We start from the raw sequence: 71,353 nt of genomic DNA on the forward strand, positions 1-71,353 counted from the left end.
AGCACGTTGGATACTGAAAGGAGTACTCTAATCATTGATCTGTTAAGTTGCGCTATCAGGGGGAAAATTTCCATACAAACAGGGAGGAGTCCTCAGCTACATGAGTCAAATTAGATTTGCACTAAATTGGAATTATTTATCGCACGAAGTAAGGCTTTGGTCCGGTACGTTTTTCCTCGTGCTTTTTAGTATTACAGTAAAAAAATCAGCGCCGTGATATGTTTATATGTACAGGTGTTGATTGCTGAATAACATAGTGAAGGTAAGAAGAATTTGATATAAATTGTGGTGTATTTGTTAAATTGTTTCCTTATAATGCTGCAGTTCTCGGCTTCAATTCCCATTGCATTTTAACGTAAAAATTTATAAAGTGTTTGAAATAATTCACTTACATCATGATTGAACCTAAGAATCAAGAAACAATTATTTTCTCCATTCATATCACTTTGATGGCTTGAACAACGGTCCGCTTAATCCTAATTTGTATGCTCTAACCACTGATTTGTTGAGCTTTGTTGGTTGACCGCGGGAAGAAGCTATCAACCAATGTGAGGCAACATCGATCGTTTGATTTGCATTAAATCGGATGAAATATTCGTAGGCAAATGTGGTCTTATTTGTTGTTATTTTCATTGCTCAACGTTCTGTTACGCAATACTTTTAATACAAATGGTGAATTTTGGCTCGGCTGAAGCTGTAGACGTCGCTTCGCTCCATCTCCCCCAGCTTCAACTCCCGCAACTTTTTTTTGCTAGATGATACAGGTTGTTTGTATTTCAGTCGTTATAAATATATCCATAATTTCCTGCCCATTTGTATTTTTGTTAATACTCCGTGTCTTGATATGTAGTGGTGTCGAAAAATAACTTGAAAAATGGCATGAATGTTGATGACATAAATGTTGTGGTGCAGTGGATAGAGTGTTCGGAGATTATCCTGTGGTTATCGGGTTCAAATCTCTAAAACTGTTTCGTACCCCATAAATAGCTCGGTTTCATGTAGCTACCGCCTATTAAGCTTCTGACCTTTAGTATTTTTCTCCAGATCTCCACGTAAAGATGTCGAACAACCACTTGAAAAGCGAATCTTATTTTACAACACATTTGGTGCAGTGGTTAGAGTATTCGGTAACCACTCAAAGTTCTCGAAAAATTCTTTTTAAACCTTTTAACAGCCGACTTTTTTTGTCCTCGGGTTCAGTTCCCGTGGTTTGCTTCAGTAAAAAATTATAAAGTTGTAATTTCCCGTGGAGCCGACTAGCCCCACGAGCCTACTTGCCCCACAGATTCAACTTGCCCCGCAGAGCCGACTTACTCCGTGGAGCCTACTAGCCCCGCACCTCCAGTGATGGCCACCACCACCGTGCACGTCACAACCGTGATTTCAACACCATTAGCATACGTCACATCGGAACGCCATCCGCCCGAAATGCCGACGCTGCACGCTGAATCAGCAAGCGGGATCAAGATCCTAGCCCAACTCAACCGGCCCGCTGGTCCAGCTCAACCAACTCGCTGGTCCAGCTCAACCAACAATACGATCCAGCGGGATCATTTATCCTCCAATTTTTTTTATTGGCTTTAACCAAAGCCAGTAATATTCTTCAAGAAATAAAACTTGATCGGCTTGCATCTCGCCCTAAAATATTTATAAACGAACCGGGTCAATCAGAACAAGTATGAAATTCTCACTGGGTTCTGCACAGCCCTTAATATCTGAACCAGCGATGGAAAAATCTGCCAAATTACGAAACTCTGTTGAGACTACTTACATGAACTCTACGGTTACGTAAATCTACTCCTGGTGCTAAATTGTAAAAAGAAGGAATAACCCGAAATTGCCAACTAAAAAGCAATACGAGAAGCAATAGAAACGTCACTCATCTTGCAAAAAAAAATGCAAAATAATCCTCCCTGTTCAAAGCATGGTAGCAAGAGCAAAGTAAATGGATGACTGGCTCTCTCGGGATAATTTTTCCCTCACCCCAAAGATGAAGCTTGTCTAAAAAACAAATGCATTCATCGCGAAATCAATCAAGTTCTTGCAGGTCACTGTCCTTTAAATCAGCATCTACAAGAAATTGGAAAAAACCCTCCGCGACCTGTGAATGCGAAATTGAAGAAGAATCCGTTTACGGGCCGGCATAATTCGTCATCGTCATCGTCTGCCCATACGGGGCTAAAATACGGGATACGCTGTGGATGCCACCGGGGGGCACCACTAGATTTCAAATCATCATAGGCTAAAGTCAGAGGCATTAAGGGGGAGGTCAGTGAGTTCCATAAGAAAATTTAACATAGGGCCGCAAGGCGGTTTTTCCAAGCTCCCCTCTATTCCCATCCTCCAGTTCCTGCTACTGCTACGAGAAGTTCCTGCCATCTAGCGCTAAAGATGTGAAGAGATGGAAAGAGTCGATTGAAACGTCTATAGATGTTATTCCAATGAAAAAGTAGTAGTCGAGCAAAAAGTCGTGCGCAGTTTACGCCGATGCGCACCACTGCGGCCGATTGCAGAACTAAACTCTTTATTACGCTTGACCCTAAAAGTAGGTACAATCCTTTGTTCGACAAGCAGACGGTTCTCAAACAAAGGATTGTTATTGACTAGAACGACTGAGTTTCCCCGTGTAGTTCACCACACACCCACAAGAGGCAGCAGCGTACTCGTAGCAATCTCTGTCTCGCGGCCTTATGGAGAAAAGTCTTATGGAACTGACTGACCTCCCCCTTAATGGCTCTGCTAAAGCTGTGCAAGTTTATCTAGATGTTAATGCTTGTTTTATTTAAAAAATAGGCAATGATAAATTAAATAGAAATTTTACAATGCAAAAAAATTAAGAAAATGTTACTGTATTCTCTTAAACATTCACGCATAGAAAACATCAAACTAATGTTAAAAATAAAAATAGACGTTAATTTCGAAAAAAATAATCGGCGGAATGTCGTAGATAACTAGACATCCTATTACAAGTTATAAATAAAACAACGCTTCAATCAGAACCTCTGAGAATCTAATTATAATTGGGATTTCGCAAATAAAATAGGGTCTGATAAATGTGCATACGTTTATATAAGAGGGTACACAAGACACGGAAGCACATAGAACGAAAACGAACGGTCAAGTCTATAAAAAATATGTGATATTAAATATTATTATAGGCGGTTATATAATATTGCGTATAATTATATAATATATATATTTTAATCTATAATGTAACAATATAATGTTATACAGTACATAAATATATTATGTATAGTCGTATATAAATTCAATGTATTCTCCTATCAAATTAAAGACAAATAATTTTCCAGAGGTGACGTGAAAATTAATAACAAAGCACCACGTATTTTGAACTTGAACTTGAATTTTTTTTTGTGTTCATTTTCTAAATTAATTTTGCGTTCGCACCTCGTTTTAAAAGAATTATTTAATGCATTACACCAATTGCATTAGCATTACGCTAGACATTATTAAAAGATATTTGTACTACCATGTTCGAACAAAAAACTGTACTGGTTGTTCAAAATGCCAAATAGAAGTCAAGCGGCTCCCTCTGGTGCCGATTCCGATTCGTCATTTCCACAACACACATTCCGCAATTTAGTATCGAAAAAGACGATGACGATGACGATGACGAATTATGCCAGCCCTCAGTTTACCACACTATCTTTTTAACAGCACTCGTTAGTCGTTATACTGACTACAGAACAGAAATCGAAAAACAAAATCACCAAACAAAATGACAAAGAGTTTCCTTCGCAGCTAGAAGAAATCCCGAAGCTGAGGGACCTTTTGGAGCAAAACGAAAAATTACATATAATAAATATATTATATTATAATAAAATGAAAAAAATTATTGGCGTTATTAAATAATTTATTTAAAGAAAAAGGATTCAATTTATAAGGACATAATTTTGAAAATATGAATATCTTCGCACCTAAAATCTTCTCGGTAATCTTCAAAAGGTATTTTGAAAATGTTACAAGTTATCTTGATTTTTTCAAAAAAGTCATAGATTAAACTTTTCTTTTCTTCACTTTGTCTATCTTCATATGAAATATATATTTCAGTTTTTACCCCTCCATTGCAATGGCTGCTAAGGTCTTCTAATGTTTTAACAAAGGCATCCAAAGACTAGAAAATATATATTAATGTAGAAAATGCTGAATTGGGGTCTAACACAAATTTGAAATTACCTCTTTATAATATATGCAATCAGCAGCCAGGACAATATGAAAACCTTCATTACTATTTGGAACAATACTTGAAATATCTGAGCCCCATTCAAATGCTTTTGCACTATGTGCACCTTTCAATGATGCTGCATTTTTAGAAAGATTTCTCTTCATCAAAGGAATCATTTCAGGCAAATCTGTTATTAAACAATCTCCACTATAGGTAAAAGTAGAAAATATTAGTTTTTTTTTCAATTAAAAAAATCATGCATTGTACTGATATAACAGACCCCATTGCAGCAGCAACTAAACCAACAAATCCAGTGCCTGAACCCAATTCAAGTATTTTTAGATTTTTCATTGGCTTTTGTTCAGTCTCATTCATGTGATCCAAGTAAGCTCCCAGTACGAGAGCAGCATCCCAAACTACACAGCCAACCTTGTTGGGAATAATGGGACAACAGATTTAAATAGGAAATAGGGGTAAAAACCCTTTTCTTATTAATGACACTTACGTCGCCTACGGTGTGCTGCAATATTTCAAGACATTCATTGCTGGATGACACATGAAATTCTCGACTGAAATATTTCTCCATCGACTCTACAGAAAATGCAAAATTTTTTTAAACATCCAAAGCAGGATTTTTTCTTTGATTACATACCGAATGATGTTAAAACCGAGTATTCTAGCAATGTAAAAACCAACACTTTTCAGTGTTGTTTTCAAATTTCCAAGCAGACGACATTTATTGTATTATATTATTCAGTCCATAGATGTCAGACTGGTACACAAAAAGAATGTCCGTATTTACTTTCTGGGTAACTAACTCAACCGTCAACCTTACATATTGCGCGAACGGCAAACACCCAAGCAAGTCGAATTGAGTGAGATTCTTTCCCTTTGATATATGTGTAGGGGAAATATAAATCAAACGAAAAAGATGCATTCATCGGATGGATGAGCAATCTGCCATCCCTGCCATCAAAGGATCATCGTGATCAAAGGGGAGCATCGTAGTTGTACTGATCAATAACAAAAGATTATTGTTAGTTTTTCATTATTGAACCCCTCCCCCCCCCCCCCCCCCAAGGATATGAGAAAAAGGATACATATATTATTCGTTTTGTCATTAGTTGTAAATACTTTTAACATTATTTTAGAAAATATGATTGAAACAAGCGCACTTCTCGCAACTTTAAATTTAATGTTATTATCTGCACGCGTTTTCTTTCTTTTGTCCATGTGCATCCTTTATTAGCATTTCTGCGGGTTCTGCAGCAAAAAGTAAAAAAACAAAACAAAAATATATATATTGATATAGGATAAACTTTGGTTCATATTTGTACAGAAACCGGACAGATAGTGCAGCACGGTGTGTATGTGTGTGTGTTAAGATAGATGAGCCGAGTGTGTTATCATTGATGTTGATAACTTTCAGCAGGCTACATATACTGTTACAAACTGAGCACATCAGCTCTGTACACAAGTGTCTATCGATAACCTGAACAAACAATTGGAAAGAACGCGTATGCCATACCTTTTGTATACAAACGTCCCAAAGAGCAGCACCTAGCAAAGTAAAGATAAGTCTACGTATATACCTCATCTTTCATCTGTTTTTGTGTACATGAATTCGGTTTTCTGGTACGAGCAGGGGAGTGGCGCTCGATGAAAGATTTCTATAAACAACGTAGGTGATGAAAAGAAATCGAGCAAGTTTATTATTTGCCCTGTCAAACAGCAGTGCAATAATGTTCCAGCTAATGTCAATCAATCCCCGAAAAATTATTGCCGAAATAAATTTTCATTTTATTCCTATCTTTTTTCGGGTGGGGATGCGTTTAATATTGTAACCAAATAAAAATTAATTATCAATCAACAATATTGCACAAGACTTATATAATTCCAAGTTCATCCTGTTCTCAATGCAAAATCCAATCATGCCGCACTCAGAAACAATTATTTTAATTTTACGTCTTGTGATAGACAGCTAGTCTGCTATCTCATGACACATGACAAAGCACACTCCGATGCACAACAGCCGTAGTTGGGATGGTCATTAGCCGACTGCTGTGTGTAGAACGCGTAGAGCGTGATGTGAAACATACTCGGTCGTCATCGATAGCAAACATACCGACAAGGAGAGCGGATGCTGAATGCCCTTTTGCAGTGAAGCACACCCGTGAGCCAAGACATCTGTGCCTATGCCACTCGCTTTTTCGCACAAAAGGACGAGCGGGGCTGGCGGGGGAGGATAAACTGCAGGGGTAACGACTTGGATTTCGTTTTAAAGACCCTCGTAGAATGTAAGTTATGACTTATGATGCATGTCACTCAAGGTCAAGAAGTACGAGGGTATTAATATTTTGAAAGTATAATGGAGGACTACTGATTATGACTTGGAAAACACAGAAGTTGTATAGCTTCAATTCGTTAAATGATAACAAGGGTAGCGCTTTAGTATGAATTAATCCTGGACTCAAAGATTTATGGTGAAACTTTCATAACGAACTCGTGATAATTGTAATATTATTTTCGTGCCATTGTGGGTACAATAATACGTCTTATAATGGGTATATTCGCAGTGAGTGAAAACCTGGTGTCAAAATGAAAGTGGAGCAACTTAGTTTTCCCAAAATCCTGTAAAAGAGCTACATCCGATTTTAAAATTGTTATGATTTACTGAACTCTACTTCCCGATCGGAATTAAGAAAACCAGAAAAGTTTAGTTATCTTGATCATGACTTGCATGTTATTTTTCGACAAAAATTGTTTAATCGGAAAATTTTTTAGAAATTTGTTCAACGAACATCACTTTATCATTAATCTAGATTTGAGAGTAGACATGAAAAATTATTGTAAAAGGAGATTAATTGTTGTTGGGACATGAATTGAAATTGGCCATTATGAATAAATTCGCGCTACGTCACCCCATTAGTAAATAAAAAGAACGGACCATTTCGTGACGAGAAATAGTTTTAAAAATAAATAATAAAAAAATCAGCACACTACATCACGACAATCGCTGCTTACTTAGCGCTTTGTCATATCTCTTCATTGCCTTTTTGTTTGCGCACGAGATATGAACATAACAAGTGAGAAGTAGGAGAGACAAAAAGAGAATGTGACGAGATAATAAACGTCAACAAGGGAGGGCAGTCTGACCATAAATTGCCTAAACACAGTGCCCTACTATATATATATAAATACTAAATAGCCTTTATTGACTTCAGCGTAACAAAAACACATTGATGGTATCAATTTCAGAAATTAATGTGTGAAAAGCAACGCCTTGTATGAAACAAATAACAATCGGATTTATGGTTTATAATGTGTTAATAGTGTTGCCAAATTTCGCTAATTTAGAAAAAATAAAATATAAAGTCCATTGAGTTCTTTAAGTTGTTTAACGAGAACTTTCTGGGAGGAGTTGCATACAGGCTCCTCCTTGCGTCCGGTGGTGTCGAGCTTGCACACCTCGCAGGCCAGCATATCTCTCCCCATCTGAAAAGTATATACCAAAACCAAACACATGACTTTCCCCCCAGTCCTGTTGCTACACGCTCACAGATAACTCTAGCTGATATACCACCGGACAACGCAGTTCACAATTTTCCACCATTCAGTCTATCCACACCGTTAAAACACTCAATTTTAATTCGAGCAAATAAAGAGTAACACGCCAAAAGTTGACCATCGGACGTGCGCGTGAACGTGACATTGTCTCATCTTGTGATTACATCATTATTATTATACACGGTGGAACGTGACAATTTATCACTGCGAGTCTACCCAACAAGGCTGATCCGGTTTTGGCGCCATAGCGGATCACCTAATCAGTTCAGGTAAATCTAACCCGGGTCAAGTTTTCCTATTCTACTTGGCTATATTAGAGCCGTGTCAACACAACCAAGTTTTATCGTACTCATTGTTTTAACAAATGAACCTTAAGGGAACCTGTGTTGCGGGTGTACATAACAGTCTACTTATTTGAAAAAAAAATATTGAATTATTTATGTATCCATAGTGAAACGTGTTTTGTATTGGAACCAAATAGTGTTCACATGTCCATTGTTTGAACATGCTAATTGATTATTCGTCGTCCAAATGAATGGGGAGAGAGATTATTCTTAATGGATGTACGTGTGGGTGAATACGGAAACTACCGATGAGCGTAAATGGGCTAAAGTATTAACCAATCACATTCATGGGAAAAGAGGGCGAGGTGAGTTTGAACATGGTGAAACATGGCGGGCTGGATAGGGAACTGGGTATTCTCGCGGTCCCAAAGTTTATAAATAGAGGGGAGAGATGATGACATTATGTTTATTGAGAATGTCTGAGTGCATTGCGCAGCAATGTACACATTTCTGGCTTCTTTCTAGCTTCAAGGTATACCTTGCGTGGCTCAAGTGCTCAATATTGCTGGATATAATCCGATAAACAGCACTCATCCGCGAAGAGTTTCAAATATCAAACACATCTTTTTTCATCAAACAATAACTTTGACTTTGAAAGGGAGCAGGGGTGTAATGTGTCAGTAATGGATTTAAAATCATGAAACAAAAAGAAATATCGAGACAGACACAACAAAAATAAATCCGATTTTGGAAAAAAACAAAAGTTGAAACTGCGTGCTTATACATCAATGGTGCTTGTTTTTACTTTTATACTTATACACTTATAAGACGACATAAAAGTGCCGTGTTTATCAATATAATTTTAGGAACAATAACAATCTAAACTTTTCCTGATCGATTGTTTTGTCTTACGCCTTTTAAAGGTTTTAAAGGACGATTTCATTTTACGATTGTTCTTTACCTACCATGTATAAGCTGGTGAAACAAAGACTTTCTTTGTATCAGTTGTCGTCATCCTGTTTGTTAAATAACCTAACAGATTTGGTTGGACGTAGTTCTGTCTGGAAGTGTAATAGTAAATCTTCCAGACCCAGATGAATTGTCAACGACAGAATAAAGTATTAACACACGCGATGGCTGATTAATGATGTGTTTTGACAGATGGTGTGAAAAAGACACGGGGGTTGAACCAGTCGTATAATCGATTTTGCGTCACTGCAAAACGCATCAGTGACTACGCACGATTGGCGACTCTAATCAACCATCTGTTGCATCAACTTGATGCTCTTAAGATGACCAAAACATACTTCACCATCGCTGTCATCATATTTTTGGCCAGCAACATCACTGGAACTTTTTCCAAGGGTATTTTAATTTTTAGTTTATTCATTTATTTTTTACGAATGTCCTATAATATGACGAATTTGTTTAATATGGCAGGTCCTCCAGTGATAACCACTTCTCTTCAACCACGTTTTACTGGTAAATTAGGAGAAGTCATCCGTTTTATATGTCCCATCAGAGGTGATCCTGAACCAATTTTCGAATGGTATAGGGTAAGTCGTTTTTATTAAAGATGATGATCATTACATATATTATGTAACACGAAACAAAATAACTATATAGAACGGAGAAAGAGTCATGGAGTACTGGGACCGCTATCGGCTTATTAGCAAAGGTTACTCTCTCAACATTCAACGCCTTGAGTGCGAGGATCAAGGAACTTACATCTGCAAGGCCGTCAACGGTTTTGGCGTTCATGAAATAAGCTTTCAATTGGATCTCCTAGGTATTTGATACTATATAGAAAACCCGACATGCACCAATTCAACCTAAATAATCTTTTTTTTTAAATTTCACATTTTACAGACGAATCGATGCAAGAAGCTTGTAAATCTAATAGCGACGAAGTGTTCTCATCGTCCAAACCCATCATCTTACACAAATCCAAAAAGTCGAAGCACATGCTCAAACCGGCCAGTTATGATGTCATGCTCAAGTGCATCGCCGTCGCCGAGCCAATTCCCAAATTCCATTGGTTCAAAGTAATTTATTATAATCCTCTTTTCACGATATTCCATTGAAATCCCAGCGCGACGTCAGAGTCTAATTTGTCTGTGGATGGCTCTGATGAATGAAACAGGATGGAGTGGAGATCATTCCCGAGAAGGGAAACGCGGAGCCTAAATATTCCGTGCGCTCCATCGTACTTTCGGAAGAGGATCTAACTGAAGTCAACGAGAAGGAGGGCATGCGATCCACGCTGCATATCCGCCATGCCAGGGGATCGGATACGGCCAACGTAAGCTTACATATAATTCTCAAATGCTGGACTTTGGAAAACAACAATAGACCGGCTTAGTGCTGGCTGACAAATTCCCACATTAACGAAATCTCTTTTGCAGTACACGTGCCGAGCCGAGAACGAACATGGATGGGATGAGTTGACGCACATCTTGGAAGTTGTCGGTAATAATTATTTTATACTTTGGCTGATTACTTACTATTAGAACGACTAATACGAAGGGTTGCTAAAGCCTATTTATATTGTTAATTTCAACATTATGTTAATACTTTTGTCAGGCTTTTGTTAGTTTTCGTGGAAATAGTCGTTAAGATAGTGCTAAAAACAAGGGCTGTGTTTACGTAAATGGGGATTTGGGTTTTTAATCGATCGAAAAGATAAACTATTGTCGACATTTTGAATGAAACAAAAAAGATAAATGGGAATTTTATTTAAAATCCTTGAAGATTACGCAATCAAAATGTGCTTGGCTTGCTACGTTGGATTTTTTCTATGGCTAAATCCGTCATAAAAAATTCTTGTGAAGAATTTGAAATTAAAAAAAAAAATAGATTTTGTATGCTAATACAAGGCAGCCACCTAACGAGAAAATGTTGCACCCTTTTAGCCGATCAACTTTTTGGAAAAATAAAAAAAAAACTTTCTTTCTTGATTTCTTGAATTTTTATTTTGTTTATTGCAGAACGTCAAGTTCCTCGACGTCCAGAATTGCATCCAGATTTCCCGCCGTTTCATACGTGGGTAGAAGCAGGGCAAGCCGGCTCTTTATCTTGCAGAGTCGAATCAGAATTTCCACCCGAAATTCATTGGCTAAAGCGGCTTACGCCAAGTCCTGGTTCGTCAAAAATCATCCAGCCTCCTACGCCCGATGAAGCGGAAGTCGAAAACATTCATTCCCAGTTTATCGTCAACCGAACAATCACTATAGGAAACATCAAATATCAGGTTGGTACGATAAATATAAGCTCCATCAATTTAATTTATTTTTTTCATTAATCAAAAAGAATTCGAAATTAATTAAATTAATTGTCTGCAAATGTAGATTCTACCTTCAGCTTTACCTAAACTGATAGACGGTTACTACTCCTCAATTTTACTACTCTCGAAAAAGAGCCAGGAAGTTGACTCTGGAATCTACGTCTGCTTGGCTTTGAATAATGCCGGATTCAACTACCGACAAGTTTACTTCAATGTCACCAATAATTACCCGCATCCAACTACAGGTATTTATTACCAACGGCAGTTATTTTGTTACACAAGCGAAATGTATCATCACGTTTATTTACTTTTCCGTAGATGAAAACTATCCAGGGCGTAACCCGAGTGAAGGATGGAGTGATAAGAATCATGCTACAACCACTGCAGTTGTTGTCGTCGTGGTCGTTTGCGGATTGCTCGCAATGGTTGTGTCATGCTTCGTCTGGAAGAGGCGCAAAAACCATCTCAAAGACAAAAGTCTTAGCGCTTCGGCTCCCTCATTTTGCCCTTCAGTTCCGGAAGCTATTATCATACAGCAACCCACTCCAGTCACTCCAACACTTCCGGACTATTCAGTCTTCCGGTAAATTTTATCGAATAATTTTTTCCGTATAATATATCTCAATATTTCATGAGGATTTTCGGTTCAAATAGGGAGGGACTATCCAGCGGTAATGGCGCAACGCCTCCAGCCTCCCATAGTTCTCGATCGGATCCAGCTCAGAATCCTCAAGCGTTGGCTCCGCAAGCCAATAAGGAAGTCTCACAGCCGCGAGTGTATTATCTGTCAGCGCGGCCGTCATCCAACACCATCACCAACAGCCCACGGCAGCCGAAAGTAATCCAGCAGCAGCAGCAGCGAACGAAACTGAACAGTTCCAGCGGAAGGAGCGGAAACGGATCTCGTCAGCATCATCGCTCATCGCCCCGGAGTGCCAATAATCATCATTACTATATCAATCCATCGCATCACCATCACCGCCAACCAGTGCCGCCAGAAGCCAGGTCGTTGACGACTGACACTTCCTTCCACAGCGACTCGTTTTATCCCGATTGGTCGGCCCATCCCCATCACATTCGATTGCCTCACCCGTCTCCCGAGAGTAGCTTTGATCAGCTTTGAGATTCAATAGTCTAGTGCCAGATCGAGACGATCGATCCGGATCGTTGACGCATTGAGATTGAAATTCAGCACTCACCCACTCGTTGATCCACACACACTTGCGCCTATATATCAAACTCGTCGCCGTTGTCGATCGATCGACGGCAATCGGAAGCTGAGTGGCCTAGAGTACAAGTGCTGTTGTATACGTTCGCCAGAGCTATAAACATTTATTTTTCAGTCGTACTGAAATGGATACCAAATACTCGCGCTTCATGTGTTTGTCGAAAAACCTGTCATTTTGCAGCTATCATGCGTACGCCATCTAGTCGTTTCACATTGAGTAATATCGTCGCCAGGCTGCTGTATAATAAATAATAATAACTACCGTAATAATATATATGTATAAATAATAGAAAACCAAAAATATTCTGTTGATTCTTTCTTTGTTGGCATTGTATTAATCATCTGTGTATATTATATATTTACAAAATATTATTTTAAAAAAAAAAAGAAACGCAAAAGCTTTGATGACAGCCTTAAAGAACTGTCTTGGCTCTCTTCGAAACGACAACAATTTAAAGCTGGGCATTCACTCCGATAAAAGTCGTAATAAGCGGTACGTAGTACATCGTCGACATCTATAATATAAGTTTTCCAAACGAAAAACACACAGTACATGATCATCGTCACAGTTTGGAGAAACATCATTTCCTTATTTCAACAATTTACAATTATTTAAAAACAAAAAAAGAAAACATGAAATTGACTCGACCAAACAAATGACCGTTAAACATCTTTTTGAAAAGATTTAAAAAAAATGTAAAAAAAAATTAAAACGAAAGTTTAGGAAGAACGGACAAAGGGGAAAGAGCGAAGAAGAAGAGATAATTGAGATACACTATTTCCATGTTACAGGGTTTTGAATCAATTTTTTTCTTTCTGAGTGTTGGATTCTGAATCAAATGGGACAAGAATTTTCTTTTTGTTTTTTTTTTTTTAGTAACAACAACTGCACGTTAAACCATTTCGATTCTTTGGAATCTGTTGTTTCGCAGGTCGTGGGGATGGCGGATGAGACTGCTGCTGGGAACGGCAGCTGGGCGAAGATCTTCGTAATTACTGAGGCCGTGCACGGAGGCGTAGGCGTGTTCAGATTCGGACGGCGGAGGTGGTGGCCCCATCATCAGAGTGGCGGCTTCGTGGTGGTACGGATAACTGTTGCTGTGGTCACCCGATCTGCTCGAAAGACAAAAATCGATGGCGAGTTGAATATAAGAGAGAGTCCACAGGTGCGTGTAATTGATCCCGCCAACCAAACTCACCTGCCACAGGGTGGCGGTCGATAAACGTGACTCCAATTGCCCCCTCCGCCTCCGCCTAAAAAGAGCGGTCCACCGCTGCTGCTTCCGGCGGTTCCACTGGACGACGTTGCCGTGCCGACCAGAGGCGAATGGCACGACCTCATTCCCGATTGGCGGCCGCTACCGCTGTTGATCCCGTGATGGAGGCGCATCATCTCCTGCTGCTGCAACTGAATGGTTCCCATGAACGGAGTCTGCACCACCAAAACAGATTTAAATTAAAAAAAAACACAAAAAAGATCGTTAAAAGATTGGAACGTTTACAGATGATGATTCTTTTCATGAAGACAAAAATACATTTCTTTCTTTTCTTTGGGTTTTTATTATTTTTTTATATGGATGGATGTTTATTGCGTGTGTAGATCGCAGTAAACCGAGTGTGGAATCAGGGCCGGACGAACCAAATCGGGTTTTTTTTCTCCACAAGAGTGTGCGATCTAACCATATCATTCTGACACGCAAGTTCAAAAGACTTGGCATCTGCGACTGAAAAAGGAATGTGCAAGGGCGAGCGATGATTTCTGAGTGCCATAGATGGCGTTCTCTGGCACGTATCCGGCCCACACAAATTTTTAATGGACGAAAAATTCCCAAACGACTGTTGAACTATTTTGACGTCTTTTCTTTTTCTTCTTATTATTTTTTGCGTATAAATATATAAGTCGTTATAACTAGAAAGAACTTACTGAATATGGCATGCAGCTGGGCGGCTGCGGCTGGAATCGATGATGCATCGGTGCCGAATCCGGCGGCTGGGGCGGCTGCGTGGGCGGCGGCGGATGATCTCCGCCACGGGGCAAACAGGGGGCAGTCAAACTGAGATCCTTGATCTCGCGCTGGTGATGGGGATGGCGTTGATGATGGGTTGCTACACCTCCGATCACACCCTCTTTCCTCGCACGCATCCGTCGCTCCGACTTGAAATAGTAAGTAATGCCGCACATCAGCACCAGGACGACTCCGGCGCCCACCACCAAGGCGATGACGACCACTGTCGGCATCCCACCGCTGCTGGCCGGATCACTCCCGCTGCCAACGCCCATTCCCGGCAACGATGACACGTCTCCCAACGGCCGGCCAGAACCTAGAATGCAAATGGAAATCAACAACATTCATCAGTCAAACTCCATCATCGTCCTCCCAAAAATTATTCGTCGATAACAAACAGCAACCGCAGCTGCGTAGATTCGACGACTAAATTTGAGTTTACAAAAATTCAGTTATTCATTGATATTTCATCCGGATTCGTCTGTGTAGATAACTACAACGTGTTCTATTTGTTTCTTTTTCTCATCAGAAAAATATAAATCTTTGGAAGCTTCCTACAAATAATATCAGACCCTTTGAATGACTAATTTCCCGGTTGCCTGTTCGGTTGGGATATTTATTCCGCCGGTTGGAATCGAGTCAAAGCGCAAATGGAACGAGGCAGCAGCATATATATTGAACATCATAGTTCGGATGGCACCCAACAACACAAAAAAAAAGCAATATAGATAGAATAGGGATCGATATAGAACGACGCCTTCCCGCGACGCGCCACACCATAACACTTGAACACGACGAGAACATGGAATCAAAAAGGGATATACGACGGATGAATGATTCAATTCCAAGCCCGCCCTTTCGATTGCTTTTCTTCTTTTTTTCCCATCGAACAGAAAAAGAGAAAAAGAAAAAGAAGTAAGACGACAGTAGCAAAAGAGGATCCGATCAACATAGCGGAGATCATTGAAACTACAACAACGGGGGAGCTATCTAGAGCCCCTTTCCGATCCATGTGGGAATTACCGCCATTCACGCGTCAAATGAGAATTGAAGATGCGTTAGCTACTATATATTGCTTCGGAATCCTTTCAGGTTAAAAAAGAACCAAGACTATATAGTAGTTTCCGTTCGTTTTATACATCTCTCCGTTTCTTTTTTTATTATTTCGGTTCCCATCTTATATAACGCCCGTAGAGGATCGTATCATTATCGTGGCGACGGCACTTTAAAATAATAAAATAAACCGCCGAAAACAAGAAAAAAAGGAGAGAGAGAACCGATTACAGAAACTTTTTTCAATTGAAAAAAAAAGAAAAAAAAAGAAAAAATTCAATTGGCTGTAATGGAAACAGGACCATTTAACCGTGAATATAATTGCGACAACCGTCGAGTGTCCGTGTATGTGTGTGTGTCATGAAATAGTCATTTCCGGAGAGAAAAAGAAATGGGGAGGAGGATCGGCGTCAAGCGTCGGCGGCGGCGGCATCGTCGTCATCGTGTGTGAATTTGTGTCGGTTTCTCTTTAATATCCAGAAACTATACGATGTAGCGGGGCCACGTCAGATCGACTCTGTTATTACGATTATTTATACACACAGACTCAAGCAATGGCCGTTTCAAGGGTGGCCGACTTTACACCAGTCCCGGGTAGTAGGTACTCACGTTCGTCTGTTGTTTCACGAAAATTTGTAAATTTTTTTTTAAGAATCGAACGACGAGGTAAAATGAAAAGAAAAAAAAAAAAGATTTCCAATTATCATTGCGGCCGCAGGCGGAAAACAGGTGAGCTGCACCACCGATGAGTCCCACCGTCTCTCTCAACATTAAAGTCGTGCGCATTAACATATAAGGGACCCGTAGGCCGCCGCCCGTTTGATGCTCCGTGGCGCGCACAAAAAAAAAAGAGATTGAGGAGCCGAACGCGGCGTCATTATAAGCTCCTAGCTGCTGCTGCTGCCAACGTCGTGTACGAAAAAAAAGGCGATATCGAGAAAGCCGAAAATAATGGCCATTAAATGTCATGCGGGATTCCCGCGTTCACAATACCCGGGCTAGTACATTGCAAGTTGTTTTGAGCATAAAAACAAAACAAGGAAACCGTTGATTAAAAATGAGCTCTTTTGGTTTTTCCCTGTTGGTGAATTTTTCAATATCGAATATTACACACGCGGGTATATCTCCTGATCCAGCCCGTAGCCTCTCTCGGCACTAGGAGCTGATTAAAAACAAAAAAGAAAAGAATCAAAAGAAAAAAGAAGCAAGTTGATTGAGTTTGTTTATGCATCGGGGAAGAAGAAAACAAGGAACTTTACCATCAGCCGAGGTTAGCGAGTTAGGCGAGAGATTCGTTTGAAAAATTTACGGCAAGCCACTCACAATGGCTGGTGTGATGAGCTCTCCTCGCGCATCTACTTAAAAAACAAAATAACCAAAAATCTCCATACTCGCCCCGTCTCGCTCGGTAAAGTCCGTAAAAAAAAAACTGCGTTTTGTTTTTTTTCTTCTCATTTTATATTCAATCATCCTTGCATCCCAAATGAAACGAGCGACGAACTCGTAAAATCTTGTTAGCTATGTGCCACTATAGTAGTCTAGTCTGCACCGTGAAAAAATAAAGGAAAAGAAAAGAAAAGAAACAAGATGGGCGAAAATGGCGTAACCACTGTTTTGACGTCTGGAATTCAGTCAGCCTTAAACAAAAGAGAACCTAACGGTTTTCAATGAGACTTTCGGCTACGTTCTTTCTTGTCTCTGTTATAGGAGAAACGAATAATAGTTAAAACAACAAATTTACCGTAGGCTATTACGGACAACTATTAGCAAGAGTCTACTAGTAGTAGACTCCTAAAAAAGACACAGGGAAATTGAGGGAGAACAAATTGTGAGTGTTCATTTCGTCTTACCTGAGATGACGTTGACGCTGGCTTCTCGGTACTGGTAGCCGGCCTCGTTGGTGGCTATACAAATGTAGACGCCACTGTGGGCGACGTGGACGTTATCCAGGGCCAATTTGTCCAGATAGGAGCCGTCGTCGGCCTGGAACGCTGGGTGGCCGGATCGCAGCACCCGGTACCTCCATCCTTCGAACTGTGTGAGGGTAGCCAAATATAACGGAAATAGAATTGGTTTTTAAAATTGGGGAATTTGAATTTCATCGAGTTCGAATCGATTTGTCCATGTCAAAATGCGCTCCAAATCATTCCAACATGTGTGGAACTTGTAAAAATAAGACGCGCCACTGATGGATGTTGGTTGCCTCAACTGACCCAAATGATTCTGTATCTCATTGAGAGTTGCTCTATATCTGTTTCCCCCCTTGCCCGTTAAGACTGATGATGCGAACATTGTAGAAGAGGAATGAAAATCCGTTCCGACCATAAAAAAATAAAAAAAACTCAAAAACTCAAAAATAATAATAATAAAAAGAAGAAGAAGAAGACGATGTGTGTCCTTATGGTCAAAGCGAAGAATGTCCATACGGGCACGGAGCCGGAAACGTGACTGATGGTTTCCCACCACTCGGGTCTCAACAACGTCCATAAATCACGAGTGTCACATATATATACAAGGCACACCATAATGCTACCCCACTTGTGCACTCATATACAGTCATACGCTGCGCATGTATATATATTTATACGCCACATTGATGTATGTATATACGCTTTTAAAAATGGTAAAAGTGTATGGACTTGGTCATAGTTAATGGAGAGAGACGGTCATAATTTGGTACCTGTAGGACACCATCCGAGTCGGGTCGACCGTTGTCCACTCCGGCAACTGCTTGACGATGAGCCTCATAGGGCGAAAGACGATCGAGTCTCTTGAGCCACTGGAGAAAGAGCGGAGTGTCGCTAATGACGCGACACTGAAGCCGGGCTGTTGAACCCTCCATGATAGTCACGTTCTGAGGGTAGAGACCCACAAAGTCCGGCTTCCGCACAGTCCGATCTACATACAAGAAGAAGAAAAATAAAAATTACATTAGCCATTTTCGTGTGTGTGCGACATTCGAGTTTGAACCAGCGATATGACTGGAAACATACGAGTCCAAGAGTGGGGACCCCCAACTACTATTCTCCCTATAGCTTAATTAGTTGCTAATGAACTTGACAGTGGGAACTTGAAAGCAGTTGTCATGGCAGCAATGACTCCACCCTTTTGGCGTTTGCGTGTCCTTTTAATGAGCTGCATCTTCCACCAGCGACCTGATTATCAAGTCAAAGCTTTTCCACAACAGACAACATCGCTGCTGCTGCTGCTGCTCTACAATTAGCTCTTCATTACTGACTTCTCTCTGTACTACTACTATTCCCACAGTGGTCCTTTTCAACTTAATCCCCCCATGTGTGGGAGACTTAAAAAAAAAGGACAAAACTCCCCAAGTACTTTTTATAGGCGATTTCTTTTTCTTCTTTTTGATGGCAACTTTCTGCAGCCAAAGGGCAAGAGAGAAAATGAAAGGACTTGCAAGGGCGTGTATACACAAAGTCCCCAAAAATTGGATTTCTTCTTTTTTCTTTTTCTCTCGCCTTGGATGGGAGAAAAACGGAAGGACGATGTCTATATGGTAACTGAATTATAGGGCGACAAAAGGAAAGAGTCAAGAGGGAGCTAACACATCTATATAGAATATACAGGCCAGGCTACAGTGAGAGAGGAAAGGAAGCGTTATAATTGAATTGGAAGATGTCGTCGTCGTCGTCGAGAGAGAAAACAAGAAAAAGAAGAAGAAGAAAAAAGTTTGTTTCATTCCGCGAGGAAAAGATTGTGTGCGTCTATATATAATACCGAGAACTTGAACGGCGAAAGAAGCGTTGATCGATCCGTAGGGGTTGACGGCCCGGCACGAATAGGTTCCCGAATCGTCGACATTCAGTCGTGAGACTTGCAACTCCCAGCGACCGACACGACGATCCTCTCCAATCTCCTTGCCGTCCTATAAAAATAATAATAATAAAAAAAGATTTTTGTTATTTTACAAGAAAAAAACATTATTATCATCATTAATTTAAGTGCGTCGTTTAGATATTTTCTTTCTTCTCTGATGTGTGTGCCTTGGCAAATGTCAACATTCAATAACTAGAGAGCGTGTGTGTGTGTGTGCTACTATTCATCCGAGCCCCCTTTCAAACACCATTTCCTTAATGGCTTTCCAAAGTTTTCCTGGTTGCTGGTGCTCATAGGAGATGTTTTAATACGCTCATCTCTCCGAGGACCCGAGAACACAAACAAAAACTTGTTGGGGAAGTAGAGAGCTCTTTGACGACCGGTTGCGCGTTGCCAAACTGTTAAATGTGTAAACTTTGGAGACAAATTACTTTCGCCTCTTTTCCCAACGTGTAAACTCGCTCGAATATTACTTTGGTAAAAGGGGGGACATGGGATATATACAATCAAGATAAGCTGTTGAAACAGGTCCCCCTCTCCTCACCTTCGTTCTTCAAGGTTGTCAAACAACCAGGGAGCCAATCAAAGTGGCGCAAGCAATCAACTTTCGTCATATGTTTATATATAGATATGTCAAAAAAGTGTAGCTAGTGTACCTTGAGCCAAATGAGATGAGGTTCGGGCTCTCCTTGAGCGAGACATTTGAGTCGGAGAGTTGAATCGACGGGCAGCTGCCAGATCCTTCCGGCCGGCATTTGACTGGTCTCGACGAGGAGCGGAGCCAATCCGGAGCCGGGCCGCACGATTTTCCTCCACGTCACCAAGTCCGTCTCGGTGTCTTCCGGCCCGAAAATGGTGTCCGATGGCGGAGGATCAGTCACTTTGGCGTTTGGATCTGTTGTAGTTGGGCACAAAAAAGAAGCACAGACGGATTGTTTAGTGGATGGTTCTTTTTACTATTTTTAAGGACAAACATCGCAGCAGAAGGATCAAAGCCATAGCCAATGGATGCACACACAATCGTCAATGATCAAAGGAGAGTTTGGCTTTTGATATCCAGGCATTTGACTTGATCATCTCATGACCTGGTTACGACGCAGAATAACGGGCCCAACTAGTACAGGACAGAAAACCACTCGACCGGCTGGTCAAATACAAACGACAGACATGGACGACGACAGTCTTTTTATTTTCCTTTTGTTTGTGTGATTAACGAGATTCCAACCCATCATCTAGAATAATCAACAATAAAAACCAAAATGGGCAGTACGACACAAGACACACAAAAGAATTTGGTGAAATATGTACGACTGCGACGGCCTGTGTACACGTTTCTTATATAGCGGCTCACCTCTAGGAGCTGATTTTCTCACGTCAACGAAAAACCGCAGCTGGGCAGCGAGAGACCAGCACACCAACGGGAGGAGGAGGATTACTATCAGCACTGTCTTTATTTTTTCTCTCTCTTCCAACTTGTTGTAATCATATAATATATAAACGCGCGTGTTACTGCATTTTTCTTCTTTCGTTTCTTTTTCTTTCCGTGGCCGGCAAGTGGCGATAGCGTGACTTTTCCCAGAGTCAATTTATTCTGTCCTTTTTTCTTTCTTGTACGTAATATTTTATTTTTTCGGGGGGTAAATTCGTCTGAGCGAGACCAGCACAGCCGCAAGCCTTGGCCAGCCTTAGAGAGTAGAGAGAGTCCTACCTACTACAACAACTCGATTTATATACACAGCTTGGGTTAAGGCCCGCTGCTGCTGCTGCATTCGAGCTTTGGTAATTGCAGTCGGATGAGAATGGGCGACCTAATTTAGGTTGAACACGAATCAAACGAGTTACACTAGTCCCCGTCGAAATGTTAAAAAAACAATATCCAACTCTGCGACACACGCAATGCTTCTGTGGCTAATTTATTGATTAATAATCGTAAATCAAACAGCTGGGAGGGAAATTTAAAAAATAGAAAAAAATACCCAAGAATTGCGCAAGAGAAAAACAAAAGAACAAGAACAAAAACAGCCACTAAACTCTCTCCAAAAAATACGGGATCTTATTTTTATTTTATTTCTGGTTGGTATTTATGTTGTCTGTACAGTAGTCTCGTTGGTCGTGCAAGTTCCGGGCCATTTAGCGCCTTGTTTACTCTGACAGTCCGATCGGTTCGGGACTCACGCACGAACCGACAGCACTCCTTTCGCTCTTCGCGATAAGACGACCAAAATCGATTCAAAACACAACGGCCTTGTTTAGTGTGTGTGTGTGTGTGTGTCATAGTGTCTGGTCTCTTTAGATCTCGGGATCGAATGACGACGTTAGACTCGCCGTCCTAACTCGCTTTTACCCCCATCACTCGCTTAAATGTACACGACAAAACTCGTTGAAAATGAAGCTCGCGGACGGACGGATCAGCGCCTTTCGTCCGTGAGTGGAGGGGGGAGAGAGACGAATATGGCGGGGGGGGGGGGGGATAGTTAAATGGATCACCGGCTCACCGAGCCCCATTTCGTAATAGGATGGAAGAGAGAGAGAGAGAGACGAGCCGAGTGAAAAACCATCAAAAGAAAGCCTATAGTAGAAGAAGGGACAAAAGAAAATGGGCGACTAGCTGGCCGTCTATAGTAGACAGACACTTTTAGGTTGGAAAAAGCTGGCCCAACCCACGCTTTGAATAGTCTAGGTCTTCCCTCCCTTTTTCTTTCTCATTTCTCTTGTCTTTAAAAAAATTACCCAAAAGAAAAAAAGAGGCAATTCGGCGTGTGTGGGAAACTGAGCAGGTGACAATGACAGCGGCCGTGTGTGGATATAAAAATAGCCAAAAGACAATGGGAGTACCGCACACAGTAGACAGTAGACTTGCTCCGCCTGTCTCTGTCGTTTCCAATAAATAACTTTTATATTTCTTTTTTTTTCTTTTCGGCGTTGTTGGCGGCCTTAGGCATGGATATATAGACTCGGTAATAGCGGCGGAGCATTATGAGAGTCCTACCAGTCGTGTAATCATTCGAGTGAAAAGTGCATGTTTCTGGTGGAGGGGGGGAGGGATCCTCCCCTTTTCTCCGTGTCTCTCCCAGTCTTTTAATATTCCCCGATGAACCAGATGAAACGAAGAATTGCGGAAGCGTAATAGATAGATTCGAAACGCTATAATACATCTATAGTGGAGAGGGGGGAGTGAGCAGCGCACACATGACACACCACTCTCTCTCTCTCTCTCTCTCTCTCCGCTTTACACACCCACGGGCGCACAAGTGAAATCAATGTTCCAGAAAAAAAAGCTTATTGCCAGGCAACTGGCTGCAAATCCAATTGTTCCGGTTGGCTGATGGCAAGAATCGAATCGCCCCACCAATATATATTATATAAGATATTGTAGAACCTCTCTCTACTCTACACCCCCTCTTCTTCTTATTTGAAATGAAAATAGAAATACTCTGTACAATGTGTATCAAATAGTTTTTCGCCCCCCTCCGGACATAAAAAGAGCTAGAGAGAGAAAATGGTTGACAATTAACACACGGTCGCGAGTTCTTGAAAATATACCCTGCCGCTTTTTCTAGCCATTTTACTCTGAAACGGTTTTATTTATTGAGGAAAAGGAATCCTCCTCTTGTACACATTGGTAACTGCAGCTCCTGTACGCGACATAGACACACAGAATGTGCGTATGAGCTGGCGTTTTCAATAAGCTTTTGAAGCCTTTGTTCGAATTTTAATAGCCAGGGCATGACTTTGGCGGCTGAGTCAAGAAAAGCGCCATTGACGCTCTATATATACTAGGAGTCGCACTATAAATTGCTAAGCAGCTAGTATACTACTGCTGAAAATAAATACTTTTGGCAAAGGGCATGGCTTTGCAGTGTGTAGAAAGAGAGGAACTCTCGGCGGTTAATTGTTTCACCATGTGTCAGCAACGAATACCGGAAGTGAGAAAAACTCATTAAAAAGTCATTGCGACTATATAGGAGAGAGAAAAGACGGGGGGGGAGGAGGAGGATCATCGCCAGGACCCCCCGAGCCAAAGGGAACAATCACGCCCGGTATTCTTATGTTGTTATTTTTCTACTTTTAAAAAAAAAAAGGACAAAAGAGAATGAACGCCATCCGCCCTTGTAGGTTTTTTACTAGGCATAAGTACACGCTCACGACCAATAACCGAAAGGATTTTGACCTACCGACAATGACGATTTCAAAGGTGACCTGCTCCGAGCCGAAACCGTTGACACCTGCAAACAACAAACAACAAAAGAAAAAAGGAATTTGTTAGATTATGGATATATAGTATTTAACCCGCCCGGGGTTTGAGTATCATCATTTTAAAAAGTGGCGGTGTGGCTAAAATAAAAATGATGATGATGATGGTAGTACATTACCTTTACAGGTGTATTCTCCCGAATCGTCCAGGATGACTTCTTTGATCCGCAGGCCGTGGCTGGTCGATTTAAAGCGCTCCCAGCCGGCCGTCACGCTGTCGCCATCCTGCGTGCCCAGTACAAACAGAATCGTGAAAAAAATGTACATATATACATATTTAGTATGGAATCAAATAAAAACCACCCAAAAAACATTATGTTAATGAGGTTCAATTTGTGTTTTTTGGGTCCCGAGAGAATATGAAGAGTCGCGGCGGGGTCTTGAGGATCAAACAAGATCGAAGTTACAAAAACCCAGAGGGAGGGTGGAAGGAGGAGGAGGGAGGGAGAGGCTTTTTGGGTTATTGCCATCGTCAAGCCGAGGAGGAGCGTGACGACGACTAACCCCCCCACACACAAAATGAAAATTGTAGTGCAAAGCAAATATTGACCTTGTACCACTCGACGATGGGCGTCGGCGTCCCCCGGATGGGGCAATCCAATTTGACAGTCTCGCCCAATCGGAACGTTTGCTTCGACGTCACCGACCCAGAAATGTGAGGCGGACCTGAATTTGACACACGTAAAAAAGAAGAAAAAATAATGTATTATATATCAGTTGAGATTAAGAGAAAAAAAGACAAACAAGAAAAGCAATTCCAATTGGGGAATGATGACAATGCCCAGTATGGGGCCGTTCTTCTTTTGACTGCTGAAAGTGGGACCGTAGGAGGACCGTGGCCTCTTGATGGCATGGCATTGATCACGAAAAGTGAGGGGGAACGAAGATGGTGAAGTCGGCATCGTTCACAGAAAAACGGCCAGTGGAGAGAAGTAGGAAGAAAAAGGAAAAAAGTTGCATGTCAAGTGCTGATGCAACACACTCGGCACTCTGGTGAAGTGCTTTCCATATTGACACAGTCATCTGCTAGCTGCTAGCTGCGGCTGCTGCTGCGCCCTGGGCGTTCAATGTTGACCCAAGCGTCGACGTCATCATCATCTTGAGTCTAACCAGCGGCCAGTTTCACCACACCAGAGAAATAGAAAATAAAAGTTTCTGGTTTCGATCCTTCCCTCATTGTGTAATTTGTTTTCTTTTTTAAAGAAAAGAAAAAAACCGTTCAGGTTATTTTGAATGATTCAAAACTCGCGCCCTGGTAATTGCTACCCGCCTCCTTCTTTTCAAAAAAAAATCTCCCAACTGTGGGAGGTCCAGCGGATCTTACATTATAACTAATGCATATCATTTTCTATCCCCCCTTTTTGGTTTTTGATACTCGTTTTGTTTTGTTTTAAACCAATTATTTGAGCTGGACTTGCGTCTAATCAATTTGAAACGGCGGGCGTCGTCTCGCGTTTCGCTCGGTCGCTCCAGAAAGAAAAAAACAAAACAAAACAACAACTTTGCAGAGGTGGGAGTTTGGGTCCGAGATTGCTGGGCTAACGTGAAACAAGAGCGTCCAACACGTTAATTAGTCCTTTCTCGGCCGAATCGTTAATTCAGTCCCGCACACACAAGGCGGCGGATGCACACAAGGCGGAGTAGAAGGCGTTCGTACCTCTTAACGACACTCGCAACAGTCTCATTTAACATGAGATACACACTCCTCCTACTCTTGACACTCGTTTTTTAATTTTACTTTTCTTTCTTCTCTCTTCCATGGCCCGTCTGGATGAACATTTTTTGATTCTTTCGTGTCGAGAGAGAAAACGCTACACGCCCGATTTGATTCGATTAGATCATCCACTCCAAAAAACAAAAAAGCTATCCATCAACTTCAAAAAACCCCGCGCCGCTGGAAGAATAACAAGAAGATGGGGAAACATTTTTTTTTTCTGTAGAGAAACGCTCAAAGCGGCCACCACCCAGCAAGTTTCAACTTGAAACCGTTGCCTATTTTCATGACGTTCGAATCGTCTTTCAAGTGTTAACTTGAATCAACATGGGCAATCCATTATTTCCCTTTTAAAATGAACTAAGAGTTTGATATTATTGCTGGTTTTTTCCCTTGCCCATTTGGCGAAACTAAAAATGTTGTTGCGTAATGGAAGGGAGGGCGCAATGCAGAGGCGGATCTGGCAAACACATCAGTCAAGGCAATCGGACGTGTCTTGGGAGGAAAACACCACCGCAGATACGACTACAAGACTCTCTCTCAACAATCTCTCTCTCTCTCGGTGGAGTGGACTGAAGAAGAAGAAGAAGAACACACGCATCCCGAGCTCTCTTCTTCTCTTTTTGGGGTTTGAACATGTTTACCACAAAATGTGTTGTGATGGAAAGCAACTCTGCATCAATAAATAATGATGTGTTTACTGGAGAAAGAAAGAAAATAAGAAAAAATCCGGCCAGCCGGAGAAGAGAAGAGAGTCTAACTTTCTGTGAGTTTGTATTCGGAGGAGGGGGGGTAAATGGGTCTTCTATTTGAGAGGTTTGTTCTTATAAACTTCTTATATTTATATATCTATTGAATGTTTGATATTCTTCTCTTTTGGAGGGAGTTAGCCACTTGGTTATATACACAGAAATATCGTGGTGAAGTTGTTTAGACCTAACCAAGATGGAAGGGAAAGCTAAGGAAAAGTGAACGCGGAACCCAAAAATCCAAAAATCTAAACAAACATTCGGGGTAAACGTGAGAGAGAGAAAAGAAGGAAGTATAGGCTGCTTCTAGCAATAACATCCCCCTGGGTCCTCTACTGTCTGCTGCTGGGTGATGGCTATATAGGCGTGAAAAAGCAAAAAAGCTGGGCGCCATCACAAACAGAAAATAGTACCACCACCGGTGGCGTTTATTTCTAAATTTAGTCGCCATAGGAGAAAAGAAGAAGAAGAAAAAATAGGTGAAAAAGAAATACGAGTCCCAATCGGAAATATCTCAAACAGCAACACACCACCGAGGGGGCTCTCACACCCATCACTCGCCGTGTGTCTCCTCCTATTGCCGAATCACATTCATCTACAAGATAGACGGTTCCTACACACGGGGTTTTACACCAGTCCCATTCTATATGGAGTGGGGCTGGGCTTTTCTTAATTAACCGACAAGAAAACCAATCGAGAGTCGACTATTCGATCCATTTGTCTTTTAGTGACTGCCTCTGTCTGTTTGGCTTGTAAATGTTACGGTTTCTCCGGCATAGAATACACAGTGGAATATATATACATAAGAGAGAGAGTCGGGAGTATATAGTGTTGGTTTGAAATATTACCTTTTAGACCGGAATCGGAGAGGGTCCCGGCCACGTGGAGGGTCAGCAACAGCAGGAGGTGGTCCACAGTTCGGCTAAACATTCTCTAGGGGGGTTTTCTCTCTTTCTCCAGTTGCCAGCACCGACAGAAATTTCGATTGTAGACGATCACTAAGGGAAAAAATAAATTTAAAAAGAAAAAATTAGTTTGAATAGAAGCTGCTGGCAGGGTAATTTTTAGCTGACAAGAAACATTTTCTCATTTGCATGTTTGATTTCTAATCGGGTCGCCAAATGAGGACGTCACCGTGGAGAAGTCGACGAGTGGGGCGGAGTACCTAATAGGCTAACGCCGGAACTGCGCACGTCTATAAATGTATTTATGGAAATGGACGTGGAAAAGTTGATCATGACGGAGACTTGACGACGTTATCCACAAGGTAAAAGGGAATCGAAACATATTAAGTGGAAAGAAAAGTTAGTTCTCCGGGGAACTTATATCGCCATGGCAGTTGCCAAGAGAGAGGGGGAAGCAAACACACACACACAGAGCAGAGAAGGTGAATCGGTAATGCGCATCCGCCTCTCCAATTCTGCCAGACAAAATGGTCCTCTCAAAATGGAAATCAACATCCGACGAAACGTCTCATTTCCATTGCTAATCGCAAGCGCCGCCTCTTTATCGCCTCCCCCACTCCCGTTTCTTTACATTCAAAGATTGAAATAAATTATCTTTTTATCGATCCCACACACACACACTCACATACACAGACAAACGAGTCATCATCGACGTTGCTCCCCCCTTTCGCTCTGCTTTTTTCCCTTTTTCGGAAGAGCTTTTTTTTCCATCCTGGGCATACAATTGTAAGGGTGCGGATCCGACAGGATTATTGTTATTAGACTATCCAACTTTGAGCTTTCACGGTGTAGTAGTAGCAAGAGGGGAGAATGCGATTATTGCACGCCAACTCCCGAACGTGTCCAAATCATGGCTGGCAAGTTTAAACAGAAAATATGGAAGAAAAGAAATATAAAAATCTAGAAAAGAAAAAAAGATGATGGAATGCAACTTTTTCCACTATTTATTTATTTATTTTACTCCGCCGAGGAAAAAGCCAACACTCTCAAGAAAAAAAAACCCTCATGGTTTCTCTCTCTAGTCGACCTGAACGTGGAAAAATGTTTCAGATTCGTATCTATTTCTGTAGCGGTGCTTTTTTTCTTATTTTTCTTTTTCTTTTCGTGTGAAGGGGTGGCAGCAGCAGCACACCGGAGCGTTCATCGATTCAATAGGTTTTCTCTGTGTGTGTGTCAGTTCGTTCAGCCTTTGACGCTGTCGTCGAAAGAATAAGAGCCTCATTCAAAGACGTTTGAATCTTTATGGTCGCACACTATAGGAGCGGCGTGAGTTATCACACTCGGTTCTTCTTCTTCTTTCCTTTCCCCCTTTTTTTTGTTGTTGTCTTAAATAGCGCTCTCTCATTAACAAGCAAATAGCTCGGGAGCAGATGAACCATCCCATTTCGAAGCAGAACGCGAGCGTGTGCCAAACCCAAAAGGCCGTCTATATAGTCTCTCTCTCTCTCTTGGCTGGGCTATTCCCATATCTCTCTTCTCTCCCCCCGTCGTTCAGACTCGATGGTTTTCCATGTAATTGATTTGTTAATCCAGTGGAATTCCTTTTCTTTCTTTTTTAGTGCCTCTGACATTTCCCCCCCCCCTCCTCTTCTTTTTTACTCTCTGACCATAATAATAATCACGGAGAGCGTGTCATTCTTGTATACGATTTCTCAGTGTGTATGCCGTAAGAGCAAGCTCGACAGTCTCTCTATAGCCCTCCCCCCATTCCGACATAGACATACACAAGAAGCTTATTTAGATGCAAATATGAATAAATAAATAGGTTCACAATAGGAGGCAAGATAAGAAAATGACTGGGATATATATATATGTACGTCCGAGTTGGTTTTTTTCTTTTTCTTGTTGTACAACTAAAAGATGAATATTTTTCTCTCTCTCCGTCACGCGAACGCAGTTTGTTTGTCCGCAACGTTTCTTCTTCTTGTGTGGGGAAAAGGGAATAGAACAAGTGCTTGTTTCTTTATATTCCTTTTGTCTCTCTCTTGTTGTTGTTGTTGTGTAGTTATTCATTCCTTTTCTTTCTAGACACTGGGCGAGCGTGAGCGCATATCGGTAATGTATACGGGGCTGTACGGTTGCCGGCCGAGCCTAATATGGTCATTCCATATCGCCTGACTAATTCATATGTAACAAGGAGGAGAACACACACAACAACAACAACAACCGACAGAATAAATAATATCGGGGGCTGATTTGCAAATGAGCCACTCCAACTCCCCCTCCAATAGTTCACTGGGAAAAATAAAAAGTTGTTTCACTCGGTGGAAAATAACCGACGAACCCGGGCCAGCAGTTGGGAGAGGAGAGACCAATTCAAATTAACATAATCCCCCCCTGATTCTCTTATATATTTCCAGACTACATTTTACAGTGGAGCTTATGTTAATCGGTGGAAATAATTCACGTCGAAATTATAGAGAAAGAGAGAAAGGGCGTTTGGAAAAACATTGACACAGTTTGCCCAATTTCTTTGGGAGGGAAAAAAACAAATATTTGAAAAAACCCACACACGAGAGAGGATCTAACGTTTCAATCATAATGACTCGTTTAATGCAATACGGGCGGGAGGGTTCTTTTTTCTTCTTTCCAGCTGGATGAGAAGATGGATGGATCGAAAAGAGGAGGTTGACGATGTCAGAGAAAATAAAAGCTTCTACTACGGGCTGGGCTGGCCGCCGCCGCCGCCCGTCTGTTTGTTGTGTGCGCACGGGAAGCGCACACACGCGGCCAATCAAATTCTGTTTGCGGAGAGCAAACACGTTGATCAAACAGAGAGCGGCCCTGTGTCGTCGGCCATCAAGTCTGTCAGCTGCGAGAGCAAACAGATAGAAGGAGTCACTCGACAAAAGAAAGTGAAAGCCTTTTTTCCCTCCTATCTCTTTCTAGCTGGCCAAAAAAAGAGTCTAAAGAAGAAGAAGAAGAAGAAGGAGGAGTAGACGATCTTTTTTGATATTCGTTTGCTTTCGCCGAATAACCCGAAAAGCCCTTGGCCCCCATCGAGACACTGCCCCGGCTACTCTAGCGTCGACGGAATAATAGACGAAGAGATGCTGTGTGCATTATTCGTTTCGGGAAACTGGATAGCTTCCAAAGTGAGTTCGGCTAGAGTCGAAAAAACCTTCCCCAGCACTGAAACGATCGTGAGCGGCAGTTTGGGTGTGAGTACACGCTACTACTACAGCTAGGGAGTCGGGACTTGTGTACACGAGATAATCGGTGGGTATGAAAAATCGGCAAATGGAGTCGAACAAGAGGATTGATCGATGGAGAGTCGCGGCTTTAAGTACTAAAACATGTTTTTTTGGCATCACTGGGTGATAGGCGAGAGCTCAGCCGTGCCGAGTCCATCTCCCAGTTTAGAGAGTACAACTGGCCAAAATGTCTACAGTGTGTTTGTGTAGTGTGTGTTAGTTGAAGGACTTGAAGCTAAACAGAAATCGCATTTCGCTCTTGGGATCAGCTTTTTTTTTTTAAACAGAAAATGTTTTTTTTATTTTTTTAATACTTTTCTTACGTCACAGCCCCAAAAAGAAAAAGAAAAAAAAATGTGTGTGTTTTTGTTTTGGTTAGTTGTGGGTTTTCTCTAAACATTGCGGGGACGAGTTGAGCAGACGACGTTGGCTACTTCCAATTGGGAAACACGAGGAGTTTGCGAAAAAATGTCTATTTTCTTACCTCTTTGTCGAGTGGCATTGCTGATGGTTTCCGAAGAAAAAAAGAAAGAAAAATAAAAACACTGGCGAGGAAATCCGTCACCGTCAACTTGATTATGAAACCACACTAGCCAGTCAGTCTCCCCCAAAACACACACACACGAAAGACTCTCGTCTTACAGAAATGGCTGGCAGCACACTTGTAACTCTAGACGAAACAAAATTGCACAACACTCTGCACACACACACGAGCGAGCGTGTTCTTCTCGTTTTGGGAAAGAAAAACAATCCAAAAACTCTGCCAATGCAAATTTATAAAAGACGAGGGGAGTATAGAGAGAAATAGAAAGAGCCAAGCAACAGCACGTCCGTCGACTAGGAGGACCAGGCGCCAACTGAACTCGCGTGTGGTGGTGTCTGCTAGATTTGAAGGCTCTCTAGTCTCTAGCTCGCCATGTCCTCCCTACTACCACCCACTCGCCCTTTTTTTCCCTTTTAGTATATAGTACCTAAGTAGGTAGTAGCTCTCTCTCTCTCTACAAGTACATGTATACCTTGGGTCGAGTTGGGTCGCATATCTCACATAAGGTCTCCTCTCATCCGCCTTCCTATTATTATCTGCTTATTTTCCACATTTTTCTTTTTCTTTTTACTTTTTACCTTTTCTTGGCATCAGCTCTATTGCTACTACATTCACAGCCCCTTCAAGTGTCGACACACATACTCAATAAAAATTTAAAAAAGAAGAAAAAAAGGGCCATTGAGAAAATGGCTCGATAGGTTTTCAGCTGCACCGGATAATAATATGAAAAACTCAGTAGGGGGTTAGTGGGGGGATATAGGGTTGTGGGGGGGGGTCTATATTTTTACGGCCTTCCAACTCAAGTTTGTTAATTGCCAACTTAGCGCCCAATCTAACAAGGGGGGGATAGAATACTCTAATCCGAAATTTTATGCTTTTCATGGCTGTATATTATACAAAAGAGTAGTAGGAGAGAGCAGCCCGTTATAGTCCATATAGTTCTTGGCCATACATACATTTGTATACCAATGTTTCGAGTGTGACCTGGAAATCTTATCTCGAGTGGACCGAGCGCGTCGACATTTCGGAGAGAAAATCCAAAAAGATGGAATAGCTGGGGAGAATTCCGAAATCAATCCATCTCTTGGGCTGTTGGACGGACGAGCCGAGTCGCTTTTCCGTTTTGCCCGTCTGCTGGTCGACGGCCAAAATGTGTGTACAACCCACACCATTTCTCGGAGAGCCTAGCTCTACTCCGGCTGAGCTGCTGCTGCTGCACATCCAAAAGCAATCGATAGTTTTAATTGAAGAGGATCAGACCGTCTGGGATAATATAGAGGACAATGTAGGCAAAGGGGGGGATACGGAATAAGCGTCTTGTCGATATTACATAAATAGTGAACGGTACGCAGTAGCAGCAGAAGATAGGCCGGCAGGGAGCTTGAAGTGCACGAGAGAGTTTGATTCATTTCACGGACGGGAATATAATGTTATATAACGGGAGACTATATAGAGGATGACGAGACGGAAGGCTCAGCACAGCCAGCTTTGAGCCGCCTGACTTGATATCTCTATTTAGATTAGGGGTGATTTCCCTCTCTCTCTCTCTCTGACGGTTGGCTGCCAGCATATATACGTATATATGTATACCACCCTGGACTTTTGCTGGGTTTCTTCTTCCACTGGGTGCTGGGTGGGTTTGGTGGGTGGGTGTGTGTGCCGCCCGCTCTTCTCGATAGCCGAGAAAGCATTAGAGTTATTTCCTCTTCTCGTTTCTCTCTGCTCTGCTCTGCTCTGCTCTCGTCTGTAATCTGTTGGGATTGAGTTAGACAAGGCTCAGTCACGGCTCGCGTTCTCGGTCGCTCACTAGCTGTCAAATACATCCTCTTCTTCTTCTTCTTTTTCGTCTTCTTCTTCTTCTTCTTCTTTGGGCCCGCGCGTTTCCTTCGGCCCGTCTCTTGTAAGCTTTTCCGTCAGCTCCCGGAGCAAAGAGAGAGAGATAAGAGCCTGGCGTTGCCATCCCAACCATCAAGGCGTCTCTCTCTTCTCCATATACTCCATGTGTGTGTGTGCATAAGCGACATAGTCGTCGGAGCCGGCCGAGCGCCCGTAGATAATTGGGAGCGACGCTATGTAGAGTCATCGGTCGTTATACATTGGTACGCTATAGGGTGTATAGCTCGACTAGTCTGGCATGGCATGGATGCGATATCGTCTGTATAGATGTGTGGTGGTGGGGAGTTTTTTCTCGGTGTCATAGTAGACGACACCGTAGCCAAATTGGCGTGAAAATACCTCGCACGATAATGAGAAGGAGAGATAGAGATTGCTGGGGGTTTGTGTATAGGATCGTTCCAGGTTATCAATCACGCCCCTTGTGTCGTGTAAATCTGATAGCAAGACCTTCGACTTGCACTACACTAAATCCAATCGCTTTTTTTCTTCTTCTTCTTCTTCTTTTCCCGAGTAGAATCGAGTTTCTTTTTTATTTGGTTTTGTTCTTTTTTTTCTCTTTATTTCGACTTGATCCGTGAGCTGAGCCCTCCACTAGCGAGTCATTAGTGCGACATGGGAGGGCCCCGGCGATTGCTGGGGCACCCGGCACACACACACACACACCTGGTTCTTTTATATTATAGGGCGCGGTCATGGCAACTGATCCGATATACACAGCTCACAAGGTCTTCTTCTTCTTATACTATAGAATTGTATATATGTGGGGCTCTCAGCTCATTAGTGTGTGTGTGGGGGGCTGTTTCTATCTGAAACTCTCTGGTACGGAAGCAAAAGAAGAAGAAGCTGAGCTGCTGGATGCGTGTGTAGCCGGAGCAACTAACCAACAACGCCCCTTCTCTCTCTTTGATATATACAAAGAAAAGTTGTCCAGGGTTTCTTCCTAGGCTGTTTTGATTCTTTTTTATTTTTTTTATCCGGTTGATCAGATTCTCTGGGTCTGTTCGCTGCGGTGCCAGAAGGGTGGAAAACGACAGGCCACGATTTTTCTGGAAAAAAAGGGGTTCTTCTTCTTCTGTTTGTTGATTTCTCCTGATATTCTTTTGAAAATGGAGGGTCTCTCTCTCTCCCACAGAAAAAAAGAAAGAAAATAAACCCATAAGGCAAAAGGAATAACCATCAAGTCTCTCTCTCTCTCTCTCTCTGGCTGGCAAAAGTCTCTGAAAATCTTGAACTGGAGAGAGATGGGGCCTGCGCGCACAATATAATAGGCCACAGTGCTGGGCGAGAGCAGCCGATGTTAGTTGAGCACCCTCAGTGAACAAGAGACCGAGAGCCTAGAAAAGGGCAGGAAAAAAAGGATTTAAGGTCACTAAACTATACGCAGGGAAATATAGTATATATCCTATGTGCTGCGCTCAGAGAGGTTTGACATTCTGTATTGTGTGAAATGTGAATAGCCTGGGTTCGACCAGAAGAAGAAAAGAGTCCCTTATCTCCACCTCGCACCGGGTCTCTCCAAGTGCCTATGGTCAGGAAAAAGGTTTTCTTCTTCTTCTTGGAATATAAAAATGTGGACAAGAAAGATGATGGGGAAGAATAGAGCTGTACTATAGCCCTTTTTACTTCTTTTTTGTTTGTTCCCCCCTTATATATTTTTTTCTTAAATGATTATTTCCAACAATAACACTAAAGCCCCCCTCGCAGTACAAATGGTCTTTTGACAAAAATGTTTTTTTTTTTCGTGCCCCCCCATCATCTAGAAAATATAATGATCATATTACCGGTAATGAGCGTCTGGGAAATGTGAGTAAACATGTCTACGAATTTCGGGTGAGACTATGGAAGGAGGTCATTGGCGTGTGGGAGAAAAATTCGATCAGCGTCTTTGGGAAACGTTTAAAAAACTTGGGAGGATGAAGAGGGTGGTTGCTGGTGAAGTCGTGCGGTATGTATAATCGTCGACCCACTTGATCGTCTATTACTAGTGTCAGTGCCAGATGTCGCAGTTCTTGACGGCCAGGAAAATCAAGCGAGGATTTAGTAAAGGGTCTATAGACCTGAGGCGTGTACACGTTTTTCTGGTGTGTGCCTAGATTCAATTATACGTCATCATCAGCAACGCTTTTTGATTCCATCGGGACACGATGGGTGAATAGACGAGAGGGGGGAAGGAAGCTGAGATGTAGAGGACGGCCATCTTTTGTAATAGGCCTGTCAGATTGAGATGCATTCTGTATGGGCCGAGAGTATAAAAAAGGGGGATTTAAGAGAGAGAGCAGAGAGTTCGCTTCTATTTATATCTACTGCTGCTGCTGCTGATGTAGCGATGGAATCAAAGAAAAAAGAAAAGAAAAGAAAAGAAGCGATTGGAATCGGCCATTTTCGTCGAGTGTTCTTCTTGCCCGCCTTTTTATCGCCCGCCCATCTTCCATAAACATAAACGGAGTGTGTCCACTTTGAAAGAATTCATGGCTTATGCTGTGCTGTGCTTGGCTGTGTGTCTCTGTCTACATCGATGTGCATCGCGCTCTCAAACATTTTCTATACAACTGTGCAGCTCTTTTTTTTGTTGTTGTCCAGCTCTGATTTTTATAGTCCATTTTCTGTGTGTTTGTATTTTTTTTTTTTCAAAAAGAAGAAGAAGAAGAAGGAGGAATAAATTGGTGAGGAAGAAGAAGAATAAAAAGAAAAGAAAGACAAAAAGGAAAAACCCATTTTTAACGATGGACGGGCGAGAGAGCCGACGACAACGACGAGACCGAGAGTCCGAAAATGGGAGTCTGATCATCTATTATTCTGGCCGATCATGACAAACACACACACACACAGTCGACACCCTTTTCTCTACTATACAAACACGCACACACACAAGGGGTCGGGCGAAGTTTTTGGTGGGGAGAGTCGTGGCCGGCCAGCATATCACAAGTCGATTATCGATAGACACGGACAGCCCAGCAGTCACCCCATATAAGATATATACTGAAAAGGGTGAGAGAAAGAGAGAGAGAGATGGATATTATTATTATGATTATTGTTATTATAGCTCCGAGTTGTTTGGCGCGGGAGCAGAAAAAAATAAATAATCAACTAGGAAAAATAAAATCACAAAAGACAATATAACCCGGTCCGGTTGGCTGGACTCGGGTGCTATGATGGGGGGAGGAATGGGGAGGATGCTGAGAGGGTGTTATGTGCGATTGAATTAGAATGCCATCCTAAAAAGAAACATTTATACGACGATCATAAACCACAGAAGAAGAAGAACCACGAACGAAAAGACATAAAACAAAAGGGTTAAAGTATAGGAAAAAAACGGAATTTTATCCCCAGAGTCGTAAAAATAAATAAAAGTTTCAAGAAAAAACAAAAAAGAAAATCAAGTCACAGTCACACACACAATAAGAGAAAATGGGCGTCATAAATTATGGATGAGAGCTATGAATATATGCTGATGATGCGCTCGAGCTATATAACAAAAAGAAAAACGACTTGATTGAATGGTCAACGATTTGTAACAACCAGAATTTTGTAATGTTTTTATTTCCGCTTTGATTGCGAGTGGACGGCCAGCCACTCCAATATACATAAGTCTAAGTAAGAGATTGCTAGAAAAAGATGACGATGTACCTTTTTGTTATACGGCCGTCTAGTGACGGACTGGTCGGATTTCATCAGCGTGAACCGCAGTGAGAAATGATGATGGATGCAAATGACATGGCGCAGAGTAAAAAAGAAAAAAATAAATTTCTTCTACGTTTTTTCCCTTTTCGGTGTGTGTACGCGCCCTGTGTGCGATGTGCATAATCATCCGGAGGAAGAATCATAAAAAGATGGATTGTATATTATATAAAAGAAAAGAAAAAGAAAAGAAAGAAAAACTTTTCTCTCTATTTCGTAGAGATCGTTTCATCCATTATTCATTCAACAGTGGGATAAATAATTCACCAGCTCCCGCCGAGCGTGGGGCCGGCCTCTTTCTCTTTCACACACGGACAAATCTTATATGTTACCGGAGAGCGCGCACATCTATTGCGCTCTCCAAGAAGACGGCCAAGCCCAGTTCAAGAATATCTATCTGCCCCTTTTTGTCTTCTTCTTCTTTTTCTTTCTTCTTATTTCAGGTGTTGCCTCGTGCAGGTGTGAAAGAGCCGCATTGTGTGTGTATGTGTTTCCGCCATCCGACCCCGCACACACACAACTGAGAGACTCGACTCGGCTGGATATCTTTTTATATTCATAATGTCCAAAAAAATTGGATGATAACATCTGTGCTGGAAAAGGAAATTTTCTTTCCTTCCCTATAGCCGTACAATATCATATACCACCTACATTGCGCCATGCCTTTCATTAGCATAAAACGGGGTATATATAATAAAGAATAACTGAATAAGTAACATCTTGATAACTCGATATATAATGTATAGTACTGCTGCTGGTGTATTTTTATATCGTCAGCATTTTATTTTAAGGGTTTTTATATGTGCCAGGGGGAATCGGATCATCTGCCTAGAGTATTTAAAGGCTTATTCTTTTAGATAGGGGGGGACCAGCAATGGTATCATAGATATATAAAACCGGAAAGTGAATAATAAGATGGGATATCAGCTTATATGTTTTAATGGGGGTACATCATCACATTTTGTGTGAAATGTGTGCCGGTATATATATATATGTCTATTAATAAAATCCAGCAACACATGCACACCTTTTTTATATTCCCCCCCTAGCTAGTTATTGTTTCCTTCCACCGGTTGGCTAGATATATATATTACAAAACGGATGCATTGTGTGTTTCCGATTCGTAAAAATGCTCAACACAACTGTAAGTTTACACATGTCTAACAAACACACACATCTAGCTATATGCTCTACACGATACCCTGGCATCAGTTGTGTGTGTGTTTCCCTCTTGTTCTTCTCTTTTCTCTTCCGCTCTACACCCGACACCTCCCTTGGGTGGCCGGAAGTGGCGCAATCAACAGAAAAAAAGGAGAGTTAAAAAGACCTAACTAGAAGGGTTTAGACTCAAGCATTACATGCGCATATACATGGAGGCCACAACCATCGTTACCACACTATACCCCCTGTGTGAAACAAACAAAAAAAACAATTCATCCGCTCATTAATTATCATAACAATAATGATAGCAGCCAAACCGGCCGAAAAAGAATAGGAAGACTATCTCCCCCGTTATTTTTTGGGGGGTGGATATATACCTGCGTGTGTGTGGGTGTTCACCTAATTGAATTAAGGACGTAAAGGAATAAAAAATAAAAGAGCCTCTCGGGGGGGAGTTTGCTGGTCGCTGTCGGCGGATGAACGATGGATGCGGGACAAAAAGTATAACGAGGTATGTACTATATATTTTATATATCGTATATTTTTTCTCCGGGGGCTATATGTCTGAATAACGATGAGCTGCATCATCATCATCGTCGTAATCTTTTCCATCCGGAATCACGAACTCACTTCGAACAGATGGTCCACAAAAAATATAAAAATGCCGAGCGCCGTTTACATTGTATAACAAAAGTATATATATATCTATCAGCTTCCAACTGTCTACTTGCTAGCGGTGTGTTATATATATTTATGTTGATTAATGGACTGGTAAACGAGCAGAAGGTTCTTTTCTATTTTTCTCTTTTTCAAACGGCTCAATTCATCCGAGGGTCATTCTAATCTAAAACACTCTCTCCTTTTATATTATACTAACGCCCTTTGTCTATTTGATATCCCTTTTGGTGTATATGTATATATAATACAAGTTATCATGCTGACTACAGATAGAAGAAGAAAAATAATCGAGTTCCTTCTTTTAATGTTCTTCCTCTCTCTTTTATCTTAATTGAAAAATGTGTTGCCTCCTTCTTTTCTTTTTTCCTTTTGGAGTTAAGAAAATGAAAATGAAAAAAATTCAGTCGGCAGCAGTTCAGCAGTTTGCACCAGCGTGTGTGTGTGTTAATGGAGCTGGGGCCTTCCCCCCTCTATTGTTGGATTCAATGAATTCCACCAGGGTGTGTGTGTGTTACAAGGAGAGAGTCTACACAAGTCTGTAAGAAGCTCTAGTCCAACGATATGGGGGTTACATAGAAACAAAACACTTGAGAAGAACAACAGGGGGGAAAAAGACAAAACAAAATGTATAGTAGCCTAGTAGTACTGCTGCGACCCTTCTAGCTAAGCTAAACTCTACATAGGAAGCTAGCAGCTTTTACCCAAAAAGGTATTAAATAACCTGAGTATTTCTCTCTATATACATAACTTGTACAGTCTTTCTCATCTTTACTAGCTGTGCGTTATTATATAGCCCAGCCGGTTTCGTTGTTTCACAGTTCTAGTTGTTTTGTGTCGCAGCTTCCACCCCACATCGAAACAAAAAAATGTTTTCTACCCTCTTTTCTTTTCTATATCCTTGTTTATCTATGGTTTATGACTGCACGGTCGGCCGAAAAAAAACCCCACGTGTGTCTCCCATATTCCACGGGCTGACTGGCTGGCTGTGTGTGGTATATTACAGCAGCTCAATGGTATATGGAAGAGAGAAACCATCAGGAAAAGAGTCTACTAGTAAGGAGTCAGCAGTTGCATAGTCTTTTATGCCATCGTCAGTCTCTCTCTTCTTCTTATTCTAGGCAGAGAAATAGGCTCTCTTCTCCTCTCTCTATACTCGGTATAGTCGGGTTTCCTCATATCGTTACAAGACATTTCCGAAAGAGACCCCACTTGCCACGGCCGCCCCAGCAGCGCTATCAAGATGTGTCGTTCGGATCTCTGCTGAACTTGCCTATTTATTTCTCCCGTTTCTTTTTGGTATTTGTGTGTAGTTTTGTGTGTTTGTCTTTTTTTGGGGCTGCGGGTCTTGTGCTGGCTCCGCTCGATTTCCACCTATACGGGACATAAAATAAAAAAAGGGAGGAATAAAAATGTTTATTAGAGTCTCCGTCGTCGGTATATAAGGGGGGAACGAAGAAGAAAAAAAACGACGGTTGCTCTGCCGGATCTTTATCCGCGCGCGTTTGGAGCGGCCAGGAATGAAACAACATGACGGAACGGCTGAGAAAAGAAGAAAGAAAACGAGCTAGATTACGTCTAAATCTATTCGAATGCTGCGCGCAGTTATTTATACGTCTATGTAGACGCGATAGCGACACACGGATCTCGGTCGGGACTTATTGGAATGAAGAAGAAGAAGAGAGAGAGGGGGGTCGTATATAGGTAGGGCCGTTTTATTGCTCTTCTCCATCCCTCGCGATCGTTTTGCCAAAATACATCTCCGCTCCTTTTTTTGAAAAAAATAACATTTCGCGCCATTTTCATTCGTTGGAGGGGGATCCATCAGATGATATCAAGTCCCGCTGCTGCTGATGCACCAACGGTCGTCTCTCGGTTTGAAATTGTAGAAGACACAATATGCCATGGACGGGCTGTTGTTGGCAACGGACGCCGAGGCATAACATTGTGTTTTCAGACGGGCCCAAACAATAATGCGCTGGGCGCCCATCAAGGTTTCGGCTTACACACCAGAAAAGTTCGGGAGAGTGTGGCGGAACCCTCCCACGCTAGACTGGCAACCGTGTCTATATACGAGCGAACAAGTGTGATGAAACACAAGTAAAAAGAATAAAGGCACACACCAATCCATCCAGTGTTGAGGGGGATCTTATATAGAAAGAGGGTGGCAAACGAACGTGACCAGCTCGTTTTCGTCCCTCCTTGCTCCTCTCATATTTCACCCACTAGGCCACTACACAGTTGGAATTGTATTGCTGTGCCAGCTCGGCCCTTTCATTCCTCTCGCCGATTGAGTGAGACTATGAACCTAAAGAGTCTCAACAGAGTAGAGACTGAATGTATAAAGGGGGGGAACAGTGGCCCGGGTCTACAGCACATGATTGAAACAACTCCGAACGAGATGATGTGTTCTAGACCTTTAGATATATATTTTCTCTCTACTCAACTCATCTCACTCTCCATCAACATCGGAAATAACACTCTCTCTCTGCTCTCTCTAGCTGGACACCCCATTACACATAAGGCCTTCCGGATAGACTATAAAGATATCCCGTATAGGCCTATATATATGTAGGCCTACTATATGCCAGCAGTGTGTTATTGTATATATCACAAGAGAGTATATATATGTCCCTCTCTTATATATTTATGAAGGGTCTACTAGCTCCTATTTATATATACAACAAGTCAAGTCAGCGCGCATATAGGAAGTTATTGCTGTCGGCTGGTTGTGTGTATAGTATATACCTCGACCCAGAAAAAGTTGAAAAAATTTGGAAAATGCTACTTTTATTTCATTTTTGAGGAGCTGCGGATGATTGTAGTGCTGTGCGGAAGAGGTCATCACGGGGTCACTTCTCGCTTTACATTTTACGCGTGACACGGCCGCCGTCTCAACACGAGTGATGGATGGACGAGAGCCCATATCCACACGACACGGTTTAAGATTTCCCTTTTTTATTTTAAACATTTTCTTATATAAGTTTTTCTCCCTCTCACTTTTTCTTTTCTTTGGAAAAAAAAAATCCCGTGAAGGAAACACGGAATGGAGAAAAACTTGAAGAAAAAACAAAGTTTTCGGGGTGTTGATAACGACCCAGTGATTAGACGACGAGACATTGGAAACCATCGAGTTTTTTTTTCTCTCCTTTTTACACCCTCTTCAAGGAAAACTAGGGAATAAATAAATACAAAATAGAATTTTTTAAAAAGATGTTGAGAAGAACCAGACGCCAATTTTTACCGTCGCCGACTCTATTTTTTCTTGGTTAAGGGGATATTATATAACATATATACACACAAAAAAGGAGGAAAATGGTTAACGAGGGGAGAATATGATTGTTATGGACGAATGTATAGGATATACTACTACTACGCAGCACAACATCTAAACTGTGTATGTAACTGGAAAGCTTTCACTTTTTTTTTGTTGGATGGTTGGTTGGGTTTGTTTGTTTTATTAGAATTCCTGGCCTGTGTGTGTGTGTGTGTGTTATGCGATACAACGGGTAAAGGCAAAGGGGAAAGAAGAAAAAAACAGACGAGTGTGCTGTGTGTGCTGTGTATTGCATTGCCTGCCATCAGACACTAAGAGGGTCTTTTGGGCTTCTTTTCTTATATGCTGCAAAGCGCCCCAGCACATCTGACTATAGACGTATACGTATATACGTCTAGATGCGTGAGCCCGTGACTTTTTAAGGATTTACGATCGAGTTAACAGATTTGTCACCGACGGAGCGTGGCTGTTGGCTGTTAGCTGCTCCCTGCCGGCCGTCCGTCTACCAAGAAGCTAGACCAGCGGCACATTCACGGGGCTGTGTACAGCTCTCACGAAGCATTCCTCCAATGCCGAGCGTTACACAGAACACACACCTATATAAGCTTACGCAACGATATAACACACGACAAGTCGGAAACTCTAGATATTCTCATGGCTTCCATCAAAAAACATTTTGAGGATGTATAAGAGAGTGAAATAGTTGGCTGGTATATATTTATATATACATAAGATATAAAGTTCCGGGGCTTTTTTCTTATTGGTCGTTTGAGTCAAATGGCTGCGAAATATTCAGCAGCTTTCTCTTAGATATTCATATGCGACGACGACGACGACGACTTATACCCGCGCGTCATCAATATAATATACCACCAGCAGCTCAAAAGAATGTCTCTTTTCTTTCCATCTTTGGTCTGCTTAAGTTTCGTTCGGCTGCTGCTGGAAATATCCCGACATTTTTTCACGTTTCTTTTTTGATTCTTCTTATTATTCTTTCTCTGTGCCTATCTTATTTCTTTTTTTTCTTTTTTTTCATTTGTGATTTATTCATTATTTACGGCCGTAGACAATCCAGAGTTGTGCCGTGTCATTCCCTCCATCATTCCGCCGACGTCATCTTCTTCTCTCTCTCCTTTTAAAACTTCCATATTCTCTTCTTCTTTCTTCCATCTGACTTTTGGTTCATATTTTTATTTCGTGATTTCTCTCTCTCTCTTTCTTCCTTCTTTTTTCTTCTATCTCTTGGAAACACAAATATGTCGGCTATTCGGTTATTGTGTGTGTTGCTGTGGCGACGCGGGGGCATAGAGCTGTGAGCGTATATATATATACACGCCCTGGTTTTGGATCTATTTTTCTATATACCAAAACATCTGGCGCATATAGACGCCGCGCTGAGAGGCCGTGCTGAGTTGCTGCCGGATGAATCAGCCAAAGAGGAACATTTCTCTCTCATCCGCCACGGCATTGACGTGGCAATATAGTGTACGTCTTCTCTCCGGCCGGCAGCAGCATCAAGCGACGTCTTCATCATCTTTTTTTCTTTCTTTCTTTCTTCTTTTGACGCCTTGTCGTGTAATAGAACGACCGTTTTGATCCTTTTTTTTCCCGTCGCTATTATATTTGCTGTACAGACTTTTTTTTTCTTCCTTTTTATGGCGCGTCCTGTCGTGCAGATTTATTCGCCCGAGGTCTGCCGCGCGCCTTTTTTTATATCGCCCGTTTTTGCCGTCATTCTATACGCTTCCATCTATGATTTTCCGCACAGCCGCCCGCCCGGTTTGTCTCGGTGTGCCATCCGGCCGGCTTTTGAGACGACGATTTCACGGCGTTTAGATTCATCCAACAGCATCATATATAGTAGCCTAGGCGGCCATATAGACGCTCAAATACATCTACGTCTGTGTATTTCATCTTTTGCGGCCTCTCTCTAATGGGGCGCCTTGAATTGTGCCGTTCGGTTATTACGGCCGTTATTATGGACGGACGGCCCGCTATAGCTCACCCCCCTCCGTATAGTGTGTGTGGTTTATGAACGATCGATAAATGGGTAAAATCTTTTGCCGATCATTTTTGGGACCAAGTTATTATAGGAGTTTTGAAGGAGAGAGAGAGCTGAGAGAGTTCACGTATTACTAAAGCGCCCGGCGTTTCTGTACTTTTTGAACGTGTGTAACAGACGAATTGATCATTCATCACATCCCCCCCCCCATGTTCTTTAGGGGCCGTTCGGTAAGAGTGCACACGATCCATTAGCGGCGTCATCCATTCACCGCCACGACGCGCAGCACAGTCGGAACCGTCGGAAAGAAAAAAAACGGCCGCCGACGCATATCAGCTGGGCCTGCGAAAAAAAACAACAAGCCGGACCGTGTAACATTTCAGAAAAAATAAAATAAAATGTTGGGAATATAAAAAAAGGATCAAAAGGGGAAAGAAAAGAAAACATGAATAAAAGATGATTTTCCGGTTATTTCTTTTTCTTAACTTGAACATTTTATTTTATTTTATTTTAAAAGGTTAGAGAGAGAGAGAGAGATGTATACATAATACACGTCCTGGATTATATATTTGTGTGTTACTCTACACCATCGGAGCCATTTCCCATGCAGCACTCCACCCTGAATGGTTGTCCATGGGATAAAGAAAAAGAAAGAAGAATGGACGAGAGAAATGCGCAGGGATCTAATGTTTGCATCTTCGATCGGTTGTGCCGATGATGAAAGACACATTCATCACCTACATTCACCTCCGTCACCTGACACATGTGTGTCCCTTTTTATCCCATTTTTCTCCTATATTTCTTTCCCTCTAAATGATACACACGCTGTTATACTTCTCTCATTATTCTGCCTCCCCCCTACGTCGTTATATTTCTGCTGTGTATATAAATGTGCGGCGTACAGACTTCTCCCCTCGCTCTTTCCTTTTTTTCTTCTTCTTTTCCCTTTTGTTGATTAGCAAATCGTCAACATCATCGATCATCCTATCACGTGACCATCTGGTCAACCGTCCCAGCCGACCCCAGTCTATAGGGGGGAAAAAGGTGGCAGGGAGAGGGGGACAAACAGGAGGGAGCAAGAGGGTCCTGTTCTATACAGAGGAACGATGAAGAGCAACTCTATAGAATGAAAGATGGTGACACAGTCAACTGTCCAAGGTGACGTATGTTGTTAAGAGCGGAGAGGGGGGGGGGAGATGATGATGTTGACAACTTTTTTCGGTGGAAAACATCGTTGTTGGCATATACACAACAGTTGGAAAAAAGGAAAAAGAATAAGGGAAGTGAGAAAAAGATTGAAATCCCTGGGCCAAAAGTTTATTTCAAATAGCCCCCATTCACCTATACACTTATAGATGAGCTGGAGTCTATCTTATTCTCTCACAAAAGTCCTGTGTTCTTATGTATTCTTCCCTTTTATGTCGCCTTTTCTTCATCGCGAATCAATAGCGCATCGTTAGCATTCAATCAGCTTCGTTCTCGCCGCCGAGAATGACTCCGCAGTCACTGCTGCGCTAACAACTCCATCGCCATATTTCCAAACTATTACGTCGTCGAGTGTATCTATGCTGGATATATCTTCTTCTGTACCCGATGCCGATGGTTACATTCGATAGATATTCCTCCCGCAGCAGCTATGCAGGGCACTCGAACCGCTCCCATATCTTTTCTATATTCTTTTCTTCAGCACAAATGTATAGCATAATAGAAGGCGAGTTGATGAAGAGAAAATAATGGGGCGACCCCGTCCCGTTATTTCCAATGGCGCCCTCCCAAGATGGCGCGCCTAATAGAAACTTAAAAATTCGAAAAGAAATGATTTTTATTTTATGTAGGCTATAGAGGAGACGGTAGACGTGGTCTAGTCTATTTTATTTTCGTTGCGTGTGTATTTATTATGCGTTTTCTCCATCAGTGTATATAGGGAAGTTGTTCCACACGGGCCTTAGCAAGCGAAAGGGTCTCGTCGCGTGTCGATAATTCATTAATGGCCGACTGGGGAATTGATGGCGCGGTCGTCGTCACAGAGGCGCGGCGGCAGAATATAAAATATAGAGAGAAATCAGACGGGCCAGCATAGCAGCAGCAGCAGACGAGAGTAGATTTTTTAATGGATCGGTCTTCAGATCATCAGCGATGACGACGTGTTGCGCTGCTGTTCCAGCTGATGATGGCGAGGCCGCTGGAAATAATAATTGGGCTGCTGCTGCTGCTGCTGCTGCTGGAGGTCGTCGCCGCCGCTCTGAGGATGAGGCGGTTGATGCTGGACCAGCGACGACGACTGGCGACTAGTGTCAACCTCAACGCGCTTATTGCAGGCGGGCGAGCCCATGACGTGAAGGCCCGGGTCCGCCTCCTCGTTAAGACGATGGCACCCCGCGCTGCTCGTTAGCATTTGCCGGCTGTGATGCTGTTGGCTGCTACTACCCCGGCCGGAGGTTGTTTCAATTGTCGCCTCCATCGCTTGTTGTTGCTGCTGTTGTTGTTGCTGCTGCTGCTGCTGGGCGACAAAAGCGTGGCTCCAGCCGGTGGCCAATGCGGCCAACTCGGCCTGGCGTCTCAATTTCTCGCGCTTCTTCATCCAGCAAACGAAACCGCAGGCGATGCTGATCAAGAGCATCGACGGCAGAGCCACCATGATGGAAATGGGCACGGATTTCGATTCTCTCGACGTCTCGTAGTCTTTTTGGGTGTAGACACATAGAAATGAGATTATTTAAAAAAAATCGATTTTATTAGTTACAAGATTTTTAAAAAAACCTTTCACGCATCAGTAGCACTTGGCCGGGCGCTAAAGCTAGGTAATACAAGACGGGCGAGCTCTAATATATACATATAGGAGGAGCGCTAATTGACTTACTGGGTTTGACGTTCAAGTAAGTCTTTTCAATGCTGTAGCCGTAACGGTTGATTGCCAGACAGAGGTAAAGGCCAGCGTCCTTCTCGCTGAGTGGGTCCAGTTGGAGAGTCTTCAAATAACTTCCATCTTCCTTCCACATCAGCTCATCGCTTTCCAGTTCTATAGTTGCATGCACGGCCATGGAAGACAAATGGGAAATATAAATAAGGAATAATATAATAAGAGAAATGAAATGATATTATTATAACATCCCAAATCCGATTGTCTCATCGAGTCTAAAAGTGCATGCATGTAAGTACATAGAGTCGAATGCACACGAATGACTTTGAATCTCTTTAGGCACATCAAGAAAATAAGAAAAAAAAAAAAACTAAAAATAAGAGGCGTGTCGTGTATAAGACGTAGCCATCGTATATAATATACTTTGGTAGTGATCCTGTCCAACAACCAACGAGGTGTTAGAGTATAGGTTCAAGTCATTGCGGACTACTGCTGGGCCGCCGCCGACGACGCCTGGAAGCCTTTTGAGCCATTGGACTTCCGGCCGAGACGTGCTGCGCACCCAGCAGTGAAACTTGGCCCTTCCACCTCTGAACTCGGTCACGTTGGAAGGGTGGACTTCGCTCATGTCCGGCACGGTCGAATCTATATATAATGCACAGACGGACGAGACACGTCATCATCTTATATATTTGTCACTGATAATTGATAATTGGCTTATATATTTATAATTGAATGTCAGAGTGTGTGTGTGCTGTGTCTTATACCTAGAACTTGAATGTCAAACGTCGTTTCGATGCGGCCCTTTAAGCCGAGTGCCAAACAAGTGTAATTGGCCGACGATCCGGACGCAGCTCTTCGGAAGGGCAGAGTTAAGAGGGACGCCTTCCTCCAACTGGTCTCGTCCGGTTGGTTGTTCTCCGGCGATCGCTTGTATTCCGCTCCGTTCTTTTATTATACATATTGAAAGTTTTATATAGACGACGAAAAGAACACAAGTTTTGGAGAAGGCCGGCACAGTACAAGAGCATCCGCTGAGTCAAATCCATCAAGAGATACATCGTCTGATGAGAGACCTACATCTCTAATATTATGTCGAGACGGAAGAGCTAGAGAGCTATAGAGAGAGGCTGCCGGAAGTTACCTTGAGCCAAATAAGATCCGGATAAGGGTAGCCGGTGACGCCGCATTGGATGTCGAGCGAACTGCCGGCTGTGATGCGCACTCGGCTCGGTTGGCGTAGCGTTTCCTCGGTGAAACCCAATCCTTGGATCAATAGATCGTTGGAACTACTTTCGAATCCGGCCGAGTTAGGCGTAGTCGTCGACTCCGCCAGGGGATCTACGCTTATGAATGACACAGCCGATGGTTTTTTTTTAGCCACAGTAAATAATACCGGAGACGAAAGGTTCCCATTTCTTCAAAGACGTTATTTTTGCAAAAGAAACCAGATATAGTTATTGATGTCTTAAAGACCTACCTGTGACAATCAGCTTTATTCCAGCGCTTTGGCTTCCGAAGCCATTGGTGGCGGTGCAAGCGTAAAGGCCAGCATCTTCTAATTCGACGTCGTCGAGGATCAAATGGGCGCCTTTCGTTTCAAATCGCGTCAGAGAAATGGACTCGTTATCCTGTCAATTGTGTTATATACTGTATAGTTATTCTGGTATAATAATATAGACAGTCACAGTATTTTTTATCAAAAATCGTTGCTAAACAGTTTCCTTTCCCGCATTTATATATACCTTGGTCCAACGGAAGAAAAGACCAGCTGAATCACCAGATTGCTGATAAAAAGGGCAAGAGATTTGGACTCTATCCATCACATTAGCACGGACGATCGTGCGATAGTCCTTCCGGATCTTTGGCGGCTCTGCGAAAAAAAAAGAAAAACAAAATGTGGAATGTACAGCGCTTTGAATATGTGTCGTTGATCGATTGAAATCAAAAGATAAAAGGCTGGAATTCAATTTCTATATATCTTCGCGCAGTAGCGCGATCTATATACACCTCCAGCCAAGATGCCGCTCGTGGTGATCAGCTGCCAAATGAAGCAGCAAATGCCTAGATGCTGCTGTCGGTTCAACAATTCCATTTTGCGTTCCACACTCGTTGGCTCCCTTTGAAGTTTTTTGGAAAACAAAAAATAGACACACAATAAGTGGCTTTGTCAAGGGAGAACAAAGTGAAGATCCAAGACGAGTCTGTCACAAAGCGAATCCTGATGTGGCGCCCTTCACATCTCTGATGCTCGTCAATGTTGATCACAGACACACACTCGTGACTCACCCTCGAACTGTTTCACTCTCTCCGTCCCCGGTCTATAACTCTTTTTTCTTCTTTTTTTTTTTTTTTTGTTGTCGAGCTCTTGACGATGATGACTGCAATCAGCGCTCGCGGTTAATTGATCATCAAGCGCGATTTGCGCGCGGACGATGATGGAAATGACGACGACGTCAAGGGCAACGGAGCGGTGATGAATGGCGAGGAGCGCTCATCTCACGGCTGACGGGCCAGTGACTGCTGCACGAGTGACTCGGCGCTTTCTCCTCTATACTCAATCAGCCAGGAGAATTGACCATCTTTTTCTTTTTTGAGCGCTGCGTGGTCTTGAATGTGTATACTGTATAGCCAGGAACTTGTGTGACTCACACTTCCACAGTGTTATAGAGAGGAAAGAGGAAGCTCTGAAGCCCCTCGCAGTGTTTTGACTTTGGCCCTCCACTCCAATCTAAACTGTTTGAAGATTGGTGCAGGGCGCAAAGAAATAACAGCAGTAACACCGGCCACATTTTTATACAACTCGTGACTTGCTGCTGTTTACACTGGAACCTCAACTGCTGCTGGGCAGTGTCTTGGCCAGCTACATAAGTCTCAGCACCAGTCCAGATTGAAGAAGAGCACGTTCCTCCTCTTCGTTAAACAACAACAACAGACGGACCAGGACACCACAAGACGAAGGGGGGCTCACACGGATTTCTGTCCAGTCTCTTCCAACGGCTCCGCAGATCATTTGCGCCCAAGCCCAAAAAGAAAACCCAAAAAATCTTTAGGTGGCGTGTATTAGTATAGGGAGTGTAACTGAATCACGCCATTGATAGTTTACACAGCCTACGCACAACACACATACAGTAGTATAAACAGCACACACATCCACACACATTTTTGTTATTATGTATGTATATGTAATTCCTAAGCTAGAACAGCTTTCGAACAACCTTTTCCTGTTTGACGGTTTTCATCACGTGTGTTATTTATATATACGGAATGATTACGGAAGCGCATCCAGAAGCTTCATGCATATAAAGAACTTATTTTTTAAAATAATTCTTGTAAAAAAGGGGTTGGTTGTCTTAGATTTTGACGACATGCCAGCAGAGCAAAAAAAAAAAAAAAAAAAAAAAAAAAACAAGGTTTTTACAAGTGTAACTACAATCCACAATTAAGATTTGCGCGGTTGCATTATTGAATACACCGTAAGCTTAAATGACTTGGGCGTGAATATGAATTGAAAAAAGAGAAATGTTTGATTGATCGAACAGCGTATACGAAATTGATTTGTCCGACTCAACAGGTGTATCGGGCGCCCTTAGCCCGACACAGTGTGTGTGTGTGTGTGTGAGAAGACACATCAGATATAACTATCGGAGTCCCGCACCCCCGAAACACCAATCTATTCCCCGAAATTCTGATTGTTTTATGTTTTTTCCCCCCTTTATTTTCATTTTGTTTGAACGTGTCCGTCGATCCTCCCCCCGTTTCATTCAAGTCGGGGCGAGAAGAGAGAAAAGAAAAAATATAGGAAATAAATAAATGAAGTTGCTTCTTTATAAATCATTGATAAGCATCAACAGCTGCAGTCGACGCTACTACACACCACTTGATTGATTGACTTTCAATCCATCTCTTTGTATATAAATATAAAGAGGTCCTATAGCCTTTCATGATTATGCAAATCACCTAGTTCCGTAGATTACAAAGTGCGATTGAGAAACGTTACAACAACACAACAACAACAACAACAAAAGGAATAAAAGAAAGAAGGAAGAAAAAGGGAAAGAAAAAGAAAAGTAGAGAGAAGAGAAAAAACCTATCAATCTATAAGACACGATCACGCCATGGCCCTCGTGTGTGTCTCGGCCAGCGCACTCCGTCATGCGATCACTATCACCGGGCGCGACTGATGGAGAGTTCGCCCAAAATCGGAATGGATTTTGTTGTTTTCTCTTGTGTTTCTTCTCTCTTTTTTTTTTGTTTTCATTCCCAGCCTTTCGGTTTTGTCTCGAGTGTGTACGCGCCGACGATGAACCAATCACATGCCACAGACAAGCGTGGAATGTTGATCAATGACTCTTGGATTTTGTCGTTTCCATTATTGCGTTAAAATCAAATATCGTCTACACACGGATCTACAGGTAAATAAGGGTTCACCATGGATGGGGTTATTATTATCAAACTCGTAAGTTTTTTTGTTTTTTTTTGTTTTATTTGCCCGTTTGGAAAGCCGGCAACTCTTTTCGCGCAAATCGTCGATGACTGCCATCTAAGGTTTGCCGTGACGACTAAAAAAATGTTTTTTTCTTTGGCACCCCTCGAAGAACACAAGCGGGTTTGGGGCCAACACACAATCAGACAAGCACCGACACACAGTTTTTTTTTCTTATCTACGTATAAAGTGTAATAAGAAAAGAAAGGTGGCGGACGGCCGTGACCGCGGAGCCTGACCTTTCCAGCACCGTGTAATATCTTCAGCATCATTCTTTCTTTTATTCGATTTTCGTATATATATACCGCCGGGATCCGGCTCCGTTTTGCAGACTCAAGTTTCGTTTTAGTCGTTCTTGATAAGGGTAGCCTATCAACCGCCCAACAATAATATAATCTGAACTAACTATCTACTTTTTTTTTCGCTTCGCTTCGTTCTTTTCTCTGACCCAAAATTGCACCGAAACAAATTCGACCATTTACAAGAATTTCTTGCATGACAAAATATGACATTATATAGTTGTCATCTCCTTCTTTGCCAAATATTACATTAGCACTAAAGTATATAATACAGAATTTTTCTCTGAAGTCTGAATTCCTTTATTTTTGTTGTTATGGGAACTGGAAAAACACGAAAGGCAAAACAAAGTTCAAGCGATACATCTGTCTTGGGGGAAAAAAAGGGACAAAGACAAAAAAATAAAAATAAAACAAGAGTTTCAAGGAGGGGGGGGGAGAAAAGGTAAACAAGAAAGACGATACCGGAGAGCGATTGTGTCAACTTGATCGATCTACCAAACAAGAAGACACAGGCATCGCGCGACAATGCCTGATCAATTTCTAACGACTGCTGGCAATCCTCATCGTCGATTTTCCTCGTTTCAACCATTTTTATTTTTAGGCTAATCATTAATCTTGAACCGGAGTTTCCATTCGTCTACCGACCATTTCTTTGGTTGTTCCTTTTATCCGTTTCAATTTATCGACTTTTATTCTTTTTTCCATTTCTTTCTTAACTGAATTAACGCCTCCCAGACCTAGTGTGATTTGAAAGTGTAGATTTCCTCTTCGGAACAAGGACAGGACTATATTGCCTATATGATGTTTTCAACTTGAAGTCGAATAAATATTTAAACCCAACCCATCGAATCGCGCGTCGGAATTGGACGCTTTTGGATATTTTCTATTGACAAACGAAATCGTATAGTCTAATTTATTAATCAACGAATCAATGAATAAATCATATTTGAAAAAGCAGTCCGTAACTTCAGTAGCATGATCTATTAACTTAAGTTATTAGACCATTAACACACCATTAACTTCTATTAACTTAAGTTAATAGACCATGTTCAATAGTGTAAAAAAAACTGCTTTTGTGGAAGACACATTTTTAAAAATGAATCCGTTTGAAAGGAAAAGGACGGAAAAGGAATCAATACATTAGAAATTAAATGCAAGTCCTTTCACAAATTCCTTTCACTCAATTAAGAAATCAATCAATATTGAATTTTACTGGAAATTGCAAAAAATCCGAAAATTTTCTTTTGCTAGGTATAACTATAATTGTTAAAAATTAACTTTCGCAATCACCAAATCCACCTAGTGGGGAGTATGCGAGTTGTGTTTCTTTCACGCTTCTCTCCTCTAACGTTTTACTACCACTCTCCTCTCCGGGTCAGGGGTATGGGTATGGAGAGATGGTTGCCAATCTCAATGTTAAAATACCCATAAGGGGGGCTCCGCTCATTTTACTAAATGGCCCCATTGAATGTCTATATGCCGCAACAGCCTAGATGGCGTTGATTCAAAGGGGCCACCGTATCAAAGACGTCTTAAATTTTCGCAGTCCTGCAATGGCATGGCCTACTTAACCCTAGAGATCGAGCCATATCCGCTGTAGTGTAGCTTTTTTAACCCATCCCCTTCTGTTCAACTTTCCGGGGAGGTGGCGCCTCCAGTGCTCGGTATCGCCAACTACGTAGCTGGTTATCTATCTTTGTCTGAGACTTTGTGTCACATTATTTGTGTCTCAGTAGGGTGGGAGGGTTCCATGGCATTCCGCTAGGAGCGCCACGAGCAGCGAAGGGCTAATCCAAAAAGACCAAAATTATATCGTGCACCTCAGCAGGAATGGCATCAGCTGCCAACTTCCAAACCTTCAATGGATAAGCTGTATTTAATATTGTTCTTGTTTTTATTTTAAAATATTCCTCTTTGAAATGTTTGGCACAAACAAAGTCCATTCTGGAAAACTTTCGGTCCATCCTTTCGATGGATTTTTGCCATAAGACCAAATTTGTTTCATTCTTGGGAGCCCTGAATATTGGCGTTTTCTCTCTGTTTGACTTATACAGTCCCCTCCATAAGTATGGGATCACCCCGCGCCGTTCCATAAGGCGGCGTGTATTTTTCATATGGGTTTTTCGGGTGGCAAAAATCAAAAAAATGACATAAATTCACCAAACTTGGGATTTATGTCATTTTACATCTTTTCTATTGTCTGAATTTTTTTCAGATTTTTTCCCCTATTTTTTATGCCTAGAAAAGTGGCGCACAAAGTATCGGATCACTCCGACGCCGGCCGTGTTGTCTTATGGCGCAAAGCGCGGACCCCACGCCATTTTTTATGGGCGGTCCTTAAAATCTGATGAAGTTTCCCCTTTCCCCCCCCCCCCTATTTACCCTCTTTCGTGCTGCCTATACCCCCTCTTTTGCCCTTAGGGCCGAAAGGCGAAAGACGAAAAGGGTGAAAAGGGGGAAACTTCATCAGATTTTAAGGACCGCCCACCAAAAATGGCGTGGGGTCCGTTTTAAAATGGGGGGAGCTAATCTCAACTTTGAAGGGAGATTACGGGAGGAAATTATTATTTTAAAAATATAAAAAAAATACCATGAGAATCAATGGTAAAAAACTGTTTCTAATGGTATTTTTTTTCAAACGAATCCCTTATTCATGCACCAACCCTATTATGGAACATTAATTTTACAAACAAAATATTACCTTTTAATGAAAATATATGTAATATCCTTCTTTGATGATGATGATTTTTTTTAACTATAAAGAACAAGAAACTGTCACATAGAATGTTGGACATGGATATGTTTGGCAGCTGGACCTCACAACAATAACCGAGACCGAATATCCACCCACATGAAAATGATAGTGATCACGAAAACTTTTTGTTTTTTAAAAAATAATACAATTCCAGGTAATATACATTAGGCTCTACAAAGATTTTCGTTATTACTATAAGACACGCTAAACTATGATATCATCTATGATAGGACATGAGGTTGGTCTGAATCAAAACCACGTTGGTCCGGGGCTTAATATTTTACCTCGTGCTTACAATTGCTCGGTAAATCTGTCAAGTTTTATTTTTTTCATGTCGAAAAAATAATCAAAATTGGATTCAAAAATGAGATACAAAATAAAATTTTAAGTCAATAAAACGAAGAGATTATCTAGATATTTGCCTTGCCAAGAATTTTTTGTTTTATTATTTTTAGCAAAAAGCAAAATATTTGGCATCAACGGAATGAGAGACGAATCAGAAATTATTGAAAAAAGTGTTTGATTTGCAGTAACAAATCTTTTTTTAACATCCAATGCCCTAAAAAAAACAAGTAAATTTTCAAATGACATGTAAATCTCATGTTTTGAACTGCACTATGATCCTATGAACTGAAGGTAATTGATCGGTATTGACAAATGGCACTTCATCCTTTCTACATTCCTTATGCAGTAAGAGTAATGAAACAGGAAAGAAACAGACATACCACGACGGAAAGTTCTATCCATTTTTAATTTAGTAGGTTAAGTAGATGAACAATTTCAGGAAATTCAACCAAAACCGGAAAATTCTTCGTAAAGTTTATGACCACTTTCAAATAACTTGTCAGAATAGGCTAAAAAACTCAACTAACAAAAAAAAACTCAACCAGTGTAGCACCAATTTTTCATCTAAAAAAAACTCAAGAAAAAAATTCAGTATTTTCCGCTTCATGATTTTTCAAAAGAGTAAAAAAAAAAATATACCAGGGTCTACCATTTCAACCTATACATGATATGATAAATATATTGCTGTACAATTTTTATGTTATATAATGCATGAAAAACTCTTATTTATATTATTTATACAAAGGTGTAGTGATAAAAATTTTGATGAATTTTAGGGTTTGAAAAAGTTTAGAAAGCTCTTTGATATCTTGTAACTAAGATACTTTCACTAATGTATTTCTGCTGTTTTCGATTTCTTTGGACGTTAAAATGTCGAAAATGGCACGCAAATACTTCACCATCTTTTAAAATTCTTCCATAAAATATGGAATGTTGAAAAGAGTTTGAGAAGAAAATTAACAGCATTCACGTAACACGAACTTTTCGTGCTTCGAAGTCTTTGACATTTAAAGGTTCTTTCGAGTAAATAAAAATTCCATCTTTGGAAAACTGTAAACTCACCCATAAGGCTGAAATTGACAAACAATATAAGATTTTTATTTCTATGCTTGACTTTATAGAAGACAACCAGAGAAAGCAAGAAACATTTGGATCTTCTGAAAGTTTATTCTTTTCAGAAAATCTAAGAAGATTTAGTGAAATAGTAAAAAGGATAAAAAATTAATTAAAGGTTATTAGTTTTCATCGTAGAACCTTTACAAAGAATGCAAGAAAAATGGAACCTAATAATCGAATGGAAACTGTATTTTGTACTAAAAACACATAAGATAATAAGTTACAAATCTTGACATTTAAAACTGAATTGCATTGCCCTTTCCCAGGATTAAATATTTTCGTCCTTCCTCTTTTGGGGGTCCTTTCTCCTTTGTCAGAACAGTGCAGTTAGCATATTGGCAAATCACATCTAAATCAGGGATCCGATAAGCAGTGTTCCGATGTGCTTCTTAACCTAAAATAACTTATAACTTTTTTTTAAGTTGCAAAACTTTCAACTGATGGAGCTTGCTTCACTTTTCTTTTTTTAGACTACTAGTCCCGATAATATCTTCTGCTGTGTTTCAAAAGATGTGCTGGCGTTATTTTATAAATACACTGATTTTTCTGATGAATCAATTTCAAAGAGTTCGGTATCTTTTTTCTAAATTTTTTTACTCAAATTTCTGTCTTAAAGAAAATGTCATATTATGTGCTTAAGAGTCGGTATTTTAATGTTAATGTAGATGTTTTCAATTAAAAGCAGATTACTTACTACTCCATATTTTGAAGTTATAAAGTAGATTCTTACTTAATTTGTCAAAAGCAATTGGATTTGGCAAAGTGGTAAGCTTTGGCAACTTTGTGAAGTAAGGTTTCCGAATTGCCACCGAAATTTTTTTTCCAGGAATTGAATAACGTAATTGTAGTGTACCCATTCCAAATCCCATCGTCATACCTTTACAGCTTATAAACCCATCAAGCAAAGCTTGTTCCTTGTGGATTACATTTTTTCTCTGGTGGCATATTGCTTCCTGAAAAATTTTCAAAGCACCGAGTTGAAAAAGAATACTGCAGTATTTTTTGAAATTGTGGTTTTTCTAAAGTTTATGACCTTATAACAGACTTATTTCCTAACTTTATGACAGAGTTATCTCGTTTGAAGTCTGCAAAGTACGAAGCAGTTGAAAAACATTGTCCATTAACAAGTATTCTACTGTAAAAACATGCAAAAAGGTAGTTTAAACCAATTTTCAATAGCAATTATCTCACCGGGAGACAATTTTTAAAATTTAAATTTCCCAATTGATTTTAAATTTTCCACTCGAGGTTTAAGGGATATTTTTTATACAAGTGAGAAACAAAGAAATGAGAAATTGTATCCTCTGTCATCAAACAATTGATATATTTAGCGGAAAATTCTCTAATAATAAATTAGGTTTTCATAATGTCACCCGCATCTTCATACAAGAACGCAGAGTATGCCAGAGGTGCTGAAAACAGCCTGTTTCACAGCAACCGAATCAACCACCACCGACTCCCTCATTTCGTATGACCACAATACCCGGATCAGCAACAGCAAGGTTGTGTGTTGGTGGTATGACTATCATCTCAATTCTTGATCCTACAGGGTTAGGATTTGTATCTTCACAATTTTCGTCATAGAATCATCAAACGATACACATATAAACATGTTATTATTTATATTTAAAAAAATTTAATTGCTATCTAGATGCTTACCCAGAATTTTGTTTTCTCTAGTTTGGATGAGTCAGTCAGCCATGAAATCATCGAATGAGTCAGCCATTAATTCTTTTAAAATTTTCACGAGAAATTTGTATTCGTTCTTTTTTCTTGTTCCAACTTTTTGCCTTTTTGATTTTGGGAATTTATTTTTTCTTTTGGGATTTTGAGGAACCGAAAAGAGTTAAGGTTAAAGATTTTACAATGGTTTCAATTTTATTGGTTTTATTTCGACATCTTTTAATGATTTAGAGAAACAGAAATTCTTTAGAATAAATTGCCGAGGATAAGAATCTGTATAGAAAAAGTAAGTGACGGTAAGATGGGTAAGTAGTAATTAAATTTACTTACTTTTAGATTTGTATGATGAATGATGGAGGCTGTGCAACAGCAGGAGCATCTGAGTCATCATCCGATTCAAGAGATGAGTCAGAGAAGAATTTTTCCAATTCATCAACTTATTCTTCCGTCGCCTCTTCTTCATCATATCTATCTTCATTGATTGTCATCTCCTTTTTTGTTTCTCCTTGGCTTGATTTTTTTCCTTAATGGTTTTTTGCTTTTCTTTTTCTTTTTTTAACGAACTTTCCAATATTTTGACTAATTGTTTGTTAATTAATCGAGCATTCGCTTTGCCAAAACTTAAAATTTCTTCACTCTTCTGGTTCTGTTTTTCTTGCTGTTCTTGGATGGCTTTTTGTTTTTCTTGTTCTTCTTTGATCTATTCTTCCTACATCCTTACCAACGCTTGATTCTTCGGCTTCTTCCTTGGTTCTGACTTGATTCTATTGTTTTTTTTCTTCAATTTTTTTTCCACCAATTGCCTACAATTTAAAAAATTTCAATTAATAATAGGTCATCGAAAATTCGATTGATTTTCATACCTTTTTTGAACGTGATTTCGAGACGACAGGTTTTGACGGCGAATGTACGGCGTTTCAAATATATGTGTTTCACGATAAAGTTGAAACACCATACAGCTAGGCCTACCTTAGGTAGCTACCTACCGTAAAATCTTACTTAGATTTTAAATTTTGATTTCAAAACTTGGAGGCTGAGAAGCAGCCCAAGCAGCCCAAGCATCAGAGTCGTCCTCGTCAGAGTCAAGAAAAGCCTCTGAAAATGACTTCTCCAGCTCCTACTTCCTCCGTAATCTCTTTCTCTTCTTCCTGGTCCTGCATATCTTTTTTTTGTTCTTTGATCTTCTGCTGATCCTTTTTTCTCCTTCTTCATCCATTTTTTAGAATACATACAAGAACTCTCATTTCATTTTTCTTTTGTTTTTCTTCTTGTATTTTTCCAGTTTTTTTTTCTTTCGACCCATGGGTAGCCTACCCCTTGGATGGCTTTTTGGGCAAACTAAGCGGCGTAAGAAGCCGAGTCAACACCACAAGAAAGAGTAAGTTCGTCTCTTCAGGCTATGTTAGAGGCGACATTCTCGATAAATATCCCGGATCAGTGTATCCGAAGTCTCTACAGCTTTCTGATGAATAGTTGTTTCTGACTAGTGACTGACTGCTGTTGGTGCGGTGAGGACGCTAGGACTGAGTCTCTTCAATCCCTTTGGAGGGTATGATGATACTTACGGTGGTTGGTGGTGGTGTCAGCATCACAGAATAGGGGGATGGTCAGGAACACCGACTCTGTCCTTCTGGTTGCTATGGGACCTTTTCAGTGCGGTTTCTAATGCTTGTTCTGCTCGGCGTTTCGTCGTGATCTTCCGGATGTTGTCTGTGTGCGGTCTTGCGGGCCGAAACAAGTCGCCAATCTGAACCAACCTTTCAGGGAAAAAAAGATTGTCTGGAAAAGGTAGCGGGTTCTTACGATAGAACTCGCCTTTTTCTGTTGGCAAATGGAGCTTAGTTCATGTTCAAAAGGGCAAAGTTCAACTCTCATTTCAGCATGTTTTCGTTGTGAACAATTCAATAATGTAGTAGCAAGCAAGAACACTTCTGCTTTCCCGTTAATTATCTCTCCTTATTTCATCACACTATTTTACAAGTTGAAAACTCAAATAAACTAGGGAAGAGGCAATTTTTGTTCAATTTTTCTTCTTTTTCTTTTTCATATCAGAAAGGCATTTTTTCTGCACTGGTGAATTCCCAATAAATCAAACTAGCATCTATTCCATTATTACGGCTAAAGGATGTTCTAATAATATTCCATTGCAATCTCTAGGTCGGATCCTACTTCCATATATAGGTCCGTTATAGTTTTCCAATGAATTTCAAAACATTTCACGAGTAAATTTTTTACAGGATTTTTAAAAACGAAATCTTCGCGATAATTTTTTCGATATCCAGCCTAAAAATTTCATTATATTTTTATTTAATTTAATATTGAAAGTCGTGTAACTACAAAAACGCACCATACAATGTGAGATATGAGCAATTGAAAATTCCAGACAACACGCCAACAAACTATTTGTTGTGAATTACAAAAGAAATTCTACAATTACGCAATAGTGTCTAATAAATCCATACAACCACTCAAAGTTATCGAAAAATCTTAAAATCAAAACTAATAACTGGAGACTGGTATCAAGTTGTTTGATGCAGGTAGCAGTTTTCTCCTTTTTTCAAACGCACTTCAAGCAAAGAAAGTAGGGAGCGGTATTCGTGGTAGGTTCAATTTTTTCAACTTGATATGGTAAGTTCAGCAAGAATGGGATCTTTTGGTATAACAGGAGTAGAGTGATGTGCCTGGCTTTCAGGATCAAACTCCTAATTTTTTTTACTTCAGAAGACTTGAAATAGCGTCCTATTTGCTGTTCATCAACAACTCGGCACGAAGACTGCTTTAATATTTAAATTAAAAAATTAAAAAGGTTTTATAGACAATCTGTGATGAGTTTTTTACCTGGCAGGTATAGACCTTTTCTCCGATTGGTCCATGAGTCAAAAACGACAAATGTAACACATTTTCGGTTGGCCAAATCTTTCTTAATAAACAGAAAAAACTCAACTGTAACGAAACATACTTTGCATATCGTGCGAAGGATTCCACAATGGTTCAAAGATTATGATGACACGACACGATTCGTGTTTATCAAATAAATTTCCATTCCACCAGCTTTAGTTGAGATTATAGGAATAATCGTCCTCTGTTATTGTTCGGATCGTTAATTGTTTAACATATGCTTTGCCACATCTCCACTTTGGTCCGACCATCCATTCTTAAATAATCAATATCCAGTTTCCATAATCGAACAGGATTCTCCTGTGTATGCGAACACAAATTTTGTCATCATGGAGACATCTGATGACTGCTGAAAAACTTACGTCGGCGTTTGCCAAGCGAGCCTAATTTCTTTTGTCTTCAACTGCAAGAAATTCTTCAATAAAACACATGAAACATTTACTGACGACTGACTGTAATCAGTACTGTGCCCCTATGAGCTCACTCAGATGAAGAATATATAAGAGAAATGGCAGTTTCCAGTGAAGAATCAATTCCCCTGGCCAACTTGATTTGGACCAGTTGGCATGGTACTTTAGGCACCTACGGTTCAGACAACCTAATTGACACGACTTATTCAAACTTAAATGGTAAAAATTAACCACATTGGAATTAAATTGCTAACGAAATCCTACATAAAGACAAAAGATAGTAAAAAACCTCTGGAGAATAGAAACATAAATACGTACCTTTGAGAAATTTATGTATATACATAAGCGACTGTCTTTTCATTACCTTCGTAACATTCAGTTTATTCTGCAGATTGTTCCTAAATAATTGGATACAAGAAACGATACTTTAATTTCGCAGTTGATCCAAGTAAATTTGGTTTTATGAATTCAATCATCACATAGTATTCTAAAAGGTTGTTTTGGATCGAGGTCCCAGACAAAATAATTCTCCATTCCCTAGTTTTTAACTTTGTTTGAGGTTTTAAACTCTAATGTTTGTTCATTCTTAAAAACATCACACATTAATAGTTGAGGTTCGGGATCCAGGAGAGAACGAATTTTTGAGTACCCAAATTTCCTCGAAATGTCTAAAAAAACATGGATTCAACCTAATGATTTTCCAATAAATTCTTAATACAATGGTGCAATGCGTCTATCTTCTCGTCTCGTCTCGTCAATCTAGTCGTCCTTTCCAAAAAAGTTAAATCCACAAATAGGCTACCCTTAAATCCGGCCTCATTGAGTGCTGGACTCACTGTTAATATTTATTCACTTACACATTTAAAGTAATGGAACTACAAAACGGCACCAAATAACGTGACATATGTCTAATCGACCATTGAATATTTCTCGTAGTTCAAAGACAAAGTCTTACCGTTAATAATTTAATCACAAAAAAAAATTTGGCTGTTAATCCCTTCTCCCTTGCTTCGTAATACAGCTATACTGGTAGAACGATCAGAAGAGTAGGAATAACACATGCAAATCTGGGACACATTAAGCTGTTATATAGACACCTACAAAGGAGCACGTAAAAATAATCAGTGTTGAAGTAAACGAAAAGCGTGAATAGCATTACTAATTTGGATTCAATCACGCCAACAGTTTGTAAAAGAAGTAGATTTTCGTCATGTAGATATTTCTCAAGTTGTAATAGACGACGAAGAATTTCAAGAAATTTCATCTGAATTGATAGAAGAAGTCAACACGAAATAGTTTTAAAAAGGAGTAAAAATAGAGGGAGGGGAAATCTGGAAGGACGCTATATTCATGCAAGATAATGAAAAGAAGATGCTTGTTAATGATGCAGTTCTTGCAACAGTTTACTTCGTTATGACTGGATTAACGATAAAATACACTTCAACAGTAGGATTCTGACTCGTTTGGATGCTTACTTTATGACTAATTTTTTGTTTCATAAGTCCCGTTATCCGATTACTTCAAGAAATTGCTTCAAGGTTAAACAATTGGTTGGCGTTAAAGCAAAGAATAACGGAATATGTTCAAAATTCTCCGTATATGAAAAGATAACGAATTTGCTGTGATTGATTTTTCATTGATTTTTTTCGCCTATCTTACAATTATACCCAACCCATGTGATAAAAGACTTTTTTTTATTGATCGGAACCTTACTTTGAATGAAGAAAACATCGAGTTTCCTCCAACCAAGTTCTTCTTTTACATCAAAAACTAAAGTTGACAAAGTTGTAATTTGTCGTTTTTGTATCAAGATAAAATATTGCACCGATTTTTTATGAAAGAATTGAAGTATCTTATGTATGGGAGATTTTAAGGCCAGAATGAACTGCAGTTCTTATAACTATACAGGACTTGAATCAAAGAGGATTTGTGGATGTCGTTTTATTATGTAATCATTTAAATATTTCTGGAGATGGTTTAATTATCACGATGTTTTAAATTTAACTCAAGAACCCTCAAATCAAGAAACCATTAAAAATAGAAAGTGAAACTATCACCATTTTTTTTCTTAAATCATGACTTCGGTCGTTTTTTTCTAAATTTAGACATAGAATTTTCCCCCAAATGAAACGTAGGAAACTTGCCTCTCGCCGATTTCCGTCTTGTCGACAATTTTTTTCTACACCTCCCCACTCCAAACCCCAAAAAAATGAGAATGGAAATCCAATTTTTGTATCCATTTTTTAAATTTCTTTCAGAAGACCAAAAACATAACTTAGAACACACAATACTTTTTTGTGTGAAAATTGGCGAGGTACCGCGAAAAATAAAATTTAATTGAACCATGGAATGGCCCAGAGAGGATTTTGCTACACAAACTAATTGAAACTCTGCCTTCGTGAGTGGTTGCTGCTGTGATACGACTCCACCATCTGGTACAGTAATTTTTGTTACAAGCCAGATTTATGTTTTAAATTAGTCGAGTCGGCACGATAAACGGCTTTTTTGAAATACTACAATCGAAAGACGTAGCGAGAAAAAATCTGCTGTCCGTTGTTGAAGGCCCATACTGTAACCGTTTTGAGCGAGACGCTTAGAAAATAACGCACATCGAAAAAGGATCCTACACAAAATACGATAACCGAACGGTGATGACAGCAGTCAACAACACCAAACGGGAGTTTCCATTTGGTGGACAAGTTAGATAGGGAGGAGGTGATTTTGGTTTTCCTGTGTGCCAGGCAATCTGGTTTACGTGAACTGACCAACAAAACTTTTGAGAAGTTTTTTATTTTAATGGGACAGAGTGAGAGATAATCACGACTCTTTTGATGGCATTTCAACGGGATACGAGATTCGCCATTACCAACCCGATGACACTTGGTTCATTCCATGACAAGTCGAATGTTTCCGTCGCAAAAAATAGATTTGCACTATTTTTTGTGTGTGTTTTCTGTGGGTTCTTCCTATTATTAAGTTTACTTTTGCCAAAGGTAATTTTTTTCCGCTCAGCAGAAGTTGGGTAATTAATTCCCAAAATTTCCCATTTTTAATTCTTTTGATGCACTACGATAAAAATTTCAGGAATTTTGGCTACTTAATAGGCCTTTTTCTATATTTTTACCCAGAGTACTAGTAGACTTCCGGTCTCTCTCTCTCTCTCGGACTTTAAATGACGAACAAGATAAGGCTAACGGAAGATGGTATGTTCGCGTTCCCCTTTTAACTTATACCGGAAATTTAACTTTAGATTAATGAACAACTTGTTTACAAATCAATAATTCATTAATTGTTGTCATTGTTTAGTTGTCTTCAAGCATCATGGACGAATAAATATGAAGATCAAACAGTTCGGAGAAATAACACTAAACATCTCGCTTTTGTTGCCATGATTCAACTTTGTTCAACATTTGTAAAAAGATATTTCTTTGGACTACAAGTGTCAAAGCCGGCGATTCAATCAACCATCTTTACCCCAAAGAATAAATAGGAAACACACTCCAAACCAATCGTGTCCTTGACAAGTTACAATCGTTTCCCGTAACCCAAATGTTAAAATCTTATTTCAGCGTTTTTATGATATGAATGGGGGGAGAGAGCGGAGCTTTGGACGCGTCCTATCGGATTGCGTAAACGCACACGAAAAACGCTAGCGAGTTCATCTCAAACATTAATTACTCCACGGATAGTTTTGAGAAACAAATTAAAGAGCTACATTAATTGTAACACATGACGACAAATATGATTCCTCTTAAGACTTTATCCCAATAATAATGACATTGGCAAGCCAGCACTTAAGGGATCACATCTTTCATCTTCACACTGCAAACGCCTGTCAGATGCAATCAAATTTTTCCACTTTTCTGACATAAACTTTATCCTCCAAATCCAAAATAGCATCAATACTTTGTTAAATATTTGTGTTCTACATTTCATCGGCGTTTTTGTTATGTGAGCCTAATCTCTAAATATTTCTCTATTTGTGGAGGATCCTCTTCCTTATTCAATATGCTCAAGAAAGTGGAGAATCCTCGCGGATACCTGACGAACTGTAACAAATGTTACGTATCTTGCCATCGTTTTTGTGTGTATAAAAACAACGAAGATAAAGTCAATTGCGTTGCCATGGATCTTTATATGCCAGAAAAAACCCGTTCCTTTACTGTTTGCCCGAAAAAATGCATATGGTATATGCATGTCAACCAGCCGTATAGGTGGGAGTGCGTGACTGAAAAAAAGGCCACTTCCTCGGACGCCATCAAACAAAAATACGAGGCGGAATTGAAGAAAAAATTGACGGCGGAGGAACTGGTGAAGGAGCTGGAAAAGGACGTCGAGAACAACAACGAAATCGTCCTGCAGAGAGTCGACACGGTTTCCCGTTGCATCCAGCCACTGGACGCCATTGCCTTGCGTCCTACTCCGTTCTCGACGCCTCAGTACATCGACCTCATCATCGACGCCAAGCAACAGGAGAAATGCACCGGCTTCGAGGAGCGGATCGAGAGTTTGAAGAAGCTGCGCCAATTGGCCGTCACCACCAGCAAAGTCCGCAACAACGAATCCCTTTTGAGCACTGACCGGAAGGACGACGTCGACGGAGAATCGACCGATGAAGAGGATGACGGGTGAGAAGGCCGATGCAGACAACGAAGATGGCGCCTCGTCCAAAAGTCTAGAAGACAGAATGAACAATTTACAATAGACAATAATAATATTAATAGACACGTGAATTTTTCTGGACGAGTGAAAGGTTAATTCATCTGTAAAAGATTTTTTTTTGTAAATTCTGATCCGTAAGTGAATCAAACGCGAAAGAATTTCCTCCCATTTCAAAGCCTCCCGTTTTCTCGCAATCTCGCAATCAAAATTGGCTTTTGTTTGTAACGTCTAGAGTTTTGCAGATGAAAATTTGAAATTCGGTTTGTGTATTCGGTAAGTGTGTTTGCATCCACAGTTTAATTTTGGTAAAGAAATGCCTACCCCTTAATGAATTTAAATTGATTGAATTTTCTCCCATCCCCTTAAAATTTCATCGCCCTAAATTTCGTGTCGACATTAAAAACAAATGTTTGGGTCGAAAATATTTCGTGTTGCCGATGAAGTTGAACCTTATAGGGACGCCACAATTTCCCCTTCCAACATCCAACCCGAGTAATGGGTGCTGTGGAGGACGTCGTCATACAAAAATGAGGTAAAACTAGAAATATATTCAGACTCCACCCAGACTTGATCGCCTTTTTTGAAGTTCAGCGTCGACTGGACGGTAATCTGACTGTATTGATCACCGGGCTCTTCGCGGTTTTATTCCCGTTCAAAAGAATAGAAGAATAAAACATAGCATCATTTTTAGAATTAAGACGCGCCGTTCCCATGAATGAGAAGAAATAAATTCCCGGCCGTGGTGCCGTGAATATCCCCGACGTCAAATCCATGGCGTTTCCCTCGTTCACCCGCACCAAATCGAACGGAATCGGAGTTGATTCGTTGTAAAATTAAGAATTTCTCTGGACGTAGAAATGGACGGGCAACGATTTGACGTCGACGAATCCGATCCATTTCTGAAAACTTTTTCATCAATTAAAGAATTTTAAAAATTTAAATTGCAACTGAATAATTTGTGAGAATCTAAAACATCTAAAACAAAGTGACGGGCAGTCGGACAGGACATTTTTGTCGGTTATAACACCTGCAAACAAAATCAATTTTATTCATTTTAATTCTGTAAATGTGGGAACCGCAACACACCGTCGTCGACTAATTGAAGTGGTGCAAGAGCATCGCAATTGCATTTCGCCGCAGGATCGATGACCCAATTTGCATCAATTCCCCACTGACAGGTGTGAATTCCAAGACAGAGGGAACACGGTACCGAATACCGAATGCAAATACGGCTGTATGGTAAACTTGCCTTCGACAGTAACTCGTGCCAAATTTTGCTTCAAGACACTGAGAAGTTCAGTTTCACCGTTATCTGCGGCCATGTCGATATGCGTACCTGCGTCCACCAGAGTCTGGAAAATGTGTATGTTAAGTTCCCAGTGGATGTTGTTAACTCCGGCCAAAAGATGAAGCCATTCTGGTCGAGGGCGTTAGGATCAGCTCCAAGCTCGAGGTAAAATAATATATATAATAAGCAATAAGCTATATCCACATTTGAAACACTGAAAGGCTGTTTTCCCCAAAGCATACCCCTGGTTAAACATGAAAAGTTCCGTTGACGATTGTCTTCACGACCTTCGTGAAGGCTTTGGCTCTTTCCAGGTAATTTAACGTGTACTTTCCGGGTAACGTTAGTCAAATTCGAATTAGTCAGGTGGGACATTTCTTTTTTCATCAGTTCATGAAGAAAAGCCTTGGAATTAATGGAAGACGTTGATAGCACCAGCTTCAAAAGAAGTTGATGGATTGCCTTATAAGCTTATAGTCAATTTCCAAGGCAGGTTTGACGCATAACTTCAGCAGTAAATTACGTTTTCGTTCACTTTTTGCATCATAGTTGGTGAAAAATAGTTCTTTGAAGTGACTGAATGAGTTTTAATTACGAAATCGCCAAATCTGCTACGATCCATTGACGTGAATCTCATGTCTTCATCGTGAGGCCGGGTAGATCATGAAGGAGGAATGGAGGAGGAGCTAGTCGGGCAAATTTTTGAGGCGATGATGATATCTGCCTCAGGGGAAGGATTCGTTCCTTTTTCGGCCACCAGATGACGGAGAGTAGCGAAATCTGTGAAAATATGGGCTTTCGCTGGTTGCTATCGTTACGGGTTGGCGCAGTCTAGCAGATAAAAAGTCCGTAACGGTGGCAACCAAAATAAAGCCTAGATTTTCACAGATTTCGTTACTCTTCCGCATCTGGCGACAGAAAAAGGAACGAACATTCTGCCCGAGAAAGATATCGTCATCGCTTCGAAAATTTCTGCAGGGCCTTATGGGAGCAGCGTCTCCTCCTTTCCTCCTTCATGGGTAGATGAGGATTATGCCATCTTGTTGACCGGGAAATATCCTTCGTACATGTTTAAGAGTAACTAGAAATAAAATTCGAGGCAAAGCATAAGACTTGGAAACTCAATCCGTTCAAATTTTGATCTTGAAGAAACTCAGTAAAGAAAATCAAGAATTAAGTGCCTCCCACTTCTTGGTCGGCAGCGTTTTTTTCAATACGAAAATTAAGACACGGAAATTTTGATTCAAGTTTAAGATGATTTTCAATCCAATACTTCTCTCAACGCGACATTCTTCAAATGAGCATCCGGTTTCAAGCATGAGCATTACTATCTTACAGTCATTTAAGTCCCTATACATTTGCATGGATAACGCTTTAAGAAGTGAGATTACGGTGGAATTTCTTCGTTTGTAGTCGTTTACATGTGTATCTAAAACACTGGGCAGTTTTCTTCTCTGGATCCTTGTTTTTCCAACTTCCTCCATCAGTTTCACAATGAGAGATATCAGGCTGAACACTTCTTTAAGGCGTCTTGCTTTCGTCTCCTCGTTGTTCAATAGGTCGTTAAGCTTCACCAGGTAAGCGAAGGCAAAATTAAGCAATATCAGCAGGTTGTCAAAGTTCAGTACTGACTCCGGTTCGTACAGTGAGAGTTGAATCCATTTCTGATCTTCGAGGACTTTTTTCAACTCGAAAATGATTAAATTTAGGACATTTTACGAATTCTTTGGATTTACGACAAGTTGTTCCAAGATGGAAGATATTTCAAGGAACTCAATGAAAACTATAGAGCTGAGATAAAACCGCGGGAAAAATCTAGTAGGGGCTACATGATCGTAAATTCACACAATCCATAGACGATAAATCTATTCGGGCACGATCCATGCTTCTAAAATATTCTTTTACACATGATAAATGCTTGTGTTTTTAGAATTGTCTGGCTGTTTTCAAATAATAAATCAAGATCTTGAAGGCTTTGGACTTCACACTGACTCTTGAATAAAAGCTTTTGTGCTTCCGACTGAGGGTTAAATAAAAACGGAACAATCTTTCCGTTCAGAGGGAAGCTAATTTTTGCGGCTTTTTCAAACATTCCATAATTGAAGGTGCCAGGATTTCCAAACATTATGCAAGCAGATCCGAAGAGGTAGAATACATCAGCAATTTGACCTTGATTACTGCCAATCGGTAGGATGAATCTTCATCGGCTGTCTGCTCCTCGTCTTTCTTCAAAAGAGGTTGATAGTAGTTGACGAGACATTTAACCATTTCAAGTTGGTCTGTGACGATAGCAGCAAACAAAGCTGGTATTTCTTGATACGTAGTCCCATTGCTTAGAGTAATATTTCAAATGTTTGTCACGCCGGTTTTTTAAGGACCAAAATTTTATTTTCCCTACGAAAATACGTATGGAAAGGGGGTTTGTCACGTGATGATGACTAGCCAATCAGGAAATGGCGTATGCCCTTAAGCTGACGATGGCATGTTAAAGATGTATTGAACGTTCATTGGAGGCCAAGTTGACTAGCAGTAATAACGTCTTTGAAATCTTGACAATTTTCGCAATGAATGAAAAGTAACCTAAGAGGGCTAAGACTGTTTTAAAACAAACAGGAAAGAAAACAAAAACCGCGGAAGAATTGGTTAAATTCCATCCAAGTGATGACAGTTCAACGTCTAGTTCGCTGGTGTCTCCTACGAAAAAAGACGATGATACAACTGCCAAAAATATAATGAGACTAGTATAAACGTTAAAATTTGCTTGAATAATGTGAGATACACTACCCAACTGAGGATTAATGCAGAAGCTAAAGCAGTTTTCTTGAGTATATTTGTTAAATTGTATTAGTTACATTTTATGTATGTTCTCTACAATACTTTATTTCCACCCTTGCAGAGCTCGTAGGAAAGTATTGGTCCAGACTGTGTGACAATTCTCTGTGGCAAGCGATTGCCATCAAATTAGATCAAAGAGGATTCAAGATAAACACAGCTGATCCCGGTAAGTCAGCCCAAGAGAAATGAAACAATTTTAACAAAGAATACAATAAGTATGTTCTTTAGCCAAATTAACAGGTAAAGGGGAAGATGTTCTCGATTGCAATCCCCAATTTTTTGATGAGATAGATAAAATTCTAGGTATCTAGTTTTAGTCAAAGTTTGTACGAGCCAGTTAAATGTGAATTGCTGTATTTAAATCATATAGGAAAGCTAAATACAGCGTACCCAGAATATGTTGGTGATTCATCTCGTCTGGTGAAGCAAAATCCAACTCGATTGGGGAAAATGCAAATAAAGAAACTGATCCTTTATGTGAAATGCTTAAACTGGCCTTATTCTTATTTTTAATTTTTTTAACCAGAAAAGAAAATCTGCCCCTGAGTGATCCAGAAGCAACTGAATGTTGTTTTGACCCCAACTCCAAAGTCTAAGGACAAAGACCACGTTAGACAAATTCGATTTTTTTATAATGGAGACTAGTCAGACTTCAACGATAGTTTTACCAAGACGAAGAAACCTAAAGTTAGCAAAGCAACAAACGTTACAAAGGTTATTGAAATTTTTATGGCCAGCAAATATGAGCGGACTGCCGAGAGGGAGGAGAAAAAGAAGAGAAATGCTGTATATGAAGCAAGCAGAAGTGTCATGAAGATGCTGTCCTATTTAGAAACATTTTTCTTCTTTTCGGTTTTTACTCTTTACGGAACTAATGGCCAAAAATAAAGAATAGACTAGATTTACAGCGTATGTTCTTCTCTAGCATTTGAAGATGTGCGTCTTTCTGACCGCTTTTGCTGTGTTGATTTTATTTTAAACTAGCAGTTCTAGTTCATGTAGAGCCCTTGATATAACGGTCTACATTCTTCAATAAAGAAAAACAAAGATTTCCTTTCCAGAATGACTACGAAGTGTATTTTTGTTTCAGAATGTTTTTTTGATCCACGAAGGAAAACAAGAATTTAGTGAAAAGACCGCAATCTATTGTAAAATAGTGATTGGATTTTCCCACAAATAAAGTCTCGTTTTATAACACCTTCGTTTAAAGAACCCCTAGTTGGATCAGGCAATCGTTCGGGATTCACATTGCAATTTCCACGATTTCCATAAATTTTAAGATCACCATTTTGAATACCAATGTTGCGTAGCACTCAGGGGGTTTACTACACTGTTCGATTGGTGGATTGATTCAAATGTTAATTTCTTCTAAATCGTTCCTTCAAGTCACCAAAAGCCTGCTCTATATCAATCCTTGTGCTTGATAACTTGTAATTAAATAGTTTTCTCGATCTGGGTAAAGGTGACCCTCCATCTGTTCACTTGTAAGGAACAATACACCGCTTCAGTAGAAGAAAAGATGCACAATCACAAATTATGTGATATTTTCGAGAATCACAATACGCATTACAATTTGAATTAAGGTTTTGCTTAAGGGTAGATTACCTCCAAATAAAAGAGTCGTGATTCTTTCCTGACGATCCAACGAATATGTAACTGAACTGACGATCAGCTTTGGCAATTGCCATCAGAACAAAATTTCAATACTGCAGTCAATTTTGATAAGATTTCATTTTCTCTTTTTTGGGGTGAAACGTCATATGACTCCCATCAATAGCTCCTATAACCTCTAGCTGGGATTCCTCTTTTTCTTCAAACTAAGCTTCAGTACATTTGATTTATCTTCGTATTCTGGGCATTGTAATAAAGTTGGAATGGTGATCAAAGAAGATAACCATGCCAATAACATTATAAGCAGTGGACTCGGTTCTTTCAAACTTGTCAGCAAACACTCTTTAATCATCTTGATTGCCTAAAAATTGAAGAGTAACAAGCAACATTATAGCAATGGAAAACGGCTTTGGGCCACTATGATAACACACTTCACTTCTAAAGTCTTCAATGTTTCAGTAATGAAGTATCATGTTCAATCAAATCATCAATCAATCATTTCAATCACAACAATTATCATCGTTTGACCTTGACTTCCCGTGCTCAATTTAA

General features: G+C 40.6%; 4 protein-coding genes across 5 annotated transcripts; 1 reads left to right on the forward strand and 3 right to left on the reverse strand.

Annotated features, from left to right (window-relative positions):
• Positions 1 to 3,863: 3,863 nt before the first annotated feature.
• LOC124327855 (protein N-lysine methyltransferase METTL21D-like) lies at positions 3,864 to 4,944 on the reverse strand. Its single transcript, XM_046786878.1, has 5 exons — positions 4,839 to 4,944; positions 4,692 to 4,777; positions 4,467 to 4,615; positions 4,198 to 4,393; positions 3,864 to 4,135 (listed from the first exon to the last, which is right to left on the reverse strand). Exons 2-5 carry the CDS (start codon positions 4,770 to 4,772, stop codon positions 3,899 to 3,901), a joined length of 663 nt encoding a protein of 220 aa, XP_046642834.1. The 5' UTR covers positions 4,773 to 4,777; positions 4,839 to 4,944; the 3' UTR covers positions 3,864 to 3,898.
• Positions 4,945 to 7,710: 2,766 nt separating this feature from the next.
• LOC124327840 (fibroblast growth factor receptor-like 1) lies at positions 7,711 to 13,076 on the forward strand. The gene is made up of 11 exons (XM_046786859.1): positions 7,711 to 8,022; positions 9,199 to 9,402; positions 9,478 to 9,593; positions 9,664 to 9,826; positions 9,907 to 10,082; positions 10,181 to 10,339; positions 10,443 to 10,506; positions 11,025 to 11,287; positions 11,385 to 11,565; positions 11,639 to 11,903; positions 11,975 to 13,076. The coding sequence occupies exons 2-11, from the start codon at positions 9,330 to 9,332 to the stop codon at positions 12,441 to 12,443; spliced, it is 1,929 nt and encodes a 642-aa protein (XP_046642815.1). The 5' UTR covers positions 7,711 to 8,022; positions 9,199 to 9,329; the 3' UTR covers positions 12,444 to 13,076.
• Positions 12,911 to 31,188, reverse strand: LOC124327839 (fibroblast growth factor receptor-like 1). Of its 2 annotated transcripts, none has more exons than XM_046786858.1 (12): positions 30,805 to 31,188; positions 27,010 to 27,159; positions 24,249 to 24,364; positions 23,818 to 23,923; positions 23,620 to 23,670; positions 20,101 to 20,339; positions 19,346 to 19,493; positions 18,288 to 18,505; positions 17,458 to 17,641; positions 14,473 to 14,870; positions 13,748 to 13,980; positions 12,911 to 13,661 (listed from the first exon to the last, which is right to left on the reverse strand). In XM_046786858.1, the coding sequence occupies exons 2-12, from the start codon at positions 27,089 to 27,091 to the stop codon at positions 13,442 to 13,444; spliced, it is 1,995 nt and encodes a 664-aa protein (XP_046642814.1). In that variant the 5' UTR covers positions 27,092 to 27,159; positions 30,805 to 31,188; the 3' UTR covers positions 12,911 to 13,441. The 2 variants fall into 2 exon arrangements, with proteins under 2 accessions (XP_046642814.1, XP_046642813.1); XM_046786857.1 differs by having other exon boundaries at positions 13,748 to 13,989.
• Positions 31,189 to 45,414: 14,226 nt separating this feature from the next.
• Positions 45,415 to 49,264, reverse strand: LOC124327802 (fibroblast growth factor receptor-like 1). Its single transcript, XM_046786800.1, has 9 exons — positions 48,703 to 49,264; positions 48,424 to 48,533; positions 48,159 to 48,286; positions 47,894 to 48,044; positions 47,558 to 47,754; positions 47,181 to 47,361; positions 46,837 to 47,058; positions 46,414 to 46,572; positions 45,415 to 46,235 (listed from the first exon to the last, which is right to left on the reverse strand). The coding sequence occupies exons 2-9, from the start codon at positions 48,506 to 48,508 to the stop codon at positions 45,676 to 45,678; spliced, it is 1,683 nt and encodes a 560-aa protein (XP_046642756.1). The 5' UTR covers positions 48,509 to 48,533; positions 48,703 to 49,264; the 3' UTR covers positions 45,415 to 45,675.
• Between the last annotated feature and the right edge of the window lie 22,089 nt (positions 49,265 to 71,353).

This window comes from Daphnia pulicaria, chromosome 2, assembly GCF_021234035.1.
Source record: "Daphnia pulicaria isolate SC F1-1A chromosome 2, SC_F0-13Bv2, whole genome shotgun sequence".
Classification (NCBI taxonomy): domain Eukaryota; kingdom Metazoa; phylum Arthropoda; class Branchiopoda; order Diplostraca; family Daphniidae; genus Daphnia; species Daphnia pulicaria.

Bases quoted from the DNA above. Each gene is read 5' to 3' on its own strand.
- LOC124327802 (XM_046786800.1), bottom strand. From the start codon at position 48,508: ATGGAATTGTTGAACCGACAGCAGCATCTAGGCATTTGCTGCTTCATT. The intron at 48,287-48,423 runs GTGTATATAGAT...TTTTTTTCGCAG, and splicing joins GAGCGGCATCTTGGCTGGAG to AGCCGCCAAAGATCCGGAAG. The intron at 47,755-47,893 runs GTAGGTCTTTAA...TCATAAGCGTAG, and splicing joins AATAAAGCTGATTGTCACAG to ATCCCCTGGCGGAGTCGACG.
- LOC124327855 (XM_046786878.1), bottom strand. From the start codon at position 4,772: ATGGAGAAATATTTCAGTCGAGAATTTCATGTGTCATCCAGCAATGAA. The intron at 4,616-4,691 runs GTAAGTGTCATT...ATTCCCAACAAG, and splicing joins TGCAGCACACCGTAGGCGAC to GTTGGCTGTGTAGTTTGGGA. The intron at 4,136-4,197 runs GTAATTTCAAAT...TATATTTTCTAG, and splicing joins ATTGCATATATTATAAAGAG to TCTTTGGATGCCTTTGTTAA.
- LOC124327839 (XM_046786857.1), bottom strand. From the start codon at position 27,091: ATGTTTAGCCGAACTGTGGACCACCTCCTGCTGTTGCTGACCCTCCAC. The intron at 24,365-27,009 runs GTAATATTTCAA...TGTCAAATTCAG, and splicing joins CTCCGATTCCGGTCTAAAAG to GTCCGCCTCACATTTCTGGG. The intron at 13,662-13,747 runs GTGAGTTTGGTT...TCTTTCGAGCAG, and splicing joins CGACCGCCACCCTGTGGCAG to ATCGGGTGACCACAGCAACA.
- LOC124327840 (XM_046786859.1), top strand. From the start codon at position 9,330: ATGACCAAAACATACTTCACCATCGCTGTCATCATATTTTTGGCCAGC. The intron at 11,288-11,384 runs GTTGGTACGATA...CTGCAAATGTAG, and splicing joins TAGGAAACATCAAATATCAG to ATTCTACCTTCAGCTTTACC. The intron at 11,904-11,974 runs GTAAATTTTATC...CGGTTCAAATAG, and splicing joins CCGGACTATTCAGTCTTCCG to GGAGGGACTATCCAGCGGTA.